This window comes from Staurois parvus, unplaced genomic scaffold, assembly GCF_062004578.1.
Source record: "Staurois parvus isolate SC_StPar_1 unplaced genomic scaffold, SC_StPar_1.0 ptg002686l, whole genome shotgun sequence".
Classification (NCBI taxonomy): domain Eukaryota; kingdom Metazoa; phylum Chordata; class Amphibia; order Anura; family Ranidae; genus Staurois; species Staurois parvus.
Genome location: NW_028320482.1, coordinates 147,482 through 201,330, shown reverse-complemented (window position 1 = coordinate 201,330; position 53,849 = coordinate 147,482). Strand labels below are relative to the sequence as shown.

The 53,849-nt window shown below is 45.2% G+C and overlaps 1 protein-coding gene across 1 annotated transcript; it reads left to right on the top strand.

Annotated features, from left to right (window-relative positions):
- Positions 1-18,250: 18,250 nt before the first annotated feature.
- Positions 18,251-30,977, top strand: LOC149429869 (uncharacterized). Its single transcript, XM_089666351.1, is given in 10 exon segments — positions 18,251-18,470; positions 18,871-19,026; positions 21,547-21,849; positions 26,309-26,445; positions 26,532-26,554; positions 26,556-26,709; positions 26,798-27,016; positions 27,111-27,332; positions 27,414-27,689; positions 29,139-30,977. Coding segments are annotated over 10 exon segments (2,946 nt in total). The 3' UTR covers positions 30,375-30,977.
- The last annotated feature ends 22,872 nt before the right edge of the window (positions 30,978-53,849 follow it).

The following is a 53,849-nucleotide window of genomic DNA, read 5'->3' as shown; positions in this document are numbered from 1 at the left end:
CCATTCAGTGTCCTCCACCCCTCTCTGCCAATCCCTCCACTGGCTTCCATTCAGTGTCCTCCATCCCTCTCTGCCAATCCCTCCACTGGCTTCCATTCAGTGTTCTCCACCCCTCTCTGCCAATCCCTCCACTGGCCTCCACTCAGTGTCCTCCACCCCTCTCTGACAATCTCTCCACTGGCTTCCCATTGCCCAACGGATAAAATTCAAAACATTAACAATAACATATAAAGCCATTTATAACTCTGCCCCAAATTACATCACCGATCTTGTCTGGGGTCAAGATGGTGCCCGGAGCAGCCGCATGACCACCAGCTCCGGCGCCCTGCACCCCATCCCCTGCCCTGCCTGCCGCCAAGGTCCCCACCAACACCCTGAAGGGGCCCGGGACACTCAGTCCCCCCGGCAGAGCTCTGACAGGCTGAAGCGGACTGAGGCCTACCGCGGCACCCAAACCATTCTCTCCGCTCCTCGCAAGACCTCCTGCTCTCTAGCTCCCTTGTCTCCTCCTCCCATGCTCATCTCCAGGACTTCTCCAGAGCTTCCCCATCATCTAGAACTCCCTACCCCAATCTATCAGACTATCGCCTACTCTGCTCACTTTTAGACGATCTCTGAAAACCTATCTCTTCAGGGAAGCCTATCCTGCCCTCAGCTAATAATGAAATCTTCTACTCCTCCTACCAGTCCATCCCCCCCAGTTTTTACCTTTTGTACCACTAGCCCCTCCCTCCTAGATTGTAAGCTCCAAGGAGCAGGGCCCTCCTAACCCTCTTGTATTGAACTGTATTGTTGCTGTATTGTCTCCCGTTATATTGTAAAGTGCTGAGCAAACTGTTGGCGCTATATAAATCCTGTAAAATAATAATAACCCCCCGAAAGCGGTCCGCAAAACGCGGTGCGATGTGAAGAGTCGGATTGCATAGGTGTGAATACCCATGCGATCCGATTCTAGTGCGGACCAAAAAGAGGGTCCTGCACATTTTTGGTGCGGGTGCGGTATAATTAGAGCCATACAAAATGTACGGCTCCGATCGCACCGCTCACAAATCGCATGTGATTTGCACAGGAATGCGGTGCGGTTCCTGTGCTGATCACATGTGATATACCGCACTGCATACATGTGAACCCGGGCTTAATCCCAGACGCAGGACAATTCCTACTCCAAATGGCCACAGTCCAGGCCCCTAAAGTCTGAAAGCCAGTAAACTGGCCCTTTGTTTAGAAAGTTTTGAGACCCTTTGTTTAGAGGACCATACTACTAGATTTTCACTCCACAATGAGGAGAATGTTCCGGCCCCGGAAGTGGGGGAATGTTGTGCCCCTGAAGGGGTTAATCTGGGTTCCCACACTATATATGTGTGTATCATCATCTGCTGGAGATAAAAGATGTCACAGTGACTATGGAGGAAGAGGACGGACATGACTATGGAGGAAGAGGACGGACGTGACTATGGAGGAAGAGGACGGACGTGACTATGGAGGAAGAGGACGGACGTGACTATGGAGGAAGAGGACGGACGTGACTATGGAGGAAGAGGACGGACGTGACTATGGAGGGAGAGGACGGACGTGACTATGGAGGGAGAGGACGGACGTGACTATGGAGGAAGAGGACGGACGTGACTATGGAGGGAGAGGACGGACGTGACTATGGAGGAAGAGGACGGACGTGACTATGGAGGAAGAGGACGGACATGACGTGGGAGTTACTGGGTGTAAATAGGAAATAACATCTTATTACCTCCTCTGCTGCCACTTGTCTCCTCTCTACTTCCTCCCCACTCACCTCTCACCCGGAACTTCCTGTCTGTACCTGACATCACTTCCTGTCTGTCTCACATAGAGACTTCCTGTCTGGGTAGAAGTGAGATCACCACCTTGTGGAGCTCAGAGGAACTGCAGCCCCGAGAAACGTCTCGTAGCGTGACCCCGGCCTTGTGCTGTGACTGTAGCCCTCTTTTGTCGGGGGTTATGAGAAATAATTTCCCCAAACAGGATTCTGTGCTAAGCCTGTAGGTAAAAATGAAAACTAGGACCTGTGTTCAGGGGTGTATTTACCTCAAGGCACTTGCCTAGGGTGGCATTTTTCGGGGGGGGGGGGGTCAGCACCTCCCTCCTGAAGAAGGGATAAAAGAAGGGACACATTTTCCATGGGAACCAAGTGGGATTCGAGGGAGGCTGTGAGCTGCTTAGTGGTGTATGTAGATCCTGACTCATTCCCAGGGATGTCTGGAGATAAAAATGAGTGTCTTTCTCCCTCTCACCGGGGAGGGTAGTGGAAGGCTCTCCCAGGTAGGGGACATGGGTGTTGTTGGTCAATGCTAGGCTTTCTCCATGAGAGGGACAACGGGGGGGAGTTGATGTTGGTCGGTGTCCGTGGGGGCGGACGATTTTTGTGTTGCCTAGGGCAGCACATGACCTAAATACACCAATGCCTTTGTTAAGTGGAAGAGTGGGTCTGAGAATAAAGTTGGCAGTGCCTCCACCCTGGACAGGACCTCTGTGAACAGAGGGGGTTCCCTTCCTGGGAAATTCATCAGTAATCTAATCACAGCAATTTGGAGCTGAAAGACTACTGAAACCAGCATAAAACATTAACCACGAGATGCACAAAAGTACAGAAACAATACAAGATGTATATCCAAGGATCAGGGCCCTCCTAACCCTCTTGTATTGAACTGTATTGTTGCTGTACTAGAGATGAGCGAATCGAACCAGGCGAACCGGAATTCGAGTCGAATTTCAGGAAATATTCGATTCGCGGCGAAACCGAAATTTTGCCTACTTCGGGTGCGCGAATCGAACATTTCCCGATCAGCCGGCAAAAGTGTCCCTGCAGTGAGCTCCGCTATTTCTGACAGTTCTCTGACAGAAGGAACACATGTTTAGCGGTTGAAACATTGTATCTATTAGTTTACATTTAGGATACAGATGTTTCAACCACTGTACATGTGAAGAAGCTGTGAGAGAACTGTCAGAAATAGAGGAACTCTGCACATACACTTTTTGCCGGCTTGGAATTATTCTTCTTTTCATCCTACTTCTTCTTCTTCTTCATCTTCATCCTCAGAAGAAGAGGATGAGGATGAAGAAGAAGAAGAAGAAGTAGGATGAAAAGAAGAATAATTCCAAGCCGGCAAAAAGTGTATGTGCAGAGTTCCTCTATTTCTGACAGTTCTCTCACAGCTTCTTCACATGTACAGCGGTTGAAACATCTGTATCCTAAATGGAAACTAATAGATACAATGTTTCAACCGCTGTATGGAAGGACAGTCCCAGAACTGTCATTAATAGTCTATTTCTGACAGTTCCATGACATTCCCTCCATACAGCGGTTGAAACAGCTGTATGGAGTGAATGTCCCAGAACTGTCAGAAATAGACAGAAACTGTCACAGAACTGTCCTTCTTCTCATCCTTCTCCTTCTTCTCATCCTTCTTCTCATCCTTCTTCTCATCCTTCTTCTCATCCTTCTCCTTCTTCTCATCCTTCTCCTTCTTCTCATCCTTCTCCTTCTTCTCATCCTTCTTCTCATCCTTCTCCTTCTCCTTCTTCTCATCCTTCTCCTTCTTCTCATCCTTCTTCTCATCCTTCTCCTTCTTCTCATCCTTCTCCTTCTTCTCATCCTTCTCCTTCTCCTTCTTCTCATCCTTCTCCTTCTCCTTCTTCTCATCCTTCTCCATCTTCTCATCCTTCTCCTTCTCCTTCTTCTCATCCTTCTCCTTCTCCTTCTTCTCATCCTTCTCCTTCTCCATCTTCTCATCCTTCTCCTTTTCCTTCTTCTCATCCTTCTCCTTCTGCTTCTCCTTCTTCTCATCCTTCTCCTTCTTCTCATCCTTCTCCTTCTTCTCACCCTTCTCCTTCTCCTTCTTCTCATCCTTCTCCTTCTTCTCATCCTTCTCCTTCTTCTCATCCTTCTCCTTCTCCTTCTTCTCATCCTTCTCCTTCTTCTCATCCTTCTCCTTCTTCTCATCCTTCTCCTTCTTCTCATCCTTCTCCTTCTCCTCATCCTTCTCCTTCTTCTCATCCTTCTCCTTCTTCTCATCCTTCTCCTTCTCCTTCTTCTCATCCTTCTCCTTCTCCATCTTCTCATCCTTCTCCTTCTCCTTCTTCTCATCCTTCTCCTTCTTCTCATCCTTCTCCTTCTTCTCATCCTTCTCCTTCTTCTCATCCTTCTCCTTCTCCTCATCCTTCTCCTTCTTCTCATCCTTCTCCTTCTCCTTCTTCTCATCCTTCTCCTTCTTCTCATCCTTCTCCTTCTCCTCATCCTTCTCCTTCTTCTCATCCTTCTCCTTCTCCTTCTTCTCATCCTTCTCCTTCTTCTCATCCTTCTCCTCATCCTTCTCCTTCTCCTTCTTCTCATCCTTCTCCTTCTCCTTCTTCTCATCCTTCTCCTTCTTCTCATCCTTCTCCTTCTTCTCATCCTTCTCCTTCTCCTTCTTCTCATCCTTCTCCTTCTCCATCTTCTCATCCTTCTCCTTCTCCTTCTTCTCATCCTTCTCCTTCTTCTCATCCTTCTCCTTCTTCTCATCCTTCTCCTTCTTCTCATCCTTCTCCTTCTCCTCATCCTTCTCCTTCTCCTTCTCCTTCTTCTCATCCTTCTCCTTCTTCTCATCCTTCTCCTTCTCCTCATCCTTCTCCTTCTTCTCATCCTTCTCCTTCTCCTTCTTCTCATCCTTCTCCTTCTTCTCATCCTTCTCCTCATCCTTCTCCTTCTCCTTCTTCTCATCCTTCTCCTTCTCCTTCTTCTCATCCTTCTCCTTCTTCTCATCCTTCTCCTTCTTCTCATCCTTCTCCTTCTTCTCATCCTTCTCCTTCTTCTCATCCTTCTCCTTCTTCTCCTTCTTCTTCTCATCCTTCTCCTTCTTCTCATCCTTCTCCTTCTTCTCATCCTTCTTCTCATCCTTCTCCTTCTTCTCATCCTTCTCCTTCTCCTTCTTCTCATCCTTCTCCTTCTCCTTCTTCTCATCCTTCTCCTTCTCCATCTTCTCATCCTTCTCCTTCTCCATCTTCTCATCCTTCTTCTCATCCTTCTCCTTCTGCTTCTCCTTCTCCTTCTTCTCATCCTTCTCCTTCTTCTCATCCTTCTCCTTCTTCTCATCCTTCTTCTCATCCTTCTCCTTCTTCTCATCCTTCTCCTTCTTCTCATCCTTCTCCTTCTCCTTCTTCTCATCCTTCTCCTTCTTCTCATCCTTCTCCTTCTTCTTCTCATCCTTCTCCTTCTTCTCATCCTTCTCCTTCTTCTCATCCTTCTTCTCATCCTTCTCCTTCTTCTCATCCTTCTCCTTCTCCTTCTTCTCATCCTTCTCCTTCTCCTTCTTCTCATCCTTCTCCATCTTCTCATCCTTCTCCTTTTCCTTCTTCTCATCCTTCTCCTTCTGCTTCTCCTTCTCCTTCTTCTCATCCTTCTCCTTCTCATCCTTCTCCTTCTTCTCATCCTTCTCCTTCTTCTCATCCTTCTTCTCATCCTTCTCCTTCTTCTCATCCTTCTCCTTCTTCTCATCCTTCTCCTTCTTCTCATCCTTCTCCTTCTTCTCATCCTTCTTCTCATCCTTCTCCTTCTTCTCATCCTTCTCCTTCTTCTCATCCTTCTCCTTCTTCTCATCCTTCTCCTTCTCCTTCTTCTCATCCTTCTCCTTCTTCTCATCCTTCTTCTCCTCATCCTTCTCCTTCTCCTTCTTCTCATCCTTCTCCTTCTTCTCATCCTTCTCCTTCTTCTCATCCTTCTCCTTCTCATCCTTCTCTTTCTTCTCATCCTTCTCCTTCTTCTCATCCTTCTCCTTCTCCTTCTTCTCATCCTTCTTCTCCTCATCCTTCTCCTTCTTCTCATCCTTCTCCTTCTCCTTCTTCTCATCCTTCTCCTTCTCATCCTTCTCCTTCTCCTTCTTCTCATCCTTCTCCTTCTCCTTCTTCTCATCCTTCTCCTTCTCCTTCTTCTCATCCTTCTCCTTCTTCTCATCCTTCTCCTTCTCCTTCTCTTTCCTCATCTCCAAGGGCATTTAAATTAAAGGTACAGTGTTCTGCACTAATTTAAAGGCTCTCTGAAGCCTAGAAACCCTTTTTATAAGTCATCTTCGTAGCGAAGAAATTCGCATCGAATCGAATTTCACACTGGAATTCGCCGAATCAGCCGAATCGAATTTTTGAGAAATTCGCTCATCTCTAATTGTCTCCCGTTATATTGTAAAGTGCTGAGCAAACTGTTGGCGCTATATAAATCCTGTATAATAATAATAATAATAATGTATATAAAAAGAGATTATTATTAGTACATACACCCAAAGCACAAACACGCAGCAAAGGGCCCAATAGGAATCCTTGTGGAATTGTGCACATATACCCTGGTGTGTATAGTTAATAATTATTATTAATATACAGGATTTATATTGCACCAACAGTTTGCGCAGCACTTTACAATATAAGGGAGATAGTACAATTACAATACATTTGAGTACCAGATAGAATGTAAGTTCCCTGCTCGTGGAGCTTACAATCTAAAGGATAGAGGTACCTCCAGATAAAATTCAAAATCCTAACAACTTACAAAGCCATCCACAGCTCTGCCCCCAGCTACATTACCAACCTGGTCTCATATCAACCAAACCGCTCTCTTCGATCCTCCTAAGACCTCCTGCTCTCTAGTTCCCCTGTCATCTCCTCCATGCTCACCTCCAGGACTTTTCCTGAGCTTCTCTCATCCTATGGAACTCTCTACCCCAATCTGTCTGGCTGTCTCCTAACCTAAGGTGGGTAACCTTTAGACGATCCCTGAAAACCTCTCTCGTTAAAGAAGTCTATCCTGCTTCTACCTAGTAAACTGTCTTTTATTTCCTCCATCAGCTCCTCCCCCCACAGCTATTACCTTTTGAATCACTCAACCCTTCCTCTAGATTGTAAGCTCTAATGAGCCGGGCCCTCTGTTTCCTCTTGTACCAAATTGTATTGTAAGTGTAATGTCTGCCTTCATTTTGTAAAGCACTGTGCAAACTGTTGGTGCCGGGGGTGGACTGACCATTTGCAAACTCGGGCACTGCCCGAGGTCAGTAGGGGGCCCCATGAGATGCCCCTGGTACCTTTTTCATAGGCTTTTTTGAGTTTGGGCAAGGACACAGGGGCCCCATGATCCCCTATTACCCGGGGGCCCCATGAGTTGTCAGTCCGCCCCTGGTTGGTGCTATATAAATCCTGTATAATAATAATGAATGTTGCAGCAAAGTCTAGTTGCAGGGGTCCCTGAGGATGATCACGATGCAGCATTCATCTTTGTGTCAGAAACCTAAAGACAAGATCTGTGGTGATGAGGAAACCCTCCAGCTTTAGTCCCACCAGCCTAGATTGAAGCTTTTCTTTAGAAGAAACCATTGGGGAGGCACTGAAACTCAAAGTCAGCCTCTTGACTCGCAACTTAGTCCTTAGCAGCATCTAATCAGTCATACAACTGGACCTCTAACTACCAGAAGTGGCCTTCAGATGCCTAACCTGGTTCTAGCCTATGCTAGTTATTGAGCCCTGAGCTCGATGGAGAATCCCAGACCAGAAGGGACAGGTTTAACCAGCCCACAAAATAATAAATGTGGGGTTCCTCTTCAACCAACTTAATACCGGACACTTTCACCCCTTTTCTGCCCATTCCATTTTTAAGTTTTCAGCGCTGTCACGCTTTCAATGACAATTAGTCAGTCATGCAACACTGTACCCAAATGGCATTATTTTAGATAGAGGGTTTTTTTGGTGGTATTTAATCAACACTGGTTTTTAATTTTTTCCTATAGAAATGAAAAAGTACCAAAATCTATTTAAAAAAAAACAAAATTTTTCTCAGTTTCTTGCATACATATATGTAAATAAATATAATTTCTTCATAAATTTAGGCCAAACTTGAATCTGCTACATTTCTCCAGTAAAAAGAACCCAATTTGGTGTATATTCTTTAGTCGGTGTGAAAGTTATAGGATATAGGATATTTATTTGAAAATTGATCAATCCTGATGTACTGATGGACGATCTAATTTCTTGAGACTCTAAAATATCAGGATAGCACAAATCCCCCCAAATGTCAGGACAGTACAAATCCCCCCAAATGTCAGGACAGTACAGATATCCCCCAAATGTCAGAACGGTACAGATATCCCCCAAATTTCAGAACGGTACAGATATACCCAAAATGTCAGGTCAGTACAAATCCCCCGAAATGTCAGGACAGTACAGATATCCCTCAAATGTCAGAATGGTACAGATATCCCCCAAATGTCAGGACGGTACAGATAATCCCCAAATGTCAGGACAGTACAGATATCCCCCAAATGTCAGGACAGTACAAATCCCCCCAAATGTCAGGACAGTACAGATATCCCCCAAATGTCAGGACAGTACAGATATCCCCCAAATGTCAGGACGGTACAGATATCCCCCAAATGTCAGGACAGTACAGATATCTCCCAAATGTCAGGACAGTACAGATATTCCCCAAATGTCAAGACAGTACAGATATCCTACAAATGTCAGGACGGTACAAATTCCCCCAATGTCAGGACGGTACAAATCCCCCCAAATGTCAGGACAGTACAAATACCCCCAAAATGTCAGAACGGTACAGATATCCCCCAAATGTCAGGACACTACAAATCCCCCCAAATGTCAGGACAGTACAAATACCCCCAAAATGTCAGGACAACACACATACCCCTCAGATGCCAGACAGAGACACAGTGATTTTTTTTATGTACATTTTTTGTCAACATTTTTTGTAAAAAAAATTTTGTTTTCACAAAGTTGACTTTTTAACAAGTGTTTTCCTACACTCAACGTAGGCATACTTAGAATTATGCCCCAAAACACCTTTTTGCTATGCCTCCTAGTTATGGGGATACCATATGTGGGAGACTTTATCATAGTCTAGATGCATAGAGGGGCCCAAAATCCAAGGAGCATAAATTACGCATCTAATTTCCTGAACACCTATCACATTTTTGGAGGCCATGGAGTACCAGGACCAAGGACTCAATCACAGAATGACCACATTTTGGAAGCTAAACGCTTAAAGGTATTTTCTAAGAGGCATAGTGAGTCTTGAAAATTACGTTTTTATTACACTTCCAAAAACTTGTGGCAAAAAAGTTGTCAAATAATAATGTTCACTGGCCAGGAAGGAGACTGAACAAAGGAAGAACAAAACAGTTCCTGTGGTTCCGGGAGTGCATTTGTCCACAGGTGATGGATGGAACTGGTGTCTAGAAAGAACGTAGTCAGCAGGACATGCAGATGGGTGAGTTCAGGCGACAGGCAGAGACACGGTCAGCAAACAGGAAAAGAATCAGTCCAGACAATAGGCAGAAATGTGGTCAATAAACAGGCCAGGATCGGTACAGGCAGAAGCAGCACTGTATTGTAGGCACTGGGGAGGTAACAGTAGGACTTGTGTGGCAGTGGCCAGGAACACTGCTTATATCTTACACTGGTCTGTTGACAATGGGACTGGTGTGGCAACAATCAGAGACGCTGTTGCTGGCTTACACTTGTGTGTTGCCACTGCGAATGGTGTTGTGGTGATCAGGAACACTGTTGCTGGCATACACTGGTCCGGTGACACTGGAAAAGATGTGACAGTGATCAGGGACACTGTAACTGGCGTGGTGGTGATTAGAGACAATATGACTGATGTTGCCATAACCAACACTGAAACTCGTTTTCCAGTGATTAGAGACAATATGACTGGTATGGGGGTGATCAGCGACACTGTAACTGGTGTGGAGGTGATCAGGGACACTGTAACTGGTGTGGCGGTGATCGGGGACACTGGGACTGGTGTGGCGGTGATCGGGGACACTGGGACTGGTGTGGCGGTGATCAGGGACACTGGGACTGGTGTGATGGTGATCGGGGACACTGTAACTGGTGTGATGGTGATCGGGGACACCCTAACTGGTGTGGTGGTGATCGGGGACACTGTAACTGGTGTGGTGGTGATCGGGGACACTGTAACTGGTGTGGTGGTGATCGGGGACACTGTAACTGGTGTGGCGGTGATCAGGGACACTGTAACTGGTGTGGAGGTGATTGGGGACACTGTAACTGGTGTGGAGGTGATCGGGGACACTGTAACTGGTGTGGCGGTGATCAGGGACACTGTAACTGGTGTGGTGATCAGGAACTCTGTAACTGGTGTGGGGGTGATCAGGGACACTGTAACTGGTGTGGAGGTGATTGGGGACACTGTAACTGGTGTGGAGGTGATCGGGGACACTGTAACTGGTGTGGCGGTGATCAGGGACACTGTAACTGGTGTGGTGATCAGGAACTCTGTAACTGGTGTGGGGGTGATCAGGGACACTGTAACTGGTGTGGAGGTGATTGGGGACACTGTAACTGGTGTGGAGGTGATCGGGGACACTGTAACTGGTGTGGCGGTGATCAGGGACACTGTAACTGGTGTGGGGGTGATCAGGAACTCTGTAACTGGTGTGGGGGTGATCAGGGACACTGTAACTGGTGTGGAGGTGATCGGGGACACTGTAACTGGTGTGGTGGTGATCGGGGACACTGTAACTGGTGTGGCGGTGATCAGGGACACTGTAACTGGTGTGGTGATCAGGAACTCTGTAACTGGTGTAAGGGTGATCAGGGACACTGTAACTGGTGTGGTGGTGATCGGGGACACTGTAACTGGTGTGGTGGTGATCCGGGACACTGTAACTCGTGTCGGGGTGATCAGGAACTCTGTAACTGGTGTGGCGGTGATCAGGGACACTGTAACTGGTGTGGCGGTGATCAGGGACACTGTAACTGGTGTGGAGGTGATCGGGGACACTGTAACTGGTGTGGTGGTGATCGGGGACACTGTAACTGGTGTGGTGATCAGGAACTCTGTAACTGGTGTGGGGGTGATCAGGGACAGTGTAACTGGTGTGGTGGTGATCGGGGACACTGTAACTGGTGTGGTGGTGATCGGGGACACTGTAACTGGTGTGGTGATCAGGAACTCTGTAACTGGTGTGGGGGTGATCAGGGACACTGTAACTGGTGTGGTGGTGATCGGGGACACTGTAACTGGTGTGGTGGTGATCGGGGACACTGTAACTGGTGTGGTGATCAGGAACTCTGTAACTGGTGTGGGGGTGATCAGGGACACTGTAACTGGTGTGGTGGTGATCGGGGACACTGTAACTGGTGTGGTGATCAGGAACTCTGTAACTGGTGTGGGGGTGATCAGGGACACTGTAACTGGTGTGGTGGTGATCGGGGACACTGTAACTGGTGTGGAGGTGATCGGGGACACTGTAACTGGTTTGGTGGTGATCGGGGACACTGTAACTGGTGTGGTGGTGATCCGGGACACTGTAACTCGTGTCGGGGTGATCAGGAACTCTGTAACTGGTGTGGCGGTGATCAGGGACACTGTAACTGGTGTGGTGGTGATCCAGGACACTGTAACACGTGTCGGGGTGATCAGGAACTCTGTAACTGGTGTGGCGGTGATCGGGGACACTGTAACTGGTGTGGTGGTGATCCGGGACACTGTAACTCGTGTCGGGGTGATCAGGAACTCTGTAACTGGTATGGCGGTGATCAGGGACACTGTAACTGGTGTGGCGGGGATCGGGAACTCTGTAACTGGTGTGGCGGTGATTAGGGACACTGTAACTGGTGTGGTGGTGATCAGGGACACTGTAACTGGTGTGGCGGTGATCAGGGACACTGTAACTGGTGTGGTGGTGATTAGGGAAAATATGACTGGTGTGGCGGTGATTAGGGACTCTAACTGGCAGTACTGGACTAGTGACATTGTACTGTTCTGGTGGTGATCAGAGACAAAGTCTGGTGGCACAGACATATAGTAATATCAGAGCAGCCAGCCATTGTACATGATCACCCCCACAGCAATACAATGTCACCTAGTGAAACTGCACTTGCTCTAGTGACAGTATGTAAAGTAAATGATAAAAAAAATATATTATATATATATTTATTTACGATTTTTTGCCTACTGTAATCAGAACAGTGCAGTATCACTATAGCACACTGAACTGCTCTGATGGAGTGATCGGGTCTTTTATTTTTACACTATGATTGCTTATTACAGTAATGATTTCTAGCAGTTTGGCATCCATTCATGATGCCATTTTTTACTGTTGTAATTTCTGTGATTTGCTACAGCTATCACATAGTACAGATCCACTGTGATTGTCCCTGTACCTTGTAATCACTGTGACCAGTGACAGAGATCATAGTAGTAAGCAATGGTATCATGAATGACAGTCATTGTATACTACTTTTTACGTAATGGATGTGATTGGTCACAGTGATCACATGATGTTAGAGCCAAGCACAGTGTCTCAGTTCTGTGATCCTGTAGTCAAAGATGGTGCCACTACAGGGCCTGAGGCCACACACAAGTGCCAGAAGTGGCACTGGTGCCTCCTCCCAGAACAAAACTTGTCCCACTTGGCTGCATCCATCAACTGGCCACCAATGGTATTAAACCAACCACTGACGGTGAATAACAGGCCTAGAATGATCGCTCTCACTCCGTTCTGCATGTTTTGTAATATGTGTAGTGCAATGTTTTCACATGTAGGAGAGATTGACAAGTTATTTTTGTTCATATGTACATGGGGTAACTTACATTTTTTTTCATTTTTTACTTAACTTTATTGCTATAATATAGTGTACAAATAGCCCCCCCTATGTTTTAACAGGTTCCCTTTAATGAGACATCAGGAGTCTATTAGACCCCTCATGTCTCTCCTGCCCTCCACTGAATATGATTGAGAGCAGATTGAGCTCCATTCATAGCTTCTCTGACCACAGCGTTCAGGAATGATGGCACTGACCCCGGAAGGGACCTAATACACATCACTTCCGGGTCCATTCTAGCTAGGGGTGATCAGCGAGCTGATGCTCTCTGGTCTCCCCCCTCTACCCATCTGGCCTGCGGTGTGCCTGGCGATAGTCACAGCTTGTCCAGTCTGCTTGTTTATGGGGTCCATACAAATCAGTGCACTGATAATGTGGTCTTTGCAGTTTCCAACAACTCTTGGGGGAGAGAGTACAATAAAAAAATATATAAATGCAAAAAGAAGCGCAAAACTGTGATGGATTTGGTAAAATGCCTATTTGGTTTCCTATTAAATATATATATATATACATTTTTTATACACATTTTTATACATATTTACTTTTATACTCTAATACTATTTCTTTCCACATATTTATAAATGTTTAGTATGAATACATATGTTGTGTGAATATTTTCTGCCTGCTGGGCTTTGTGGTACTTTAAGAAATTCTTGCTTAAGAAATGTCTGCTCACAGGCACCGATCCCCCCTCCCATCGTGCCAACTTGAGACAAAGGAATGTTTTTCTTTCCATAAGATAAGACTTGGAAGAAGATCACACCTATACCATGACGGAGATTGTTTTCGTGTGGAAATGACCAATCAAAGACTAATATAATGCTTATGCTGTTGTCACATGACTCTCGCATCATTCTGCATATATAAGCTCACTTTCTCATTATAATAAAGAAGAAGTGTTCCTAGACTGAACTTGTGTGTCAGCGTGAGTCTCTTCCAGTGTGCGCACATTCCAAAGCTAGAATGATAAATTAGGACAGGAGCAGATAAGCACGGACATTTTTCAGTCCTCAACTAATTCAAAACCATAGTGCAGTTATACTTCTTACTAAATAAAAAGAAAACTCATGTACAGCTAAAATCAACAGCGCCTCACACAGACAGAAGACTGTTACAGATCCAACCCACACGCACACGCCCACAGTGACTAGCTAACCAAGGTGCGCACGTGCGGCTGTGACTTGGGGTAAAGAGAGAATAAGGGGGACTTAATCTGAATATATATAAGTATATAAGACCGGCCGTGATATACTTTCACAGTCCACACTACCTCTGGCCACCACTAGAGGTAGACTCCACTCCAATCCAGCCAGCTGACCACACACACAGGCAGATACAAATCTTATATACAATCTAGTGCACACTAAGGGTTGAGGAGCAGCCTAGCAATCGCATACCCTTCTAGGATTCCTCCAGCTATCCTACAAGCTAGAACCCTGATGTTAATCACTCTTCCACTGTCCACACACCCCCACACCAGACACACCACAAATGGTAGCTTGCCACCACCCAACAGTTTATCCACAGACTGGTCTGCTGGGCCACCACACACACACAGATCTCTGTTTGGCAGACCTGTTACCTTTACAAAACGGTCGGATGGGGAGCCACAGCAATCTACAGGGATGCTGGATACAGCGGTGAACAGTCCTCTGGTGCCCCCTAATCACTAACCCGACCTCCAGGAATGGGGTCCCCCCCAGATGTAATTACCCGGAGCGGCAATGGAAGGGATCAAAGGCACACAGGCTCTAACAGAGAGCTAAACAGACAGTAAGGCAGTGGACGGTGCCAATAGTTTTTTATTATTATTTTATTCCTTTATTGTTTTTTACTTTTTTTTTTTTACAATACTATTTTTTTTTTTTTACAATTTTTAGGGGGCTTTGGTGAAATCACACTCATGTTTAGGAGACGGACCACTTTATATCTGCAGCACACCCCCCGGGGAGCCACTGGTGAGACTGATATTTTTTTTCACAAGTTTAGTGTACACACAGCCAGGCACACAGCATTTTACAGCCTCAATCCACAGATTGTAATAAAACAGTCTAGGGGTGTCTTTTTTAATGCTTTATTCCAAACTGAACTTGGGTGGGGTGCAGGGAGCATGGGGTACCCAGGAATTTCCTGAACTGACTACTTTGAGGTGTTTTAAATATAAACTCTGCACAATCAATTGTGAACTCATGTGGTTGGATGAACAAAATCATACATATATACAATTCCTACATAAAAATAGAATTCAATACATGTGAACAAAAATTCCAAAACACATTTTTGGTGGGAACACATGGCAACAGCTGCTGCAATCAATTTGATTTCTTTTGATTATATTTTTATTATTTAATATATATTTTTTATTTTGCAGCAGCGCGGGGGTTTTTGATTCAGTGACTTCATTGAGAAATCTTCTATTTACATTGAACTGCACAAAACAAGTCCCACAGAACTCTCTATGGTCTGACAGGTGCCTGTGACTTCCTTTAGAGAACTGAAAACTGCATGAGGTGGATGAGGTGGCAACCCTAGGTACAGGGCAATGAAGGGGCTTGCAGAAGGGCAGAAGGGGGTGAAGAGAAGAAAATGGGGTGTAATTAGGGATATGGGGGGATGAATATGGTACATGGGGGTATTGGCTCCTAGAAGTGGACAGCTGGCAGTGATGTCACATGTTCAGTGCAGCTAGGTGGTGGTACATAGAGAAGGCCACCCCTCCCCCCCAGGACACCACACATCACCCCCACTTCCCCTTCTTCCACCACATATAGGGCACTTGATGACTCTCATACAAACCTTTCACAAACAGTCCTCTTTTCCCCTCCTCCAGGCACTACCACCTTTCAGAGGACGGGATACACAGGGAGAAGCCATGACTTCTATATAACTGGCAGGGTTGGAGAAGCCAGGCACTCATCACCGGACACACCGCAGGAGGAGCATCCAGAGAGGAGCCCATTCCACACACTGTTCCCAGCGTCCTAATGGATCCTGAGAGCAGGAAGGTCTCTGCCTGAGCATTCTCTGAAACCCACCCAGTGCTGATTGCTGCATGCTCATTGGCCCCACTCTTGACGTTGACTGGTCTGCCATTGCCTGGACCCAAAACACATCTACACTTTATGACTTTATGTTGTGACTCCTGAGACACAACACAGGACAGAGAGTAAAAAAGAGTGACCGGGGGAGCGTGGTCATGCAATGGCGGCGTGAGGACATGTGTCTTCGAAGCTCCACACCATCCCAACTGCAGTCTGGTGGTCACTGCCTCTCCAACCCCCCTATCATGCCCAAGGGGGCCAGGAAGACTCAGGGCACAGGACCGGTGTCCTGGATTTTTTCTCTCCCCGGGTGATGGGATCTGGAGTGCAGGAGGGTCTCAATATGGCGCCTGGACCACATGGGTCTGCAGAGGCGGCGTGGGCGGGAGAGCTCCTGGACGGGTCCCTACCCCTCCTTTTGGGTGAGTGTCTCAGGGAGCTGATGCCCCCGCCATCCTTGGACATCTACCGCCTCCCAACCAGAGGACGTGGTATCCCCCGGGCCGAGTGCCTCAGGCCTCTCGGCCGGCATATTAGATCCGGAGGTACAGTCTTTTCTAGCTACCCTGACTACTAAGAAGGACATTCAGCTGCTTGATTTAACGTTGCGGCAGGCTTTTAAAGAGGAATTTCAGGAGGTTAAAGATACTCTGAACTCTCTCAATGTACGGGTGGATGGGCTTGCTACTAATCATATGGAAATGAGGCTCTCGGCCTTGGAGACCACCATGTCACAGTATCGAGACCATCTGTATGTCCTGAGCCAGCATTAGGACGACTTGGAGAATAAGAGTAGGAGGAATAACCTTAAGCTGCAGGGTATTCCTAAAGCTACACCCCCTATTGACCTCAGGACCACGGTAACAGCCATCTGGAATGCACTTTTGGATAAAGCACCTACTGAGGCCCTGGAAATTGATAGAATTCATTACATCCAGGGTCCTGCTCCCTTAGATGCTGGGTGCCCCCCTGATACCTAAGGTAGGGTGCATTTTTACAACATAAAGGAGGAGATTCCTAAGAGCCTGGCGCAGGGGTCCAGTGGACTTTGATGGTGCGTCTGTTCAAATTCTGCCTGATCTTTCCCATCGCACCCTACAGATGAGACGTATCCTCAAGCCTCTGTTGGATAAGATTTGTGAAGCTGAAGCTACCTATCGGGGTTTCCCCTTTTTTCTTTCCATGCAGAAAGGTGAACATTGTGTGACAGTTCGTACTGCTGCTGAGTTGCCGGATCTTTTTGCTCTTATGTCTCACCTATCTCAGTTCTAGATTGGACAGCCTTGGATTTGCCTGTGCAGCCTACCCCAATGCCGTGGCGGCCTCCTGCTTCCTCTACCAGAAGGAACAGACCTAGGCCTGAACGGTCTGATCCATGGGGGAGGGAAGTATAATTTCCAACTGACGGCTCTCTCTGTGACTTCCCCTTTTTTTCTTTTTTTCATGATGCACATATGACCTATGGGCCTGGTTTTTGCACCATACTCCTTAAACATGTTGTTTTGTCTGTATTTGTCTCCAGGTGCCATACGGGACACGATATTCTTATTTCAAAATGTTGGTAATGTTGCTAGACAGAGCTTTCCCCTCCAGTGGCTTTGGCTTTTCTCTCAATCCGGGAGCCTGACTTGCGGACTGGTCTGCCGAGGCTTTATTAGCTGGCCGGGTGTATTACAAGAGTGCTGTGTTCTTCGGTTTGGGGGTGGGAGTTGTATGTGTTTTAAATTACTACTTTTTTGCCTATTGTTAGGGGTGGTGGGTCTCCATTTATGTTGGTGCGTACTTTTCCCCCACAATAGGAATTGCTTCCTCCGGTGTTCCCCTCATTGGTAATATTAGTGGGGGCCTTGGTGGAAGTAGGCCTGGTTGAGGCCCCATATTTAATTAGTTGGTTGTTAGACTTTGTTTTTGTCACCTCCTTTTCCTCATGATAGCTATTCCAGGATTGACTACCTTTTAATTTCCCAGTCCCTGCATTCCAGAGGTGCTTCGTGCCTCTATAGCTACTCAAACTATCTCTGACCATGTGCCTGCTACTCTGGCTGTTGAAAGAGCCCCCCATTTTAGATGACCTTACCCATTCCCTGACTCAGATTTTCTCAGAGAGTGGCACCCCAGAGGTTTCCCCTACAGTCCAGTGGGAGTTGCATAAATGTCTCATGTGGGGGATACTTCTTCAAAGAGCATCGGAGTTGAAAAAGGAGCGTCTGGCACTTCTTCGGAGTCAGCTGGTGGTGCTGGCTGCTTTGGAGCACGCTCCTAAGAAGTCCTTGCTGTAGGCGGTGGCGGGGGACCTTCGGATTCACCGGAGCAAATTGGCAGAACTGCCTCTGCATGATACTAAATCCAAATTGCAGCGGCTTCACCAGTTGTTCTATGAACATGGCAATAAGCTGGGTAGGTTGTTGGCACGTTCCCTGCGTGAACTCTCTCTCAGAAGTTACATTCCTTTTATTGAAAAGGGGCAGGGACAGCGTGGTTATGTTTCACCAGAAATAGCTCAAGCTTTCCGCTCTTTCTATTCGAAGCTCTATAATTTGTCATCCAAACAACTTGAAATCTGTGGTGGGCAAATGGGGGAGTATTTAACGGCCTCTGGTCTTCCTACGATCTCTGCGGAAGCGAGGGAATGTCTGGGTGCTCCAATTTCTCCCGATGAGTTCTTTGGCGCAATTAAGCCACTTAAACCTCACAAAGCCCTGGGTCCCGATGGCTTCACGGGGGAGTATTATAGAGTGTTTACTTCTATTTTGGCGCCCAGATTTGTGGTGGCCTTTAAATCTCTTCTTGAGGGTAACTCCTTGCCCCCAGATTCATTGAGGGCGCATATCACGGTCATTCCGAAGGAGGGGAAGGATCCCTCTCAGTGTCAGAATTATAGGTCCATTTCCCTTTTAAATGCAGATCTAAAGATATTTATCAAGATTCTTTCCATCCAATTGTTGCCTTTCCTCCAGGAGCTAGTCCATCCTGACCAAGTGGGCTTTATGCCATGCAAGGAACAATACTACTAGGGTTTTGAACGTTATTCATTGGGCCCATTCTCGCAAGCTTCCCCTGTACCTGCTTTCTGTGGATTTTGAGAAGGCCTTTGACAGGGTGGATTGGCTTTTCTTGAAGGAGATGCTACGACATATAGGTGTGGGGCTGGGATTTTTGGCTCATATTAATGCCATCTATTCTCACCCTTCAGCATCTGTCAGTACCAATGAGGCCTACCCCGTGTATTTCTGCCTGTCCAACGGGACTTGCCAGGGTTGTCCTTTGTTGCCAAGGATCTTTATCTTGACTTTGGAGCCCCTTCTGCGTCACGTGCGTTTGATCCACAGTGTTCAGGGGGTTCTCATGGGTAAGACGGAGCATAGGGTGGCAGCATTTGCCAACGACCTTCTGTTTTTTTGTGGTGGCCCCCAAGGTTACATTGCCCAATCTTTTAGAAGAGCTTTCTCGTTATGGGGTTCTCTCTAATTTCAAAATCAATAGCCAGAAGTCAGAGTTCTTAAATGTTACCATGTCCGAGGGTAGATTTCAGACCGTTGGTGCCTCCTTTCCCTTTCAGGTGGCCGTCTCCTCGCTGTCATGACCTGGGGGTCAAGATTACCCGTACTCTGGATCAGTTGTTTCAAGCTAATTACCTTCCTGCTCTGGCGGCTGTCACGGCGGATCTGTGAAAATAGAATGATCTTGCCCACTCTTAGATGGGGAGGAATGCCATACCTAAAATGATTGTTATGCCCCGTCTTATATATCTCTTCCAGATGGTCCCAATTGCAGTCTCCTTGGCGTTTCTGAGGAAGGTGAGGGGTGTATTTCTGTGTTTCATATGAGCTAAGTCTCCCACGCGAATTTCTCATTTCTATTTGTCATTATCTAAGGGCCATGGAGGGCTTTCCCGGACCCCGTTAGGTACTATCAAGCCATTAATTTGGCTAGAATTCTTTCCTGGTGTAGGGATGGGGGTCTTCGGCAATGGGTGGAGATGGAGCAGTGTGCAGTGGATTCTCCTCTTCAGTATCTCCCATGGTTGGAATCCCACAAACTCCCAGCCGTTAAGTCTTATGCATTGTTGAGCGCCTCCTTAGGGGTTGCACGTGGTTGTGCGGGGGAACGACTTGTCCGATCCATGATATCCCACCTGTATCCCGTTCTGGGTAACCCTTGCTTTCTGCCGGGGATCACGGACGGGAGATTTTGGTCTCTATTGGAGGGCGGCTCTTTTCGCCTTTGTGACTTTATGACTTTATGCCCCGGCTGAAGTCTCCAATGGAAATAGGGCAGATGTTTGTTCCTCCCTTGGATAGTTGGAGGTTACAACAACTCATTCATTTCTTGTCTTCCTTGACTCATAAGGAAGTGGACCTGTGTCCTAGTACTCCCTTTGAGGATCTTTTGCTTTACTTCCGAGCCTACCTCACATGCTATCTCGTTGGCTTACAAGTTGCTCAGCCGTCCAGATGACACGTTTGTCCCACCATTTCTTCTCAAATGGGAGGAGGAGTTGCACAGGACATTTTCGTCCGAACAGAGACCACATCTTGTATTTTGCCCACCGTTCCTCCATCTCCGGGAAATATCAGGAATCGGGGTATAGACTGCTTACCCGATGGTATAGGGCGAAGTTTCTCAGCCTTTTTTGCAGTCAAGGCACCCTTTAAAATTATGGACAGTCCCGAGGCACCCCATTCTAAAATGTAAAAAACTAATCTAATAATTTCATATAACGCAGCAACATCCACACACATAGGTCACCCAGCGCTAGAGGGGATTTATTCTTCCAAATCAAATACACTTTTGCACACTGGTCCTGACTCCATCAATGAGCTAATGTGACCCCAGCACTGATGGAGAGGGGCAAAAGAGGGTCAAACAAGGATGCTGTGCAGGCAACCAACCTTCTCATCAATGAATGATGTCATTGGTTGTCAGGAGACCAGTGGCTAGAAGGTCATAATGGCACACAATGAAAACTTGTGGTTTTGTGTAACTAAAAGGCAGGCTTCTTCCACCCGCTGGCTTGTGCAACTTTTAGACATTTTGCTAAGGCACCCCAGAAAAAACCTCAAGGCACCCCAGGGTGCCTTGACACCCTGGTTGAAAAAGGCTGGTATAGGGTTCTGTTGCTCCTGCATAAGATCTTCCCTGAGGCCTTGAAGGTTTGTTGGCGCTGTAAGGAGGAGGATGGCTCGCTCTTACATATTTGTAGGAAATTGACTGCCTTTTGGGCACAGGTGAGGGCTCTGATTCGGCATCTGACTGGGTTTGACCTGGGGGATGACCCTGATGGATATCTGTTGCTCCACTCTGATCTCTCTAGGAAACGTTTCAAGCACTCTTTGCTGGTGCACTTGCTCAATGCTGCTGTAATCCGGCTCTCTGGAAACAGGAGGCTCCCCCTTCTATTTCTCTGTGGTTATCCAGGGTAGAGGATATTCACTCAATGGAAAGTATCATGGCGGCGGTCTGGGGTCAGGAGGCCAGTTTCATCTGAAATGGATCAATTTGTCTCTCTTTACTTGCTCAAGTGATTATGCTGCCTAGCTGCAATCAGTGGCTTGAAGTCCCTTTGCTGTTCTCCTTTTACACCTCTCTTCTTCCTTCCCTTCAGCCCCCTTCCCCCTTTTTTTTTTTTCTTTCTCTCTCCCTACCTTTTTCCCTGTCTTGGATGCTACTGCTATTTGTTTAAGTCAATAGACTGATCTGTTTGTACTACCTTTTGGACCAGTGTGCTCTACTTTGCTGTTTTTTGAAACTGATAATTTGAATTTCTACATAATTGGACCGCACCTGGTTTGTTGTCTTATCTTCTGGCATCCACTAATGCGTCTTATTTTTGTATATGTTTGTACTCTAAAAAGCTGTTTAAATAAAGAATGTTCAAAAAAGAGTGACCGTCCTGGGAAACCTGAGACACTTATGAGCTATCCATCTATAAGGATCTACAGTCCATACACACCCAGCACAAGGCCGGGGTCACACTACCAGACGCTTCTCGGGGCTGCAGTTCCTCTGAGCTCCACAAGGTGGGGAACTCACTTCTACCCAGACAAGAAGTCTCTATCGAAAAAAGGAAGTGATGTCAGGTACAGACAGGAAGTGATGTCAGGTACAGGCAGGAAGTTTCATGTGGTGCGAAGTACAACGGAGACATTGGTGGAAGTAGCTTGCAGAGGAGGTAATAAGATGTTATTTCCTATTTACACCCAGTAACCCCCCGTCATGTCCATCCTCTTCCTCCATAGTCACGTCCGTCCTCTTCCTCCATGGTCACGTCCGTCCTCTTCCTCCATGGTCATGTCTGTCCTCTTCCTCCATAATCACTGTGACGTCTTTTATCTCCAGCAGATGATGATACACACATATATAGTGTGGGAACCCAGATTAACCCCTTCAGGGGCACAACATTCCCCGACTTTACGTCTTATTTTATAAGATTCAGATACAGTAGGAAGAAAGAGGTAAACATTTAATTTGTAGTACATGTCCTAAAAACTAATTTTCCATAATGATCCCAGTCTCAGATATTCATTATTAATATTATACAGGATTCATATATTATTATAATACAGGATTTATATGGCGCCAACAGTTTGCTCAGCACTTTACAATATAACGGGAGACAATACAGCAACAATACAGATCAATACAAGAGGGTTAGGAGGGCCCTGATCCTTGGAGCTTACAATCTAAGAGGGAGGGGCTGGTGGTACAAAAGGTAATAACTGTGGGGGATGGACTGGCAGGAGGAATAGAAGATTCCATTATTAGTTGAGGGCAGGATAGGCTTCCCTGAAGAGAGAGGTTTTCAGAGATCGCCTAAAAGTGGGCAGAGTAGATGATAGTCTGATAGATTGGGGTAGAGAGTTCCAGAGGATGGGGGAGGCTCTGAAGAAGTCCTGGAGACAAGCATGGGAGGAGGAGACAAGGGAGATAGAGAGCAGGAGGTCATGGGAGGAGTGGAGAAGACGGTTTGGGTGATATTCAGAGACAAGATCGGTGATGTAATTTGGGGCAGAGTTATAAATGGCTTTATATGTTATTGTTAATGTTTTGAATTTTATTCATTGGGCAATGGGAAGCCAGTGGAGGGATTGGCAGAGAGGGGTGGAGGACACTGAAAGGAGGCCAGTGGAGGGATTGGCAGAGAGGGGTGGAGGCCAGTGGAGGGATTGGCAGAGAGGGGTGGAGGACAATGAATGGAGGCCAGTGGAGGGATTGGCAGAGAGGGGTGGAGGATACTGAATAGAGGCCAGTGGAGGGATTGGCAGAGAGGAGTGGAGGGATTGGAAGAGAGGGGTGGATGACACCGAGTGGAGGCCAGTGGAGGAATTGGCAGAGAGGGGAGGAGGACACAGAATGGAGGCCAGTGGAGGGATTGGCAGAGAGGGGTGGAGGACACTGAATAGAGGCCAGTGGAGGGATTGGAAGAGAGGGGTGGAGGACACCGAGTGGAGGCCAGTGGAGGAATTGGCAGAGAGGGGAGGAGGACACAGAATGGAGGCCAGTGGAGTGATTGGCAGAGAGGGGTGGAGGACACTGAGTGGATGCCAGTGGAGGGATTGGCAGAGAGGGGTGGCAGACATGGAACCGTTCGTAAGGTGGTAATTCTGGCAGCAGCATTCATGATAGACTGAAGAGGGGATAGCCTGCGATGAGGTCGGCCAATGAGGAGGGAGTTACAATAGTCAAGGTGAGCGATAACAAGGGAGGGAATAAGTTGCTTAGTGGTTTCCGAGGTTAGGAACGGGCGTATCTTGGAGATGTTGAGGAGGTGAAGTCTACAAGATTTGGACAGTGATTGGATTTGGGACTGAAAGGACAGATGGGAGTCTAGGATTACACCTAGTACCCTGGCATGAGGGGAGGGACTGATGGGTGTATTATTGACCTAGATGGAGAAGTCAGGGGGGGGCATGGGCTGGAGGGAATACTAAGAGCTCAGTTTTGGAAATATTGAGTTTGAGGACATGGAGTGACATCCATGCCGATATGTCACTTAGTAGGAGACTGAAGGGGCGAGGTGAGGAGGAGACTGAAGGGGCGAGGTGAGGAGGAGACTGAAGGGGCGAGGTGAGGAGGAGACTGGAGGGGTGAGGTGAGGAGTAGAAAGATAGATTTGTGCGTCATCAGCATAGAGATGGTACTTAAAGCCATGGGAGTTTATCAAGTGACCAAGGGAGGAGGTGTAGATGGAGAAGAGAAGGGCTCCAAGGACAGAACCTTGAGGGACCCCTACAGAAAGAGGGAGTGAAGAGGAGGAGACCGAGTTATAGGTAACACTGAAGGAGCGCTGCGATAGGTAGGAGGAGAACCAGGAGAGGGCAGAGTCTCGGAGGCCAAGAGAGTGGAGTTTTTTGAGGAGGAAGGGATGGTCAACTGTATCAAAAGTGACAGAGAGGTCAAGTAATAAGAGTATGGAGTAGTGGCCATTAGTTAGGATGAGTACGGAGTAGTGGCCATTGGTTTTAGCAGTTCGTAGATCATTAGTGAGTTTTAGTAGGACAATATTCATCCTGAAATGTGATCAGTAAAGTCTCCGGAGAACACGGAAATCACAGGAATATGATGTGTCCTGACAAAGCTCATCTTTCAGTTTAGGAGAGGTGGGACGCACCCGGGAGAAATGATTCTGTGTACAGAAACCTCACAGAGCGCCCCACACAGCTCCTTCTCCCAATGTCCCTTCTACCAGAGTCAGAGAATCCTATGACATCACACTGACCTCACAGCTCCTCCTCCCAATGTCCCTCCAACTGGAGTCAGAATCCTTCAAAAAGACTGCATGTGACCACACTGCAAAATATATTCCCATGGGCAACAAGTATAAAAGGCTAAAAATCCAACCTATGTGGCTTACGGCCAAAGTTACAAAAGCGATAGATAATAAGAAAAGATCTTTTATTAAATATAAAAATGAAGGAACGCGATCATTGTTTACACATTACAAAGAATAGAACAGAATATGCAAAAAGGAAATAAAGGCGCAAAAATTGAAAACGAACGACAGATTGCAAAAGATATCAGGAGCGACCCCAAAACATTCCTCCAATATATGAATAGTAGAAAGGTCCGGTCCCAGCATGTAGGCCCTTTACAGAATCATCTAGAGGGGGTGACTGGGGACAAAGGGAAGGACAATGTATGAAATCCCTTCTTCAGCTCTGTGTATACAAAGGTGCATGGGGGGGCTCTTGTCCATAATGGGGGGTGGTACTGACACCCCCCCAGATGATCCACATTGGCTCACAATTAATATGATCCAGAAATATTTGTACAGAATAAAGGTGAATAAAGCCCCTGGACCGGATGGCATACACCCACGGGGCCTTAAAGAATTCAGCTATGCCATCTCACAGCCATTGTTTCTCATTTTTAGGGACTCTTTAATGACTGGCATAGTACCATGGAATGGGGTATGGCCAATGTGGGGCCAATATTTAAAAAGGGGTCAAAATCTTTCCCAAGTAATTAGACCTGTTAGTGTAACTTCTATAGTTGGGAAGATACTGGAGAGATTAATAAAAGACCACATAGATGAGTTCTTGCTGGAAACAAATATTGTAAGCCACAGACAGCATGGATTCATGAAAGACAGAAGTCACACAAATCTGATTTCTTTTTATGAGGAGGTGAGCAAAACCTTGGACAGAGGGGTGGCTGTGGATGTGGCATACTTGGACAGAGGGGTGGCGGTGGATGTGGTATACTTGGACAGAGGGGTGGCGATGGGCGTGGTATACTTGGACAGAGGGGTGGCTGTGGATGGGATATACTTGGACAGAGGGGTGGCGGTGGATGTGGTATACTTGGACAGAGGGGTGGCGGTGGATGTGGTATACTTGGACAGAGGGGTGGTGGTGAATGTGGTATACTTGGACAGAGGGGTGGCGATGGGCGTGGTATACTTGGACAGAGGGGTGGCTGTGGATGGGATATACTTGGACAGAGGGGTGGCTGTGGACGTGGCATACTTGGACAGAGGGGTGGCGGTGGATGTGGTATACTTGGACAGAGGGGTGGCGATGGGCGTGGTATACTTGGACAGAGGGGTGGCTGTGGATGGGATATACTTGGACAGAGGGGTGGCGGTGGATGTGGTATACTTGGACAGAGGGGTGGCGGTGGATGTGGTATACTTGGACAGAGGGGTGGTGGTGAATGTGGTATACTTGGACAGAGGGGTGGCGATGGGCGTGGTATACTTGGACAGAGGGGTGGTGGTGGACGTGGTATACTTGGATTTTGCATTGTATGCATTGACACCAGAAAACCTGTGAGAAGCTTTTAACCTATGGAATGTGGTGTGTGTAGGCAAATTATACCTCAGCTTGAAGTGGAGCCTTAACAAAATAAAGATCTTAATAGTGAGGTGAGGAGGATTCTGGGAGGTCACATGACATCACTCTCATATCTATTAATAAAACACAGATCTGACCGGAGAGGTGAGGAGGATTCTGGGAGGTCACATGACATCACTCTTATCTCTATTAATAAAACAGACCTGACTGGAGAGGTGAGGAGGATTCTGGGAGGTCACATGACATCACTCTTATCTCTATTAATAAAACACAGACCTGACCGGAGAGGTGAGGAGGATTCTGGGAATATCATTTGATGTGACTATTTGTGTTCAGATGTAGAGTTTTCCTCCTGTGAAGTCTGGAGATCATATGACATCACATTGCCTCCACCTCCCTCCCTGATAGAAGAGAGAAAGAAGAAGAAGATTCTAGAAGTCACCAGAGAGATCACTGAGCTGCTGACAGGAGAGGTGAGCGGTGCCGGGAATTCTGGGACATTCTCCAGTAACAGACAAGGGATGTGTCTGGATGGTGACTGTATCATTGTGTGTGTCAGGTTCCTATAAGGTGTCAGGATGTCAGATGAGTCAGCGATTTCAGAAAAATGCAAGGATCTGTACCAGGACACCATGGTGGAGTCATCCAGCTACAGAAACCCACCAGAGAGATGTCCCCGTCCTCTGTATTCCCGGGATTCCACACAGGAAGGTCACACCATCCCTCACCATCATCAGGTAGATGAGGAACAATCACTGATAGTATCATTAGGATCTGTACATTATCTGCATTGTTACCATTGATGTCATTTTATTATATATTCAGAGTGGAAACCTGAGAGATCCTAAAATTGAGGTTAAAGAAGAGATAAAAGAGGATGAAGAGTGGGTGATGGAGGAGTCAGAGTCACAAACAATACACAGATATCTGTACCAGGACATCATGGTGGAGTCATCCAGCTACAGGAACCCACCAGAGAGATGTCCCTGTCCTCTGTATTCCCGGGATTCCACACAGGAAGATCACACCATCCCTCACTATCAGGTATATGAGTAACAATCACTAATAGTTGCGTATGATTTATTTCTAAGCAAGTTTCTTACAGTGAATTAATTAGCATTTTTAATTATGCGTTCAGAGTGGAATCCTCGAAGATAATAATATTGAAGTTAAAGAAAAGTACAAAGAGGAGGATGAGGAGTATGGTGTGATGAAGCAGCTTTTTGAAGAGCCCAGAGATCTCTATAAGGACTTCATGATGGAGCCATCAAGTAGCAGAAACCCACCGGAGAGATGTCCCCGTCCTCTGTATTCCCGGGATTCCACACAGGAAGGTCACACCATCCCTCACCATCATCAGGTAGATGAGGAACAATTATTTATAGCTGTCATTTATACACTATTTTTTTTAATACAATGAATGTTTTATTATATCTTTCAGAGTGGAAACCTTCAGGATTATAATATTGTTGTCAAAGAAGAGTATAAAGAGGAGGATGAGGAGTATGGAGTGATGGAGGAGTTTTCAGAAGGACACAAGGATATGATGGAGCCACCTAATACCAGGAACCCACCAGAGAGATGTCCCCGTCCTCTGTATTCCCGGGATTCCACACAGGAAGGTCACACCATCCCTCACCATTACAAGGTTATTTTATGTGATGTCACAAAATTAATGCTTATATTTTCCAAATTTATATTTTCTCTCATTTTCTTGGTTTAGGGTGAAGATCTGATAGATATAAAAGTTGAGGTTAAAGCAGAAGAAGAAGAGGCGTATGTGAGGGATGATCAGCAGTCTATGGAGGAGGATGGAATAACGGGGACATTTATAGAGGAGGACACTCCTACAGAGATCAGCACAGGTGGGTCATGAACACTAAATCCATTCCTCCACCCATACTGCTCACTGATTGGTCCAGAGTAGGGCGGGGACTGGGTGATATCAGCCTGTAATCCCCTGGTCACTTTCCTGAGCTGTGTTCCCCGTCCTGTATTCCTGGATTTCTCTCGGATAATCTTCCTTCTCTGTGCTGCAGACACAATTTATGTATCTAGACTGGATTTATGGAGGTTCTGGGGTTCAGCTGGCAGCAAAAATGTTGATTTTATTTATAGTTGTTGTTCAACTCAGGAATCTGGGACATGTGCCTTGGGACTTCTGCCCCATGTCCGGGTCTGGCAGGATCTCTGACAGAACCATTCTCCCTGAGTTACTTGTTCTGATGTTTGCTGGCTGTGCTGGGTGGAGGGATATGTCTGTATAGTCTCAGAACCAAGTCACTGAGTGCAGTCACAGTTAAACATTTAACCTTCCACTGATTACTGAGTACAAATATTTTGTGTCCTGACCCTTACACTATATACTCTGTTGTACATTACATACTCCTGACCCCTGCACTATATACTCTGTTGTACATTACATACTCCTGACCCCTGCACTATATACTCTGTTGTACATTACATACTCCTGACCCCTGCACTATATACTCTATGTTGTACATTCCATACTCCTGACCCCTGCACTATATACTCTATGTTGTACATTACATACTCCTGACCCCTGCACTATACACTCTATGTTGTACATTACATAGTCCTGACTTCTGCTCTCCCCCCTCCCCCCACTGCTATATATACACATAATATGGATCCTCTTTTGTTACACCCATTTCCTCCCAGCTGGACATTTTATATCGGATGATGTGATTGGAGCACAGACTTTTACATGGTGATAATAATGTGATAACATCCTCCAACTTTGGACCCTTAAACAGAAAGTGATAATGAGGGAGGAGTCAATACCCCAATGATGGTGGTCTTCAGGATCAGTCCAGTCTTCATCTTGGTTGTTCTCCCCCCATCCTCACTCTCTGACCTCTGGTGGGGCTCAGCCCCGCTGTTCTTCATGACTAAATCATGGACTAAATAAGGAAGTGCAGTACTTCTTGTGTTGGGAAGATGGCGATGAGTGATAGAGGGGGTGGGGACCCTTGTCCTATAATCCCCTCATCACTGTCCCTCCTATAAAAGACAGTTCTGGTTGTTTCCTCACTCTCTGACTAAGGTCCATGAATAAAGAAATGACCTGGTAGGAGATCAGAGGAGCCATTTCCTAGTTCCCTTGAGGGTGGAATTGTAAGCTCCTCAGAGACCAAGCTGCCTGATGTGGGTGGAGTCCTGGTTTGGGGGAACCAATCAGCTCCTGTCTAGTAATCCTCTTTGTATTTTAGTCCATGGCCGGGAGATGAGGAAAACCTCCGAGGATTGTCTCACTTTGTCTCCAGACTGGAAAGTAGAAGATGAGGACATCACACAGTATAGTCCAGGAGAAAACCCGGCTCCCTCCAATGTCCATCCGGCACCACCCAGTGTAGATGGACCATCGGATTCCTCGTATCCTGAGGAACCTCAGACTGTGCGGGACCAGGCCGGCCTTCCAACAGAGAAGAGCTTCTCCTGTCCTGAGTGTGGGAAGAGTTTCTGTACTAAATCTGATCTTAATGTGCATAAAAGATCTCACACAGTGGAGAAGCCACATTTCTGCCCACAGTGTGGGAAATGTTTTTCAGAGAAATCCCATCTTTCCATACATCAGAAATCTCACACAGTAGAGAAGCTGCATTCCTGTCGTGAGTGCGGGAAATGTTTTGCAAAGAAATTTAATCTTTACACACATCAGAGGTTGCACACAGGGGAAAAACCATATTCTTGTTCTGTGTGCGGGAAATGCTTTGTACTAAAATACAAACTTGCTGTACATCAAAGGTCCCACACAGGGGAGAAGCCATTTTCCTGTCCTGAGTGTGGGAAATGTTTTTCAAATAAATCCAATCTTTACAACCATCAGAGATTGCACACGGGTGACAAGCCGTATTCCTGTTCTGAGTGCGGGAAATGTTTTGTTCAAAAATCTCTGCTTGTTATACATCAGAGGTCTCACATGGGGGAGAAACCGTATTCCTGCTCCGAGTGCACAAAAAGCTTTGCAAAAAAATCAGGACTTGTCTCTCATCAAAGGTCTCACACTGGGGAAAAACCATATTCCTGTTCTGAGTGCGGGAAATGTTTTGCACAAAAATCAGATCTTGTCAGACATCAAAGGTGTCACATGGGGCAAAGTATTTATTCCTGTCCTGAGTGCGGGAAATGTTTTTCAAAGAAGGAAGATCTTCATTCACATCAGACAGTGCACACGGAGGAAAAACCATATCCTTATTCCTGTCCTGAGTGCGAGAAATGTTTTTCACAGAAGTCTGATCTTTACCTTCATCAGAGATCTCACACGGGGGAAAAGCCGTGTTTCTGTCCTGAGTGCGGGAAATGTTTTCAACAGAAGTCCCATCTTTACAGACATCAGAGATTGCACATGAAGAAGAAGCCACTTTCCTGTCCTGAGTGAGGGAAATGTTCCTCACTGAAGACCTGTCTTCCTGTACATCAGGGGTCCCACACAACCCTGGAGGTGTATTAGTGGCTTGAGTGCGGGAAATGACTTCTATTATTATTATACAGGATTTATATTGCGCCAACAGTTTGCTCAGCGCTTTACAAGATGAATGTTGCTGGACATCCCAGCTCTCATGTGGGGAAGAAGCACACCCTGATATACACCTCAGATATACTCCATGGCTGATCTTCATCATGGAAGAGACAGTTCATAAGGAGATCAGAGGTCACCAAAGACATGGATGAAGTGTGGGACCGGGTTGGCCATTGATAGCAGAAGAGGAATAAAAATGGAGTCATCACCTTTCATTGGCTGAGTACATTTTGTGGTGGGAGATTTCACAAACACTTAGACATGTGTTTTTTAAAAAAACATTTGTTGGAACGATTACCATAGGCTTAGATGGGAGAATGCTTGTCACGTTAACCCCTCGCCCTCCTGAGGATTTCCCCCCCTTCCTGACCAGGACATTTTTTTGTGTTATTTTAACTGACAATTGCGCGGTCGTGCAACGCTGCACCCAAATAAAATTTGTTTCCTTTTTTTCTCCACAAATTGAGCTTTCTTTCGGTGGTATTTGATCGTCTGTGAGCTTTTTATTCTTTGCGCTTTAAACAAAAAAATCCGACAATTTGAAAAAAAAAACGTATTTTTTACTTTTTTCTATTAAACATGTCCAGTAAAAAAATGTAAAAAATAAAATTTCTTCATAAATTTAGGCCAAAATGTATTCTGCGACATGTCTTTGCTAAAAAAATAATCCCAATAATTGTATATTAATTGGTTTACGTGAAAGTTCTAGCGTTTACAACTGGCGGTATAGATCAGGGGTGGACTGACAACTCATGGGGCCCCCGGGCAATAGGGGATCATGGGGCCCCTGTGTCCTTGCCCAAACTCAAAAAAGCCTATGAAAAAGGTACCAGGGGCATCTCATGGGGCCCCCTACTGACCCCAGGCCCTCGGGCAGTGCCCGAGTTTCCAAATGGTCAGTCCGCCCCTGGTATAGATACAGAATTTTTTTTTTAACTAGTAATGGCGGCAATCAGTGATTTATAGTGGGACTGCGGCGAGCATTCTGACACTGGGGGGGAACTGGCTAACTGCCACTGACATCCCCAGTGACACCAATACCCATAGTAAAAGTACTGCTACAGGGTGACACAGGTGTGCAAAATCACGTATATAGATCTCATTTGCATTTCTGGGCAAAAGGCATGTGTGCCGCCCTACCCGCAGCGCTAAAAAGCACTGACACTGTACTTATGGCACTGGGCAGGAAGGGGTTAACAAGGGGCGATCAAAGGGTTAACTGTGTGCTGCTTTACTAGGGAGACATGCTGTGCAGAGAGATACAAATCAGCATGTCCTTGCTGACAGGAGAGAGACCTGTGTTGCTTACACTCAGATCTCTCCTCTGTCAGCTTTGCCGACGATCACTGAGTGCCGACTAGGAATCGCCGACTGGGACCCGGTGACTGACATCCCCAACTGCCAATAGCGCTGCGGGTAGGGCAGCACGCGGGTGCGCGCACCTTCTGCCGGGAAATGCAAATCACATGTATATACGTGATTTTGTGCAGCTGTGCCACCCTGTAGCAGTACTTTTGCTATAGGACGGATGGCAAGTGGTTTAAGGACATATGGTAAATAAACCAGCAATATTGAACCAACCGTATGGAGAGGCTGTTAGATATCGATAAGTATTATAGGAATTAGCTCCATCGAGTAGCTAATAGCCACATTTTTCATTTTATTCAGAGGAAGTCGTTCAAACAGCAAAGCGCCTACTAACATTTGGTATTGTGCCCCCATTTACAGAGAAGGAATGTTTATGCACTTTCAATGGGCTGTTATTTTTTTTTATGAAGAGACCAAAATTAAAATTCTGGTTCTGAAACTGAAAACAAAATGCGCAGTTTTCAAAAATGAATATATATTTTTTAGAAAAAAAATACACTTTGATTAAAAAAAAACAATATATACCCCAATTGTTTTGTAAAATATGAAAGAGGATGTTATGGCGAGTAAATAGATACCCAACATGTCACGCCTTACAATTGCACACACTCGTGGAATGGCGTGAAACTGCGGAACTTAAAAATCTCCATGGGTGATGCTTTAAAAATGTCTGCAGGTTAGCAGTGTAAAGTTACAGAGGAGTGCGAGAATTATTGCTCTTGCTCTGACGTTCATGGCGATACCTCACGTGTTTGGTTTGAACACCATTTACATATGTGGGCGTGGCCTATGTATGCGGTCACCACTACTTGCGAGCATGGGGGGCACTTTAAACTTTTTTTTTAAATGTATTTAATGTTTTGTTTTTATTTTGCACTGTTCCTTTAAAAAAATGAATCACTTTTATTCTCATCACAAGAAATGCATGCATCCCCTGTGATAGAAATAATTAGTGACAGGTCCTCTTTATGGAGAGGTATGGGTTCAATAGGAAATAATTAGTGACAGGTCCTCTTTATGGAGAGGTATGGGTTCAATAGGAAATAATTAGTGACAGGTCCTCTTTATGGAGAGGTATGGGTTCAATAGGAAATAATTAGTGACAGGTCCTCTTTATGGAGAGATATGGGGTCAATAAAAAATAATTAGTGACAGGTCCTCTTTATGGAGAGATAATGGGTTCAATAGGAAATAATTAGTGACAGGTCCTCTTTATGGGGGTCAATAGGAAATAATTAGTGACAGGTCCTCTTTATGGAGAGGTATGGGGTCAATAGGAAATAATTAGTGACAGGTCCTCTTTATGGAGAGATATGGGGTCAATAGGAAATAATTAGTGACAGGTCCTCTTTATGGAGAGATATGGGGTCAATAGGAAATAATTAGTGACAGGTCCTCTTTATGGAGAGGTATGGGGTCAATAGGAAATTAGTGACAGGTCCTCTTTATGGAGAGATATGGGGTCAATAAGAAATAATTACTGACAGGTCCTCTTTATGGAGAGATATGCGGTCAATAGGAAATAATTAGTGACAGGTCCTCTTTATGGGGGTCAATAGGAAATAATTAGTGACAGGTCCTCTTTATGGAGAGATATGGGGTCAATAAGAAATAATTACTAACAGGTCCTCTTTATGGGGGTCAATAGGAAATTAGTGACAGGTCCTCTTTATGGGGGTCAATAGGAAAGAATTAGTGACAGGTCCTCTTTATGGAGAGGTATGGGGTCAATAAGAAATAATTAGTGACAGGTCCTCTTTATGGGGGTCAAAAGGAAATAATTAGTGACAGGTCCTCTTTATGGAGAGATATGGGTTCAATAGGATATAATTAGTGACAGGTCCTCGTTATGGAGAGATATGGGTTCAATAGGATATAATTAGTGACGGGTCCTCTTTATGGAGAGATATGAGGTCAATAGGAAATAATTAGTGACAGGTCCTCTTTATGGGGGTCAATAGGAAATAATTAGTGACAGGTCCTCTTTATGGAGAGGTATGGCTGCAATAGGAAATAATTAGTGACAGGTCCTCTTTATGGAGAGATATGGGGTCAATAGGAAATACTTAGTGACAGGTCCTCTTTATGGGGGTCAATAGGAAAGAATTAGTGACAGGTCCTCTTTATGGAGAGGTATGGGGTCAATAAGAAATAATTAGTGACAGGTCCTCTTTATGGGGGTCAAAAGGAAATTATTAGTGACAGGTCCTCTTTATGGAGAGATATGGGGTCAATAGGAAATAATTAGTGACGGGTCCTCTTTATGGAGAGGTATGGGGTCAATAGGAAATAATTAGTGACAGGTCCTCTTTATGGAGAGGTATGGGTTCAATAGGAAATAATTAGTGACAGGTCCTCTTTATGGAGAGATATGGTGTCAACAGGATATAATTAGTGACAGGTCCTCTTTATGGGGTCAATAGAAAATAATTAGTGACAGGTCCTCTTTATGGGGGTCAAAAGGAAATAATTAGTGACAGGTCCTCTTTATGGAGAGGTATGGGGTCAATAGGAAATAATTAGTGACGGGTCCTCTTTATGGAGAGATATGAGGTCAATAGAAAATAATTAGTGACAGGTCCTCTTTATGGGGGTCAAAAGGAAATAATTAGTGACAGGTCCTCTTTATGGAGAGATATGGGGTCAATAGGAAATAATTAGTGACGGGTCCTCTTTATGGAGAGGTATGGGGTCAATAGGAAATAATTAGTGACAGGTCCTCTTTATGGAGAGGTATGGGTTCAATAGGAAATAATTAGTGACAGGTCCTCTTTATGGAGAGGTATGGGTTCAATAGGAAATAATTAGTGACAGGTCCTCTTTATGGAGAGGTATGGGTTCAATAGGAAATAATTAGTGACAGGTCCTCTTTATGGAGAGATATGGGGTCAATAAAAAATAATTAGTGACAGGTCCTCTTTATGGAGAGATAATGGGTTCAATAGGAAATAATTAGTGACAGGTCCTCTTTATGGAGAGGTATGGCTGCAATAGGAAATAATTAGTGACAGGTCCTCTTTATGGAGAGATATGGGGTCAATAGGAAATACTTAGTGACAGGTCCTCTTTATGGGGGTCAATAGGAAAGAATTAGTGACAGGTCCTCTTTATGGAGAGGTATGGGGTCAATAAGAAATAATTAGTGACAGGTCCTCTTTATGGGGGTCAAAAGGAAATTATTAGTGACAGGTCCTCTTTATGGAGAGATATGGGGTCAATAGGAAATAATTAGTGACGGGTCCTCTTTATGGAGAGGTATGGGGTCAATAGGAAATAATTAGTGACAGGTCCTCTTTATGGAGAGGTATGGGTTCAATAGGAAATAATTAGTGACAGGTCCTCTTTATGGAGAGATATGGTGTCAACAGGATATAATTAGTGACAGGTCCTCTTTATGGGGTCAATAGAAAATAATTAGTGACAGGTCCTCTTTATGGGGGTCAAAAGGAAATAATTAGTGACAGGTCCTCTTTATGGAGAGGTATGGGGTCAATAGGAAATAATTAGTGACGGGTCCTCTTTATGGAGAGATATGAGGTCAATAGAAAATAATTAGTGACAGGTCCTCTTTATGGGGGTCAAAAGGAAATAATTAGTGACAGGTCCTCTTTATGGAGAGATATGGGGTCAATAGGAAATAATTAGTGACGGGTCCTCTTTATGGAGAGGTATGGGGTCAATAGGAAATAATTAGTGACAGGTCCTCTTTATGGAGAGGTATGGGTTCAATAGGAAATAATTAGTGACAGGTCCTCTTTATGGAGAGATATGGTGTCAACAGGATATAATTAGTGACAGGTCCTCTTTATGGGAGTCAATAGGAAATAATTAGTGACAGATCCTCTTTATGGAGAGATATGGGTTCAATAGGAAATAATTAGTGACAGGTCCTCTTTGTGGAGAGGTATGGGGTCAATAGGAAATAATTAGTGACAGGTCCTCTTTATGGAGAGGTATGGGGTCAATAGGAAATAATTAGTGACAGGTCATCTTTATGGAGAGATATGGGGTCAATAGGAAATAATTAGTGACAGGTCCTCTGTATGGGAGTCAATAGGAAATAATTAGTGACAGGTCCTCTTTATGGGGGTCAATAGGAAATAATTAGTGACAGATCCTCTTTATGGAGAGATATGGGGTCAATAGGAAATAATTAGTGACAGGTCCTCTTTATGGGGGTCAATAGGAAATAAATAGTGACAGGTCCTCTTTATGGGGGTCAATAGGAAATAATTAGTGACAGGTCCTCTTTATGGGGGTCAATAGGAAATAAATAGTGACAGGTCCTCTTTATGGGGGTCAGTAGGAAATAATTAGTGACAGGTCCTCTTTATGGGGGTCAATAGGAAATAATTAGTGACAGGTCCTCTTTATGTAGAGTCCTCCAAGGGCATAGAAATGAGTGGCAGCCATCTCTATGCCCAGGTTCGAGATTGATGGTTTCTGGGCGGTGGCCAGCGGGCGGGCGGTGTCAGCGGCAGGTGGGCGGCAGCCAAGGTTGGGGTTTTTTCGGCTCCTGTGTCAGTGCTATTTCTTTTGAAACGTGTTTTCAGCTGAAACGTTTCGGCCACTGAAATTTCGGTACATCCCTTGAAGAGACCCCCTAAATGTCAGGAGATATTTGTATAAAGATGGGAAATATGAAGCCCGCTAAATGAAGAGACCTCCTAGCAGTGTGATTACCAGGCTGCAGCTAGGGGGAGCTCCAATGTTTAGAGTGTGATCCCATCTAGTGCACATTTCACTGTCAGCTGTTTTGTTTTTTTAATTTTATTTTTTGTACAAATGTTAAAATGCACATTTTTAGACCTGAAGAATAAAACCCCCAAACATATATTTTATGAAAGAAGACACCCTAGAGCACAAAATGCTGGTAGTACTGAATTGTTCATATCTGATTATTAGTTCAGAGGTTTATCACAGATAAATAGCCGTAAAACATACACAATGTATTTTCAGTGCACGCATAGCCACATAATGTTACCAGACTTTCCAGATTACAATACAAAAGATGAGCCTTGCTTTGCCTGACACCATTGTCTTTGTACTGTTACTTTTCAATAAAACTGAAAAATATATACAGTTGTGTTCAAAATAATAGCAGTCAGACATCACTAACCGGATCAATCACTGTTTTTGGTAGAAATGATATTTCTACATGGCAAATAATTTCCTAGCAGGTGTAGTAGAGTAATAGAAATCCAACAGACCCAACAGTCATGACATGCATGCTGCTGATTCTGTGTCATTGAATCACTCATTGAAAGGGGCGTGTTCAAAATAATAGCAGTGTGGAGTTCTATTAGTGAGGTCATTCATTCTTTAAAAAGCAGGTGGCAATTATTGCCCTTATTTAAGGAAGGAAGGCAGCAAATGTTGGACATGCCGGTTACAGTGCATTTCTCTGTGAAATTCTGAGGAAAATGGGTCGTTCCAGACATTGTTCAGAAGAACAGCGTACCTTGATTAAAAAGTTGATTGGAGAGGGGAAAACATAGAAAGAAGTGCAGAAAATGATCGGCTTCTCAGCTAAAATGATCGCAAATGCTTTAAAATGGCAACCAAAACCTGAAAGACGTGGAAGAAAGCAAAAAACTACCATTGGAATGGATAGAAGAATAGCCAAAATGGCGCGGACTCAGCCAACAATCAGCTCCAGGAAGATGAAAGAAGGTGTGACGTTCCCTGTGAGGACTGTTACAATTAGAAGACGCCTATGTGAAGCCAAGCTATCTGCAAGAAGCCCCCGCAAAGTCCCACTGTTGGAAAAAAGACATGGCTGAAGAGGTTACAATCTGCCAAAGAGCACATTGACTGGCCTAAAGAGAAATGGTGCAACATTTTGTGGACTGATGAAAGTAAGATTGTTCTTTTGGGGTCTAGTGGGCGGAGACAGTTTGTCAGACGACCCCCAAACACTGAATTCAAGCCACAGTACACTGTGAAGACAGTGAAGCATGGTGGTGCAAGCATCATGATATGGGGGTGTTTCTCATACTACGGTGTTGGGCCTATTTATCACATACCAGGGATCATGGATCAGTTTGAATCCATCAGAATACTTGAAGAGGTCATGCTGCCTTATGCTGAAGAGGAAATGCCCTTGAAATGGGTGTTCCAACAAGACAACGACCCCAAACACACCAGTAAACGTGCAACATCTTGGTTCCAGACCAACAAGATGGACGTTATGGAGTGGCCAGCCCAATCCCCGGATCTTAATCCAATAGAAAACTTGTGGGGTGACATCAAAAATGCCGTTTCTGAAGCCAAACCAAGAAATAGAGAAGAACTGTGGAATGTAGTCCAATCATCCTGGGCTGGAATACCTGATCACAGGGGCCAGAAGTTGGGGGACTCCATGCAACACAGATGTACAGCAGTTCTCAGAAACAGTGCGACTACAACCAAATATTCATGAAGTCATTCAAAGGAAAGCAAAATCTTCAAACATTTCTCAGTTTATATAGTGAATGTTTGAGTTTGTAAAGAAGAATACAAACACTGCGATTTTTTTTGAACAGTCTAATATTCACTTTTCTTCCATTTTTTTTAGAGGAACAACACAAATTTGATGTATTTTCCTTCATGTTTTGATTTGGAATAGAATGTGTCGTGTTCCCAATGCATTTGTGTGGATGGAAATAAAAGCTATTAGAAGGATTTTCAGCTTTATTCACTTTTTTCAACACACTGCTATTATTTTGAACACAAATGTATATATGAAAATGTCAATTGCACTACACACGTTACATACACACCAAACGATCAATAATTCTAGGCCACCTCTAAACCAGGGGTCTCCAAACTTTCTAAACCAGCCTTTCTCAACCTTTTCAACACAGAGGAACCCCTGAAATTATTTTCTGCTCTGCAAACAATTACTATGTCTAAAACTCATGATACAATAGCGTGATGGTCAGTGGGAAGAATGCTCCTTACACTGGTGTCATTGGGAAGAATTATCCCCTTACAGATCACTAAAAAGGTCATTGGTATCAGTAGAAATGTATCTGAGAGTCAGAAATTTCTCATTGCTCAAGGAACCCCTAGCAACCTCTAGAGGAACCCTGGTTGAGAAACCTTGCAACATATTCATACACCATGGGTTATAGACATGTACCTTCAGGTGATTGGACACCGGTAAGCTTTTGAGGACACGGAACTTCTCTAACCTGATCCCACTCAGTGAGTCCTCAGTTTTATACTAGTGTCCGAAGGTGATGGACCTCTTCTCCTTCATGGAGAAATCAGCTTCACTAGTTTTGAATTCTTCATTCAACACCTCGCTGTCTTCTCACACCTACACAAAAGCTGAGTATCCAGATTGGTGCAACTTCGGTAAAACCTTGGAAGCTGTACCCAGACCTGTGAGGATGACCTGTAATGTTGCTTTGACCACTGGATCCTGCCTGGGGTGCTCACATTGGCTCTTGGTGTAAGGCATTGATGGCCCTCCAGCTGTTGTGATACTACAAGTCCCATCATGCCTCTGCCTTTGGGAGTCATGCTTGTAACTGTCAATCTTGCGATTCCTCATGGGACTTGTAGTTTGGCAACAGCTGGAGGGCCGCCAGTTTGACACCCGTGATATTAGCTGAAGGTTTCTATGAATTTCCAGGGCCATGGTCCATCACTATGGAACCCAGTCTCTGAAGACCCCTGTGAGGGTATGCCCACCATGTTGGGCCAAGCTCGGGTTTTCTATACACCCACCAGCCACTTTGTTAGGTCTACCTTGCTAGTCCCGGGTTGGACCCCCTTTTGCCTTCAGAACTGCCTTCATTCTTCGTGGCATAGATTCAACATTCCGTAGATTTTGGTCCCTATTGATATGAGTTACTGTTGCCTTTAGTGGTTCACCAAAATGAAAACTCTTGGACCGAAACCGAAAATTCAGGAAGCATTTGGCTGAAAACGGGTTTATTTTTTTATAATTTATTTTATATATAATTGTATTACATTCAGCTTTTCAATTAATATAATGATTTTAAATGAATATGAATTGTTTTCAGCACCTTTTCAGACAATAGGCTGCTTTGACACTGAGCAGTTTTTGCAGTTAAAAAAAAAAAGGCACAAGAAAAGCTAAAAAAAAAATGCATCCCTTTAAATTCAATGTATGTTCTCACACTGGTCCGTTGTACTTCCCTTGTGGTGTTAAAAATCCTGCTTGCCGCATTTTTGGCGCATATTTGGTCAGCAAAACAAAAAAATTGCACCAAAAACGCACCTCACCATTGAGGCCTGGTTCACACTAATGCGCTTTTTTTAGGGCTCTACAGTCCATTTAACTTATATGTCCTATGGGACACATTCACATCTCTGCTTTTTTGAACTGCTGTGTTTTTGGAAAAAGATCAGGGACTGTTTTAAATTAAAAATGTTGCATTTTTGGTTTAACCTCTTCACTCTGGCCGAACGTAAATGTGCGGCCTCCTGGCGTCTGGGCCTAGACGCCGAGCGGACGCACATTTGCATTCTATTAAAAAAGGACATGTGTGCTGAGAGCTCACTCCCTGCACGCTTCCAGCACACATGTCCGGTACTCACGGAAAAGTCCCAATTTCCTCTTTCGATCGGGACCTTTCCCGATCGTGTGAACGCCGTGACGACGCGTCACGGCGGTCACATGACCCTAAACCCTGCCCCACCTTGCAGCTTCTGAAACTGTTAAAGGGCTGGAAGGCGCCGGCTTGAAGATGCAGAAAATGCAAGTAGTGCGTTTTTTATGTGTTTGCTGCGTTTTACATTTTTAATCTGCCCAGCCAAGTTGGCCAAAAAAAACACAAAACCACATCAAAAAACATGTCAAAAATGCAGAAAGCACTGTAAAACAGACAAAATGAAAACTGCACTGGTGTGAACCAGGCCTGAAATGCAATGAAAATGCATCAAGAATGCATACGTGTTGTGTTTTTTATACGTTTTGCGTTTTTAATCTGTCCAGCAACAAGTTGTCCGAAAAAACAAAAAACTTAAAATGTGCTTGCAAAAATGGCCAAAACGCAAACTGCTTTGGTGTGAACCAGGCCTGAAACACATTGAAAACCCATCAAAAACACACGTGTTGCATTTTGATGTGTTTTTTTAGTCATATGACCTATGAAAAAATCACGCGGGTAAAAACACAGCAAAATTGCATGTTTTCGGCGGCCATTATTGATACCTTTTTCCTATCGGCACAATGCCAATAACATACTGGTACATTCGTAGTTACCCTTCTATCATCTTGAACCAGTCTGCCCATTCTCCTCTGACATCAACCAGGCATTTTCCTCCACACAACTGCCACTCACTGGATATTTTCTCTTTTTTGGACCATTCTCTGTAAACCCTAGAGATGGTTGTGCGTGAAAATCCCAGTAGATCAGCAGTTTTTGAAATACTCAGACCAGCCCGTCTGGCACCAACAACCACGTTCAAATTTCCTTAAATACCTTTTCTTCCCCATTCTGATGCTCGGGTTGAACTTCAGCAAGTTGTCTTCACTATGTCTAGATACCCAAATGCATTTGAGTTTTCTGCCATGTGATTGGCTGATTAGCAATTTGTGTTACCAAGCAGTAGAACAGGTGAGTAAAGTGGCCGGTGAGTGTACAGTCCTTTGTCATGGATAGGTAAGGCAAGGTCACGCTGTACCTCTGCCTGTTACAATCTTTTCAAACATGGCACTAAAATTCAACCACTCCGATCTCAGTGTCAGCTGATGACCATGTATTACATCACACCACCGGTCACACCCTTTAACAAGACTCCCACCTTGAGCCTTTATAAGGTACTTAGGTGCTTCCTGCCAGCCTTTCACTGCTAGGGTTCATTGCAGGATCGTCTACACCTGGGTTACCGCATAATCCTTCACCTACCACTTACCCGAACTCCCTACTGAGTACTCCATAAGGGAATACCCTCACTTCCAGGTATTTGGGAGACCAGGCAAAAGGGAGTCAATTCTAACTCACAGGTGGCCATTCACTCTTCTGAAGGTCTGCTCAACACTCAGGAGGACAATGTGTCCCATGCAGTGAAGCAGGACCCGGTTTTACCACCAATGTCCGTATCCGGTTCTAGCTCTATCTCAGGCACCCAACATGTGGACTACCTGACAAAAGCAGTATTTTCTGTCACCAGTCCTTGGACAGATTACGGCCATAACACAGCCATCTTTGTCCTGAGCTCTAAACCCCCCACCTCTTCTACTCCAGTTTCTCATCCAGAGTCATATCAAGATATGCTGATCCTAGAGGATGCAGAGACAGAATGGGGTAAAGAGGACATGGATGCAACACTGGAGGAAGTTGCAGAGGATTAATCTCCCCTAAACATGTGTAGAACGCACATATCCAGTCACTGTCCAAAGCTTGCTGCCTCAACCTCCGCAATATCTCCATGATATGCCCCTTCCTAACCAATTGAAATTGAATAGAATCAAAAATATCAGTTTTATCTGAATTCATTGTGAAGAATAGCTGGTTGTTAGGGAGTGGGCGGCTGCTGCATCCTTAACAACCATGACTCATCGGCTGTCAGTGGGATTCCCTGCTGACAGCAGAATGTTTGGCTTTCAAAATTAAAAAAAAACAAAACAATGGGGTCCCCCCAAAATCCATACCACACCCTTAGGGTTGGTATGGGTTTTAAGGGGAACCCCACGCCAAAATTTGAAAATAAATTATGTGGGGTACTTCCCAAAATCCATACCAGACTCTTAACTAAGCATATAGCCTGGCAGGCTAGGAAAGGTGGGGGATGAGCAACAAATTGAACCATACCAGGCCACATGCCCTCAACATGGGGCGATGCCTGGGACAGGTGGGCTCCCTCCAAAGCACCTTAAACCCATGTTGATGGGTCAATTGGAATCTGGAAGCCCCCTCTAACAAGGGGGCCCCCAAATCCCACCCTCTCCATGTGAATGGAGATGTACATAGCACCCCTAATCATTCACAAAAATAGTGGCCAAAGTTAGTAAAAACACAGTTTTCGACATGTTCTTTATTAAAAAAACAACAAAAAACGCCATAAAAAACCCCGCCGTCTGATGAACACGACATGACAGGTAAATATTGGGGTGGTGTCATCCACTGTCATCACCAGGTGACCCCCATCTCATGTCTACATGTCATTGGGTGAGTGTCATTCTTCAAATGTCAGGCAAACATGGGGATGGGGTTTTGAGTCCCCAAATACTAGATACTAGACCATTTGAATCTGGTATGGATTTTAAGGGAGCTCCTCATGCAAAAAAAAAAATGTGTGAGGTCCCCCAGGGACCAATCTGTACCAAACCCTAAATCCAAGCATGCAGCCTGTCTAGCTAGAAAAAAGGGGGGTGAGCATGGAAAATTATTTAGAAGTGATAAAAAAGATTCAACTTAGCAGAATAATTATTTCGTTCGACAATTCTCCGAATCTTTAAACAAGCAAAATTCAGTTTGAACCTCAGTTGAGTCAAAACCTAGAGCTCATTTCTGGTAGTCAGTGTAGTGGTCCCTTATATTGGTGACCAATGGGAGAAGGACCCCCTTATATCAGTGGTCAGTGTAGTGGTCCCTTATATTGGTGACCAATAGGAGAAGGACCCCCTTATATCAGTGATCAGTGTAGTGGTCCCTTATATTGGTGACCATTGGGAGAAAGACTTCCTTTTATCAGTGGTCCTTTATATTGGTGACCAATTGGAGAAGGATCTCTTATGTCAGTGGTAAGTGTAGTGGTCCCTTACATTGATGATAAATGGGAGAAGGACCTCCTTACATCAGTGGTCAGTGTAGTGGTCCCTTATATTGATGTCCAATGGGAAAAGGACCTCCTTATTTCAGTGGTCAGTGTAGTGGTCCCTTATATTGGTGATAAATGGGAGAAGGGTACCCCCTACATCAGTGGTCAATGTAGTGGTCCCTATATTGGTGTCCAATGGGAGAAGGATCCCCTTATATCTGATCAGCTTAGTGGCCGCTTAGATTGATGACCAATGGGAGAAGGATCCCCTTATATCATTGATCAGTGTAGTGGTCCCTTACATTGGTGACCAATGGCAGAAGGGCACCCTTACATCAGTGATCAGTGTAGTGGTCCTCTACATTGGTGACCAATGGCAGAAGGGTCCCCTTACATCAGTGATCAGTGTAGTGGTCCCCTACATTGGTGACCAATGGCAGAATGGTCCCCTTACATTAGTGGTCAGAGTAGCGGTCACTTATATTGGTAGCCAATGGATGAGAGATTCCCTTCTATCAGTGATCAGTGTAGTGGTCTCTTTTATTGGTGGCCAATGGGAGAAGGACCCCTTATATCTGTGGTAAGTAGAAAGTGTAGAGTCCCCTTATTTTGGTAACCAATGGGAGAAGGATCTCTTACGTCAGTAGTCAGTGTAGTTGTCCCTTATATTTGTGTCCAATGAGAGAAGGATTCACCTTATATCAGTGGCCAACGTAGTAGTTCCTTATATTGGTGACCAATGGGAGAAGGACCCCTTGTATCAGTGGTCAGTGTTGTGGTCCCTTTCATTGGTGACCAATGGGAAAAGGATCCCCTTACATCAGTGGTCAGTGTAGTGGTCCCTTATATTTGTTACCAATGGGAGAAAGACCCCCTTATATCAGTGGTCAGTGTAGTGGTCCCTTACATTGGTGACCAATGGGAGAAGGATCCCCTTACATCAGTGGTCAGTGTAATGGTCCCTTATATTTGTTACCAATGGGAGAAAGACCCCCTTATATCAGTGGTCAGTGTAGTGGTCCATTACATTGGTGACAAATGAGAGAAGGACCTCCTTATATCAGTGGTCAGTGTGGTGGTCCCTTACATTGGTGACCAATGGGAGAAGAATCCTGTTATAGCAGTGGTCAGTGTAATGGTCCCTTACAAGGTGGTGAAGAAGGAGAAGTGGCGGTAAAGAGGAAGGCAGGAGAGTGATGAGGGTAAAGAGTGAGTGATGAAGTGGACAGGGAGGTGAAGGGGTGAAGTTGGGGACAGAAAACTAAAAAATGGGCACTATGGGGAATAAGGGGGGCAAGAATGTGATCAGGGCAAAGAGAAGGAAAAGGAGGTAAAGAGGGGAAAGAGGAGGGAGAGGGGGAAAAGAGAGGAGGATATGGGGCAGGGGGGTTGAGGAAATGTAACATAAATGCAAAAGTTGTATGATTGTCAATATTTTCATTCAGAGGTACTAAAGATACAGAATTCTCTTAATTTAGACAGATGTTCCCAAATTACAAGCCAAAAGGCAAGAGCTGGCCTGTGGACCATGTAGGAGTGAAGAACAGTGATTCACACAGGCATGTGCAATAGAAATGCTTGTATCAAAGTAATGCAGCAACACAACAACATGGAGGGACGCCTGTCCAACCGGGAAAAACTCACGGTTTCCAACAATGTGAAGATGACAGGTATCAGCCAGGCTGACAGGATCTGTTAAGAGAGCCTAATGTGGCCTCTTCTAGTGCCCAAACGGTAAGATGTACAAAGGAGTTGAATCCCTATGCTTTCCTTTCTCGCCCAGAACCTATCAGGTGGGGTACCATTCCCTACACTGTTGACTCCCAAAAAGCGCACCAACCCTGAGAGCCAGGGCCTTAAATAGGCTCTGCCTGACCCAAGATGGCCACTGGAGTCACATGGAGTGACAACTTCGAATTGGGTGCTTTAGCAGTGACCCAGGAAACCATAGAGGAACTGTGTTCCTCTAGACTTCATCTCTAGCTGCAGTGTCACTACAGAATAGCGCCACCCGCAGTGGAGAAAGTACACTGTATCTGCCTACAACTTACTGACACCTAGATGCCAATGACAATGTCTGTAGAGGTAGTTGGGGATAAACAAATTATCAGCTTCCTGAGCCTGAACCACAAAGAGAAGCCCTAGCCATCAAGTCCAGCAGGGGATGAGGCCTTTTACACCCAGAAGGCCGTGAACTGTCAACCATTGATTTATGTCAAAGTTAAGAGGAATCTATTTTATCTCTCATACAATGTAAAATATTGGATACATAGAGAAGAAATTAATTGCTTCTGATCATACAGTTTGGAATACATGTACATATGACATGGCATGTGTGGTGTGCATAGAATTCATGAGATCCCAAGAATGGTTGTATGGATCCTGCTCACAAGAGCCATGCGGTGATTGGTCTTGTTGTGATCAAAATCCTATCCCTGACCCAGCCATCAGAACCATTCATGGCCCCATGGTCACATCAAAATACAGAACCAGTCTCCGGGCTGAAGATGGAACACCCCCCCAGGGTTGATTGACCAAGGGTTAGAGTCCAGTCCACATCCATAGCCTAATAAATTGAAGATCATGAGATATGGAGGGAGCTTACATTTTTTTCTGATGTGCTCTTATCGACAGAATAAACTTCAGTAAAATTTTATTTCTATTTTTTATACCTTTTTATCTTCATAGCCAAAAGCCAAACTGTGTATGTCTGTCATGGATCCAACCCACAGGCACATGCCCAGAGCGACTAGCTAACCGAGGAGTGCATGCCCGGCCATGACTTGGGGTAAGAGGGAATTAGGGGGACTTAATTTATTCTGAATATATATATAAGACCAGCCGTGATACACTTTCACAGCCAACACTACCTCTGGCCACCACTAGATGGAGACTCCACTCCAATCCAGCTGGCTGACCACACACACAGGCAGATACGAATCTTATATACAATCTGGTGCACTCTAAGGGTTGAGGAGCAGCCTAGCAATCAACACACCCTTCTTGAATTCCTCCAGCTATCCCACAAGCTAGAACCCCGGTGTTAATCACTCTTCCACTGTTCATACCCCCCCGCACCAGACACATAACAAATGGTAGCTTTCTACCACCCAACAGTTTATCCACAGATCTGCTGGGCCACCACACACACACAGATATCCTACTTTACAATCTGCATGCAATCTGCCAACACGCAGTGCAATTGCATACAGATAGGTAATGAACTTGACCGAGCGTATAAAGACACTGCAATACAATACAATCTCTCCGGAGATATGAGCCCGAGCTTAAGTACCCAGAAGTCACTTATTAATTTTATGATTTAATATCTCGAAAGTGGGCAGTGCATAAAATATGTGCAAAGTATAAAAAGTTACAGAAAATACAAAAAATACAAGAAGACACACAATTGGCTATAAAATAAAAGGGAATAAAAACAGAAATAAAACTTTTACCAAGAGTTATCCTGCGCCTGGAGCAAGTCAAAGAAAGTCTGCGATCCGCCAGTCAATAGATCCGGCTCCATACAAATCACACCGTCCATATCCCAGGTCCTCAATTTATGGGAATATGGACATAGGCTGGACATTAGCCCTTGTCCAATCAACTCTGGGGGGTGTTCCTGTACCAGCCCACAGGACATTCTGGGTACTGAAATGCCCAAAGTCAATTGGACTAGAAACAGTTTGAATCACCAAGTCAGGGATTGAATTTCCGACACCAGCGTATCAGTCCGATCGCGACAGTATCAATCACTGTTCAGCTGTCACAATCAGGCGCCAGATAACTACTGTTTTCTGCGTTTCTATGGGATTCTACATAGGCTACAAATACAGTTTTACATGCAGATGTAGCCTACAGTGTGTCCAATCAGAAGGAAGTATTTTCATCTGTCTGCAACTAATATTTTAGCTTTTATGAAAGATGAAATATATTTCTTGATCTGCTGATATACTTCAGAGCTTAACAGACAGGTCGGAGCCCTCTCTTGGTCACCCTCTGCCTCTGCAGCAGCAATGTCTAGAGTTCTCCTTAGATTTCTAGAAGGCGACAAAGTCTGAAGACATAGGTGACAGGTCTTATTGGCATCTAGGTGTCACCTCCAGCCTAGAGGATGCTCTGTCCTTTCAGATGCTAATTGGTGACCATATGTCTCTGACTGAATCCTGAACCCATCTTCTTATTAACATGGAATGAAGCTAAATCTACATTGTCATATTTCTACAGATCACATCTCAGCTACTCAAATCTTACATTTATGTCACATCACAGATCACATCTCAGCTACTCAAACCTTACATTTATGTTACAATGTCCTTTTTGCCTTTTTTTAAACTCTTTTTCATTGTACATATTTTATGCACTGCCCACCTTCAGGATATTAAACTTTAAAATGAATAAGTGGCTTCTGTGTACTAAACTAGGACTCATATCCCTAGAGAGATTGTTGTATTGTAGTGTCTATGTGCTTGTTCTAAGCTCCTTGCTAATCTGAAATGTAATTGTATAGTGTGTTGGCAGATTTTAAACTAGCAGATCTGTCAGATGGAGATCTGTGAGTGTGTGGTTGTTTAATAGACCAGTCAATGGATAAACTGCTAAGTGGTGGCAAGCTAGCGTGAGTTGTGTGTCTTATGTGTAGACAGTAGGAAGAGTGATTAGCACAGGGTGTAGCAAGCGTGCACCCAGAGATGGATGCGGTTCAACCATTTTGGCTTCAACCTCCATGTTGGCAAAGGGTCAACCATCTTGTACAAACATATCCCCCCCCTCATTCTCCCCCTTCCTCTCTGTTCATATGCAGTGGCATATGGCCTGTGTGTTAGAAGTGTCACAGACCGGCCGGGGCACAGCAGGAAGCCCCGAGCTATAAAACATTTTTGAGCTGGGTGCCGGGCGGGCTGGGAAGCTGAGTAATCTGGCACTTCGTAAAAAGATAACCCAAGCCTTCCCCTGAGTTCAAACACATTCCAGAGGAGTAGAGACCAAATAAAATCTCTACTCCATTTTTCCCCTATGTCTCATATCTTGGAATATGAGAGACTTACATAAAAACCAGGTAGATTGGCCACGAGAAGACAAACAGTTTGATAGGTCACACTCCCTGACTCAAATACCTAGGAAAGCAGAAAATTACATCTCTGGAACCTTTCAAATGTGTATTTCATATTTCATATCTACCCGTTCCTCAGATGCGTCTGCATAGTAATTTGCCCGCCGGTGGAATGTCACTTGTGCATAGGGAAAGTTATGAGCAAAATATGAACTATGAGAGATTTTGGCTCTAGTTGATGAGTCTGGTCGCTGAGTTCAGGGTAGACTGAAGCGGGGATAGTCTGTGATGAGGTAGGCCGGTGAGGAGGGAGTTGCAGTAGTAGAGTCGTGAGATAATGAGGAAGTGAACAAGTTGTTTAGTAGTGTCTGGGGTTAGGAACAAACGTATTTTGGAGATGTTGCGGAGGTGGAGCCTGCATGAGTTTGCCAGCGATTGGACAAGTAGTTGGAAGGACAGCTTTGAGTCCAGAGTGACACTTACAGTGGGGATCGAAAGTTTGGGCACCCCAGCTACAAATTTGTATTAATGTGCATAAAGAAGCCAAGGAAAGATGGAAAAATCTCCAAAAGGCATCAAATTACAGATTAGACATTCTTATAATATGTCAACAAAAGTTAGATTTTATTTCCATCATTTACACTTTCAAAATAACAGAAAACAAAAAAATGGCGTCTGCAAAAGTTTGGGCACCCTGCAGAGTTAATATCTTGTACTGCCCCCATTGGCAAGTATCACAGCTTGTAAACGCTTTTTGTAGCCAGCCAAGAGTCTTTCAATTCTTGTTTGAGGTATCTTTGCCCATTCTTCCTTACAAAAGTCTTCCAGTTCTTTGAGATTTCTGGGCTGTCTGTCACGCACTGCTCTTTTAAGGTCTATCCATAGATTTTCAATTATGTTGAGGTCAGGAGATTGTGAAGGCCATGGCAAAACCTTCAGGTTACGCCTCTTGATGTAATCCCCCGTGGATTTCGAGGTGTGTTTAGGATCATTATCCATTTGTAGAAGCCATCCTCTCTTTAACTTCAGCTTTTTCACAGATGGCATCAAGTTACCATCCAAAATTTGCTGAAATTTTATTGAATCCATTTTTCCTTCTACTCGTGAGATGTTCCCTGTGCCACTGGCTGCAACACAACCCCAAAGCATGATTGATCCAACCCCATGCTTAACAGTTGGACAGAGGTTCTTTTCATTCAATTCTGTGCCCCTTCTTCTCCAAACGTACCTTTGCTCATTCCGGCCAAAAAGTTCAATTTTAACCTCATCGGTCCACAGAACTTGTTTCCAAAATGCATCAGGCTTGTCTATATGTTCATTTGCAAAGTTCAAACGATGATTTTTGTGGTGAGGACGTAGAAGAGGTTTTCTTCTGATGACTCTTCCATGAAGACCATATTTATACAAGTATCTCTTTATAGTGGAATAGTGTACCACAACTCCAGTGTCTTCCAGATCTTTCTGGAGGGATCGTGCAGTCAAATGTGGGTTTTGAATTGTTTTTCTCACAATCCTGCGAGCTGTTCTGTCTGATATTTTTATTGGTCTTCCAGATCTTGATTTAACTTCCACTGTTCCTGATGACTGCCATTTCTTAATTACATTCCGAACAGAGGATATTGACATCTGAAGACGCTTTGCTATCTTCTTATAGCCTTCTCCAGCTTTGTGAGCGTCAACTATTTTCAGTTTCAGTTTTCTAGACAACTGCTTAGAAGAACCCATGGTGCTGATTGTTGGGGCAAGGTCAGATGAGTCTGGGCATTTAAAACCTTTGAGATTGACATCACCTGGTCTTCCCAGACGATGATTGAGAACAATCCATGACACTGGCAGGTCTCAGCTTTGCAAAGGGGGCAGTGCATGCTATAAATTCTGCAGGGTGCCAAAACCTTTGCAGACGCCATTTTTTTGTTTTCAGTTATTTTGAAAGTGTAAATGATGGAAATAAAATCTAACTTTTTTTGACATATTATAAGAATGTCTAATCTGTAATTTGATGCCTTTTAGAGATTTTTCCATCTTTCCTTGGCTTCTTTATGCACATTAATACAAATTTTTAGCTGGAGTGCCCAAACTTTCGATCCCCACTGTAGGACTTTGGCTTGCAGGGTTGGACTGATGGTGGCGTTATTGGTCATGATGGAGAGGATGGGGGGGGGCACGGGGTGGGGGAAAGATTAGGAGCTTGGTTTTGGAAAGGTTCAATTTAAGGAAATAGAGCGATATCCAGTCTGATATGTCGCTTAGGAGGTGGGTGATACGGGCGGAGACTGAAGGAGTGAGGTGAGGGGTGGAGAGGTAAATTTGCGTGTCATCGGCATAGAGGTGATAGTTGAAGCCGTGAGAGTGTATCAGTTTGTCAAGGGAGGAGGTGTAGATGGAGAAGAGAAGGGGCCCGAGGACAGAGCCTTGGGGGACCCCAACAGAGAGGGGGAGTGAGGAGGAGGTGGTAGCGTTATAGGTAATGCTGAAGGAGCGTTGGGAGAGATAGGAGGAGAGCCAGGAGAGAGCAGAGTCTCTGATGCCGAGGGAGTGTAGTTTATTAAGTAGGAGGGGATGGTCGACTGTGTTGAAGGCCGTGGAGAGGTCGAGGAGTAGGAGGACTGAGTAGTGGCCATTAGCTTTAGCGATTAGCAGGTCGTTAGTGATTTTGAGGAGGGCGGTTTTGGTGGAGTGTAGGGGACGGAAGCCAGACTGTAGGGGATCGAGGAGGTTGTTGTCAGTGAGGTGGGAGCTTAGGCGATTATAGACTAAGCACTCAAGGAGCTTGGATGTAAATGGCAGCAGGGAGATGGGTCTGAGGTTGTTCAGGTTAGTGGGGTCCAGGGAGGGTTTTTTGAGTATGGGGGTGATGTGCGCATGCTTTAGGGGGGAGGGGAATGCACCAGCAGAGAGGGAGAGATTGAAGATGTGGGTGAGGGAGCGTGGGATGGAGGAGGAGGGTGACCGGAGGAGTTGTGTGGGGACAGGGTCAAGGGGGCAAGTGGTGAGTGTTAAGTTGCTACCTTTCCTCAGGGCTTGTGCTGCTCCATGTGCTGGCATCCATCTTAGGTGTCTGCAAAGCATTGTGGGATCCTTTATGCTTTCAGCCCCCTGCGGCTCCTCCCCAGGAGGTGGCAGCTTATCACATATAAGTCTGCTGTTTGTAGCTGTCCATTGCATTTGTGTCCTGTCTGTTGCACAGCAGCAAGCTCCTGTTTAGTTTCTCATTGCTCTCCTGGATACCGACTTGGCTTTGGCAAGACTCCTTCCTGGCTTCTGACCCCAGTTCTGGCGACCATCCTTCCTGGCTTCTGACCCCGGCTCTGGCGACCATCCTTCCTGGCTTCTGACCCCGGCTCTGGCGACCATCCTTCCTGGCTTCTGACCCCGGCTCTGGCGACCATCCTTCCTGGCTTCTGACCCCGGCTCTGGCGACCATCCTTCCTGGCTTCTGACCCCGGCTCTGGCGACCATTCTTCCTGGCTACTGTCCTACCCAGTCATCCGCTGTTGCTGTTGGACTTGCATAGACTCTGTCTTGTTTTTGTATAATAAACCTACCTTTAATTGCACCTCCTTGTGTGTCTGGCTCCTTGCTCCCTGACAGTGAGGTGGGCTTCTGAGAAGACCTTAGTGACCTCCTCAGTGGTAGCAAGGCTGAAGGAGCGGAGTGTTGGGGAGGTTACAGTGTGCGGGGTGTTAGGTGTGGTGGTGGGGGGTAGGGCGGTTGCGAGGTCAGAGGAGGGGAGAGTTGATGGGGTTATAGTGGGAGGGAGGCTAGGTTGGGAGGTAGGTTGAGCATTGGTGATGTCCTTACAGATTGCATCGATCTTGTTTTGGAAGTTATAGGCAATCTCGTGGGCGGTGAGTGAGGTACTGGGTGGGGGTGAGGGGGGAGAGAGTAGGGATTTGAAAGTGGAGAAGAGCCAGCGAGGACAGGAGGAGAGGGTGTCATTGAGGGTTACGAAGTAGGCTTGTTTGGCGGCATGGAACGAGGAGGTGCAGGTGAGGAAGGCGGATTTGTAGAGGGAGAATGCTCGAGGGGATTTGGTTTTGCGCCATAATTGCTCCAGCACGCATCTGCGTCGTTTAAGATTTTTAGTGTGGTCGTTCTACCAGGGTTGAAGCGGTTTTTCTTTAAACCCAAACACATATTAATGACACGGGTTCTGGGGCTGATTTAAGGCACTGAGTTTAATGACCACCTGATTCAGCCCCAGAACCCGTGTCATTAATATGTGTTTGGGTTTAAAAGGATGAGGTGGCGATCCTAATCTATAAGGATCTACAGTCCATACACACACAGCACAAGGCCGGGGTCACACTACCAGATGCTTCTCGGGGCTGCAGTTCCTCTGAGCTCCACAAGGTGGTGATCTCACTTCTACCCAGACAGTCAGTCTCTATGGAAGACAGACAGGAAATGATGTCAAGTACAGGCAGGAAGTGATGTCAGGTATAAATAGGAAGTTCCAGAGGTGAGTGGGGAGGAAATAGGACACATTGGTAGAAGTGACAGCAGAGGAGGTAATAAGATGTTATTTCCTATTTACACCCAGTAACCCCCTGTCATGTCCATCCTCTTCCTCCATAGTCACGTCCGTCCTCTTCCCCCATAGTCACGTCCGTCCTCTTCCCCCATAGTCACGTCCGTCCTCTTCCCCCATAGTCACGTCCGTCCTCTTCCTCCATAGTCACGTCTGTCCTCTTCCTCCATAGTCACTGTGATGTCTTTTATCTCCAGCAGATGATGATACACACATATATAGTGTGGGAACCCAGATTAACCCCTTCAGGGGCAGAACATTCCCCCACTTATAGTCTTTATTTCATAAGATTCAAATAGGAAAAAAGAGGGAAAAATGTAATTTGTAGGAAATGTCCGAAAAAGTAATTTCTCCATAATGATCCCAGTCTCAGATATTCATCCTGAAATGTGATCAGTAAAGTCTCCGGAGAACACGGAGATCACAGGGATAGGATGTGTCCTGGCAAAGCCCAAAGACAACGTTCATCTTTCAGTTTAGGACGCACCCGGGAGAAATGATTCTGTGTACATTTGATTGATTATTTGTGTTCAGATGTAGAGTTTTCCTGTGAAGTCTGGAGATCATATGACATCACATTGCCTCCACCTCCCTCCCTGATAGAAGAGAGAAAGAAGAAGAAGATTCTAGAAGTCACCAGAGAGATCACTGAGCTGCTGAC